Source organism: Cygnus atratus, chromosome 2 (genome assembly GCF_013377495.2).
Source record: "Cygnus atratus isolate AKBS03 ecotype Queensland, Australia chromosome 2, CAtr_DNAZoo_HiC_assembly, whole genome shotgun sequence".
NCBI lineage: Eukaryota > Metazoa > Chordata > Aves > Anseriformes > Anatidae > Cygnus > Cygnus atratus.
Genome location: NC_066363.1, coordinates 131,159,232 through 131,231,320, shown reverse-complemented (window position 1 = coordinate 131,231,320; position 72,089 = coordinate 131,159,232). Strand labels below are relative to the sequence as shown.

Here is a 72,089-nt window from a genome sequence, read left to right as displayed (position 1 = left end):
CTTGCTTTTGCTTTATGGACAGCGATTCAGCTGCTGCATAGGTTCATTTTGTGACTGCTCAGCACAGTAGGTTAGATGAAATATTAGCAGTTTAAAATAGACACGTACACTTCCAATTTCAGTGCAGCCCAATGATTTTTTCCTATCTTGTCTGTTGGCGTCATTATGCAGTCAAAACAGTGCTCTCAACATTAACCTCCTTGGAAGTTTTGTTTTGGCTCAAGGACATGTTGAGTGGCTAAACCTTGATCTTGTTCCCATTAAAATCAAAGCTTCCTTTGATTTCAATGGCATAGGCAGAGATCTTAGCAAAACAGCAGGATCTGTCTGGTAAATTACAACAATAACAAGTACGGATACATTTGTGAGACTACAAATGTCTTCTGTGCTGTGCTCTGAATGTTTTGAAAGTATATTACTCACAAAATGTAATGACCTTACATAGATGAATTGACCCAATGTTTTGTTCGAACAGTAGAATAATTCTTTCCTGAATTATTTGCTCTAAGTATAATTGTATTGCTCTTATTCAGCATTTTGTATTCACTGCTTCTATCTGTATTTGATCTACAAACAGAAGTAGTCACTTCACCTTTTGTAACCATTTCCTTCCTACTGCAAACAAGAACTGAATAATTCATAGTAATTATCTTCTTTCTGTATGTCTTGGGGAATAAGTATTTCAAAATTTTCATGTGTTTCATGAAGACCTAATAAATGAAAACTCTTGTTTTATACATTGTGAATATTCACAATTTACACAGTGATAGTTAGATTGCATTTAATTGTTTCTCTCCACTGACTTAAGAAACTATCTAACACAATATGAACTCTGTGTTGTGTAATCAGATGCCCATTTAAGAAAAAAAAAAATCTTAGAGTAATTATTCAGGCTTTTAAGTTTTAAATCTATTTTTAAGGGAGTATTCATGCCAACAAAGCATGATTGTGCTAATGTTTAGAGCCAAAATGGAAAAATCGTGAATACCAACGAGAGAGCCAGGAAAGAAGAAGAAAGAAATGACATTTGTCACACACGCACACAAAAGGTGAGACCCTTCTGAGAAAATGTCTCATTTAGTCATTATTCACTGTTCACTGAGATATTCCTTCAACTTTCTCTTAAACTTTCAGCTCGGCTGGCCACCCGTCTGTGCCATGCTGCTTTAGCTCTCTGCAAGAGTAAAACTAGCTGGAGTTCCTTTTCTCTTTGCTGGTCACCCGTTACTGCTCATCACTGTCTGCCTGAAAAAAAAAAAAAAAAAAAATGTAAAAGTAACACAGTGCTACACTGAAAGCCCAAAATTCAGGGATGAACCAAAATGAACTGTTTGTTTTAGAACACATCTGCAGTTGTGTCCTTGCAAACAGGGCCCCTGAGTGCGGTTAGTGACTGTGTTTGTAGCTGCTGGCAGTATCACCATAATTCTGTACATATAGACAAGGACCAATGGGCTGTGCTGGTGAAATATCTAGCAGATCCATGGACTTTACCTTCAGTTTGGTACACAGGCTTCTTTTTGATTTCAAACAAATATTATTATTTTCTTCAGCCAGATGTAGGTTTCAGAGGATAGCACCCTCAGTAAATGTAAGGTAATTGCAATTATAATATAATGAATGTAATAAATGCTGCTGTAATATAGTGTTAAGTGACAGAAAATTGCCAAGTACTGTAGATACATTTTTTTTCTTTAATTAGAGAGAAGCAACCATCTCATTTATTCTAGTTAAATCAGAGATGTAATTTTTGAAGTTAGCATCAAAGACCTCCTTATTTAACCTTACCAATCACACTACCAATAATAATTTTAAGTGTACTTACATTAAGCAATAATAGCAGCTTTTCATTTTATTATAAGATAATAATTTGGTCTTAGGGTAGGTAAACCAGGTGATGGAAAGCCAAACTGGTGAACTGCAGGGTACCACAATATTATTGTTAACCCTCTGCTTCTGCAACCATCATTGAAATGGACCTTATTAAGCAGAAAAAGCATGTTCCTGAAGATTTCTAAAGCAAATATTTTTTGAGGATGGAGTGACAGGTGAGGTCATAGTGAAAATTTCAATACCTAGTACTAAATTATGTTGATTTGCTGAAAGAAGCTACTGTGACTGCAATTAGTAGGCACTTGAATACATGGAATAATTTCCCAAAGTTACAGTATGTTTCTAAACAGATGAATTAAGTAATGCTTGCTTTATTTTTTCTGCTGATGCCACTAGGACTCTCATGGGAGTACGAAAAGGAGAATATGGACTTTTTCTAGTTTTTCCCATAGTGTTTTGAAAATAATGGCACTGGTTTTTACTCATTGCATACTCCTTAGAAAAGAAGACATAAAAATCCACATAATATTGTCTGTCACTTGCTAGCTTTGTGCTGTATCATAATATTGTTTCTCCTGCTAAATCTGGTTTGAAATCACTCAAGCAATGGAGATTTCATTAAATAAATCATGTCACAATGTATTAGACCTCACTTTTCTCCATTACTGAAGAGGAGTTTCTGTTTGTTTCAGATGATATTGTTCATTTTCAAATATCCTTATTCCCCCATCACCATCATCCTCAAATTATTTATTCTAATGTCTAGATCTTGCATCTATCTTTTAATTACACTTTACCCCAAAATACAACTGAAGCAGAATAAAACTTCACAACGAATTATGATTATTACTAAGGTCTTGAGGGACTTCCACACTGCAGATGATTAAGAACCTCAGAAGTACACTCAGCAGCTTTCTTGCTGAAAAGCATCAGAGAACAGAACTTAAATTCATTTTCCTTTGGGAGATTCTGATCATTGTGCAACACTGAATGGTTGCTTTGTACAATTGTGAGACACAAATGAACTTCTGTTAAAGTGAATTGCCTGTTACAGCAGGTCCAGCGGAGAGTCACAAAGATAACCAGAGGTCTGGAGCACCTCTCCTATGTAGAAAGGCTGAGAAAGTTAGGATTGTTCAGTCTAGAGAAGAGAAGGCTCCAAAGAGACCTTATAGAAGCCTTCCAGTATTTAAAAGGGACCTACAAGAACGATGGGAAGAGAATCTTTATCAGGGGCCATAGCTAGAGGACAAGGGGTAATGACTTTAAACTAAAAGACTATAGATTTAAATTAGATATATTGAAGAAATTCTTTGCTTATGAAGACAGTGAGGCACTGGAACAGGTTGCCCAGAGAAGTTGTGGACTCCCCATCCCTGGAGGTGTTCAAGGCCAGGTTGGATGGGGCTTTGAGCAATCTGGTCTAGAGGGTGGTGTCCCTGCCCATGGCAGGCTGTTGGAACTAGGTGATTTTTAAGGTCCCTTCCAACCCAAACCATTCTGTGATTCTATGATTCTGTTCACTTGAGACAGGCCAATCAGAACCTCCATGTATGTGCTTCTGTACTGTCTATCTTTCCTAGGTTGTCTGGGTCTGAAATCTAAACCTGAGAAATAGCATCCATCAGGTTTGGTTTGGTTTGGTTCGGTTCAGTTTGGTTTCATTTGGTTTCATCTGGTTTGGTTTTTAGGCTGGGAGTATAGATGGAAAAGAAACCAACTCAACAGATCTGAAGTTTTTCTTCAAATTCAATACGTCTCATCATCCAAATGCTTGTGCTCTCTGGTGTTTTTTTGGTTTTACTGTGCTGTCTTGTCACAACTCTACACTTGTCTAGGTCTCTCTGCCTTTTTGCTTGATTTCTTCTCTCCCTTGATCTGTCTTTCTGCTTAGCTAATCTATATAGCTAATAAAAAGAGTAACAAACACCAGGAAGACACAGACCTTCATGGTAAGGGTGCTACCTGGTTCCATGTTATTACTAGTATCCTGAAGTAAGTTTTGAACCACAGTATCGGAAGATTTACCTGCTGCCAAATTCTCCAGTGCACTGTGCACTGAACTTGTTCAGGGTGAGAGATCCTGTGCCTATAGTTTTCTATAGAATCTGTTCATCATGTAGCATGCATAGAATCAATACATATGCTGAACTAAATGCTTAAGAGTGCGTTCTTGCTTCTCTGTAGATGTTTATTGTCTTATATATTTTCATACCCTTTTTTAAAGGCACTTTAATAGTTTTAAATCCAGAAGGAGTCTTTCCACACCGTATATTTCTTCTGAATTGGTAATAAGAGACTACATTACTTTGCGTAGACTGGTGCCCTCTATCTTAGCATTCAGGATTTTGAAATCTTAGCCTCGGCCTCAACACAAGCAAAATACAGTTTTCATGCTATTTATATTTCTTTTAAAAGAAAATATATATTGAATTCCACTCCATTACTTTGAAGGCAGTGAGTCTATGAAGTCTGCACTGGTGAACTGGTAAATTAGAAAATCAGAACACAAATTTTTTTGTCTAATACTCCAACTGCATTTAATGAACGTGATGATTGAAAAGTCAAAATAGCAAGAATGGCTGAAATAATGAGAACCAGCCCTGCCATTCAAAATCTCAGGTGTTATTTTCAGGATTTATTTTTATTTTATTTTAAACTACAAGCATCATTAATTTTCCCTTTCTTTTGGTAGCACAATATAACTTAAAAACACATGGAGACAAAAAAAAAAAAGGCCGCTTTTCAAAAATTGGTTAAGTGATTTAGGAGCTGAAATTGTATTTAAATCAGTAGGACTGACATTTAAATCTTCAGAGAGCTCAGATATTTTTGAAACTGTTACGCAAAATTCCCACTTGGAACGGAGGAGAGGAAGAAGTGCCAAGCCAGATAAACAGTCTGAACATTAAAAGTAACCTCTGCTAAAGCTATCTACATAGAATATTTACTGAGTTCTGGTACAATACAGGGAATCCTATGTGGTCCTGTCCCTTTACAGGACTTTTGGACTTACAGTCCAAATATATTGAATTATTAACGTTATTAGTAATAATTGAATAATATATTATTAAATTAATCATCCATTTATAATATGAATTGAACAAAATAGTATAACAACAGTTGAGTAATCTAAATATTGATAGTGTCAATATCACAGTGTCAATGCTCTTTCTGGGCAATGTGAGGGGGCATGGGTTTTTCCTAGTGTTCCTAGTTCCCCTGACATGCTACTGAGGAGTCCCAGCTACAGTCTGCCAGAAACACAATTAAGTGACAATTTTGTTCTGGTAGAAATTAATTAACTATGTTCTGCTCAACTAACACTAACAGAGCAGAAGATATCTATCGAAGAATGTGAGCTCATAAAAATTGTGTTATGTTCAAGAACCTGCCTACACAATCAGGTAAAATGTATCAAATGCCATGAGCTCGCTATAGCTGTACTATGAAGTTTTATTTAGTTTGATCTACCACAATTTCTTTCTTCCTCCTGTCTTTCCCTTTTCTACCTTGTCTCATAATAGCCTGTCTCATACCTTTGTCTGAGCAGCATGTAGCACTACATCTGACGTTTTGTTTTTGTTTTTGAACACTGGAAGTCACCAAAAATGACTTCTATACAAGTAAAAGCTTTTTGAATTTAGGTTGAGTTTGTTGAATAATTTTATTGTTAGAAATATTTTGAAGGCCAAATTTAAAGACAAACCGTAGAATAAATGTGGTACCAACAACTTAAAAGGTGTTGGCAGTAAGCTGGTTTCACAGACTTGGGCTAAATCGGCCATAGTGACCATGAAATAGTTGAAAAAAAAATTTGGTGGTAGGAAGAAAACAGCCACCAAAACTTCAACCCTGGATATGGGGACAGCAGACCCCAGGCTGCTCAGGGAACTAGTTAGTAAGGTTCTCTGGGAAATTGCTTTTGAAGACATCATTGCTGGTCAGTTTTTATGTACCACCTCTTAAGAGCATGGAAACAGGCAATTTCAGGGCCTTTGTTTAATATATTAACACAAGGAGAACCAGAGAAAACACTGGTCCATTACTTGTTGAGGATGATCACCTCACAATTAGGGATGTAGACAAAGCAGAGACATTGAATTGTCATTTCTGGGCAGATTCAAGCTCACAACTTCACCTTTGTAGAGACTACATCAGTGCAAAAGAGTTACAGTTCTAGACAAGTAACAGGCTGTCAAAGAGAAAATCAACACTAGTAAAAAGAGAAAAGATAATCCAAGTCCAAAGCCTCTGCTTGACAGAGGGCCAGAATTTGAACTTATATATTTTACTTTTTGCACAAATGTCTTAATAAATAACTATTTAGGTATTCTGAGGCAGAAGTTTCAGTCCCCACTTATACATTTCCTCTTTGTAAAAAAAGGCTTGAATTGTCATTATGCCAGGCTGCACAAATGATTCCAGCCTGGTTGTTAGACCATTTGCCTCATTGATGGATTCTAGAATCTGCAGTAGCAAATATCTAACAATTTATTCAAACTGCGAAAATGTGACAGAGTCTGTAGGAGGGACTGAAAGTACTTCCCCAGAATGCTCCTACAGATTAGCAGGTTAGATTACTCTCTCAGAAGAGTAGTTTTTATCCTCTCCTTTTTTTTTTTTTTCTTAATAATATCTTCAATGAGGTATTTTCTTTTGTATCAGATAGAGCAGTTCTGAAGCAAAGAAAACATTTTGATTCTGTTTTGTAATGCAACAAATAATGAAGCATTTTTAAATGCTGGCTACAACCTTCCAGTTGTTTTATTTTCTGAGTGCAGTTCAAAGAAGGAAAGCAGGGACTAGGTGGAGAAAGAACAGAGAAGAACATCTGCTAAAAATAAAATAAATAAATAATAAAAAAAAAGTCCTGACAGAAAAGAATTTATTTCAAACAGAAAATATGAGAAGTAAATTAACATGTTGTGGAAGGAAAAAAAAAAAAAAAAAGCAACTGATGAATTACCTTGGTTGAAGATTTTAGAAATCTATAGCATTTTCCTGAATTAATAAATGTTATAACAGTTTGAAAGGCCTTGGTTTTTAAGGGCTCTGCACATTATCTGCAGCAGCAGCAGCTTTATGCATGCATGAACTTAAGGAACCAACCAACAAAAACAAAGAAGTAAGATTATTAATGAGCCATTTGCTCAAGGCAGGCTAAATGACTTGTTTCTGAGAATATCAGAGAGAGTTCTCTAATGACAGGCATAGAGGCACAGCTACTGATTTGTTTTTATACAAAGATAGTGGTCAGTAGATTTATTGCTCTGTGACGAAAGAGACACATTTGGTAGGATCTTGACTATAAATCTCTAAATATATGTTTCATCTCCTTTCTTTTTATTTTCTTTTTATGGTCTTTTCCCCCCTCTTTCCTTTCATTGCTCCGATAAGTTTTCTTAGTTTCTGATCCCTAAAATTTATTTTATTCCCTCTCTTCCTGAAATGTTAGATCTTTATTCTTAACAACAGTTAGGCCAGTGTAATCAGAACTGATCTAGGTAACCGCTTGAAAATTAGTTACCACTTTGAGTCACTGGGGCAATGACTCTCTTTGTATGAAAGATTCAGTTCTTCCCTCGTTTTTTCAGTGCTGTGCTTGTTTTTTGCTATGCTGATGGGGAGATTAGTCCTCCAGTTCCCTTCAGTGAAGTTTACTTCTTCAGATATAAACAGGAAAAGACCAAAAATTCACAGAATCACAGAACTGTAGGGCTTGGAAGGAACCTCAAGAGATCATTGGGTCCAACCCCCCTGACAAAGCAGATTCCCTAGAGCAGGTTGCCCAGGTTGGCATCCAGATGGGTCTTGAATATCTCCAGAGAAGAAGACTCCACCACCTCCCTGGGCAGCCTGTTCCAGCGCTCCATCACCCTGACTGTGAAGAAGTTATTTCGCATGTTGGTGTGGAACTTCCTGTGATCCTTTTGTGGCCATTGCCCCTTGTCCTGTCCCCACAAACCACTGAAAAGTGGTTGGCCAAATCCCTCCGTCTCCCACACTTAAGATATTTGTAAATATTGATAAGATCCCCTCTCAGTCTTCTTTTCTCAAGGCTGAACAGATCCAGGTCTCTCAGCCTTTCTTCATAGGGAAGATGCTCCAGGCCCCATATCATCTTTGTGGCCCTCCGCTGGACTCTTTCCAGGAGATCCCCGTCTTTTTTGTACCGGGGAGCCCAGAACTGGACACAGTACTCCAGGTGAGGCCTGACCAGGGCAGAGTAGAGGGGGAGGATCACCTCCCTTGACCTGCTGGCCATGCTCCTTTTAATGCATGCCAGGATCCCATTTGCCTTCTTGGCCATCAGGGCACACTGCTGGCTCATGGCAAACCTGTCGTCCACCAGGACCCCCAGGTCTTTCTCCACAGAGCTCCTCTCCAGCAGGTCATCCCCCAGCCTGTACTGATACATGCGGTTGTTCCTTCCCAGATGTAGGACTCTACACTTGCTCTTGTTAAACCTCATTTGGTTTCTTCCTGCCCAGCTCTCCAGCCTGTCCAGGTCTTGCTGAATGGCAGCACAGCCTTCTGGTGTGTTGGCCACTCCTTCCTCCCAGCTTTGTATCATCGGCTTACTGGCTGAGGGTGGACACTATTTCCTCATCAAGGTCGTCAATGGTGTTGAACAAAACATCACCTTTGTGTCAAGATGTTTAACAAAGACCTTCATCTCCAATGAGCCACACCGTTCTTTGCAAGGCCTGGGTGGCTGCAAAAGTCTTACTTTTGAAGCCTTATAAGAGAAGTCACAATTACATTCACACAGACAATATCCATGGAATCATTATCTGAATTAAACTCTAAATTTACTGTGACATTTGCATTATTTCATAATCTTACACAAATATAAGTAAAAAAGGATCTTCACAAGAGCTTAGTTGAGTATACTGGAAATATAAACCCATTTTGCTTTATGACTTGTCTGGCCTTCTCCTGATAGTGAGCAAAATATAGAACAAATATTGCCATGACATCAAAATCCATAACTGCTTCAAGACAAGAGAATAAAATATTTTTGTGTTCCTATGACAGAACTAGTTGAGCTTGAAAGGAATCGTGATGGCTACACTTGTGCGCTGTTACTCCACAGACTTTCTTTCAGAATTTTTGGTCTCCAAGTGGAGCTCAGTGCTTAAGTTTGCAGTCTCTCTCTTCAGGGGGGTTAAACAGGTGGTTTCAATGCTGCTGTTTCTGGGAGTTTCTTTAAGGCAATAAACTTTTTTCTTCCATGGTTCTTCATCTGTCTATTGTGTTTTTTCACTCTCCTGAAGCCTGGATATTCAGAACAAGATCTGACTTTCTATTTAAGTGTTTTATCAAACCAATGTTATCTCCCACTGTAATATGACCCTACCTGTGATTTACATCACCAGAACTAAAACTTAACAATCCATGAAATTTATTGCATATTGTTTGATTCATTTGTATTGAGCTATACAGATCACAAGCTAAATTGTAAATTTATCTCATATTGTTTTCAGAGTGAATGATTGGTCATAGTTCACATGCAAATCTGGAGCTGCAGTCAGAATTTTAACTGCTTCATAAAAATTAATGTCAGATGCTTTCTGATGACTGCCCCCATCTTCATTAATGGCCTTATTTAATTTATTTATTTATTTATTTTCCTGGACCAAGCTTGATGCAAGTCATTCTTTCCTATATATCTTTTGTAGCCCTGTTACAACAGTTTATTTTTAGACCTCTTTCTTTTTTTGCTGCTAAGTAGCATGAGGATTTGACAATAAAATCAAGATATTTCCTTCCACTTAACATTACATTTCATGCTTCAGTTTTCTGCACATTTCCCCATCTGTTTAAAACTTTACACAATTCAGTGGTGTGTTTCTTAACACCTACTTTTCCCCCTGTTTGTCTCCTTTGAAAATGTTGACTCTAATCAGGTCCAGATGAATATAAAGTAGTCTCAGTCCAAATGCTGTGATCTTCTTAGGAATGTGCGTGCATGTGTCTATGGGGTGAGGGCAAGAAAAGGGGAATTAAGAGGGAGAAGAGGAAAAGCTACGGAAAGAGAAGACATTTAGGGTTTATTAATGGAAACCTATCAGAACCAAGTGCATTGCTTGCTGAAGCTATATATATGATACTGAGCTATTAGAAGATGGTGCTCTTTATAATGGCATGAGTTCAGAAGACTCTAGTCTGTCCATCTTAACATAAGCGGGTCAGTCATTACTGATATGAAAGAAAAGAGAAAAAATATCTTTGAGATATTTGCATCACTGTAAACATCATCCCTCAGGCGATTACTGCTGCGTTAATGCTGGAAACGTGAAGATGAATGGGCCCAAGGAGAGGGTATTAGCCAAATTTCACTGAGCTTTTCATTACCACACATTAGTCACAGCCTTGGGAATGTCACTTAGAACAAGATGTACAAACTCTATTTTGACGCCTAAAAAAAGAATTCTGTGTAATTTTGATGTCCAAGCACAAGGAGCAGCCTACTCAGTTACCCAGAGACCTTGTCCCCTAGTAACACTACTGTCATCAAACAGTAGAGGCCCCACATCTCACTAGGTTCAATCTGATAGGAGCAACATTCTGGAGAGATTTATACCTAATCCTGACATAAAATCTGTTTCAATTCATATGCAGAAAGGAGAGAAGCCTCTACTCTGCCCAAAGCCCAAGCAGTATCCAATGGGTTTGCTGTCAGCACACTGTAGGCTTCTGTGCAGCACAAACAGATGGCACAGGCGTTTTTATTCCAAAATCAAAGGATTGACATAATCTATTTTTTTGCATAATGGTTCTTGTTAAATATCATTTAAATAAGACATAAAAGATCTGGGCTATGAAGGAGCTTGAACAAGAATGGTAACCATTTCTCCTAAAGCTGCCCAAATGTGCGGACAAAAAATTAGTAGTCATGGGTCTGAAAGAAAATCAAATAAGCTGACTCTGTAACCAGTTGTCAGGACTGGGGCCTGGAAAGGGCCAGGAAAAGTACTAAAGGCCAGGAAAAGTACTGTACTGCCTGTAGTTCAGGTAGTTCAGAATATAATGATTACAGAAGATACTTTTTTTTTACTGTATTAAGTCCAAATTGATGACAGCCATCTTTAAGGTTTGTCAGAATGGTGCAGGAATCCAGCTTCAAAACAGGCAGAGTTAGATTACTGGAAAATATTACATATTTATAACACTTTCAGAAATGTAACATCAGTTTTATTCTTGAAAAGAAAGTCACATCTGCTTAAAAAAAAAAAAGTGTTCAAAACATATGACTTTCCTTTTTTATAAATATTTTTGCACAAGAATAGTTGTTTGGTATGACTATGGAACTTTGTTTCTAAATTAAGCAGTGGATGTCACTGAATTATCTACTAACTTCCTTTCTTTATATTGATATGAAAGCACTATAAACAAGGGATTATAACATTTTATCTTTTAAAATAGTTTTTTGTTTTGTTTTGTTTTTTGAAACTAATAATATGCTTTAGCAACATCAAGAGACTCTGTGACTAATTCACAGATTCTCCTTGCTTTTATAAAGTAGTGGGGGGACTGAGTTAAAAGCTATTTCTTCTCTATGAGGTATAGTAGAATTTTAACTACCCTCACTACTTCTCTTCTTTAGCACAATCACTAAAATAAATGTGTGATATATAGTCACATTTTTAGTTAACTCAGCACTTGAAATAACACATCAGCTCTCAAGAGTACACTTCACCAACCATGATGAATATGCAGTAACTTGCTAATCTGTGCCTTCTGAATACAGCTTTTTGAAATTTTGATTCTTTGAGCTTCACATACACTTTCTGTAAAGGATGGATATGAATTGCATCTTACAGGTATCAAGACCTGAAATGCATATATAGCCTATTTAAAGCTTAATTGTCTGCAAGTAGAGGCTTAGAAAAGTCCAGGTAGATACAATTTTTCTGAAAGCACACTTTAGGACAAAGACTGGAAATAATAGTAATATCAAAAACATAGTAAATTAATGTAATGTAATAGTGAAATGCTTTAGCTATCAAGGGCTCCAATAAGTTATGCAAGCAATCCCACTAATGTTGGAACAAACAAAAAGCTGTCAGTTCAGTGCTCAGGCCCACATCTGGCCCTGTTGGCCAGTATCATAGAATCATAGAATCATTAAGGTTGGAAAAGACCTCCAAGATCATCTCATCCAAAAGTCCCCCTACCACCAATGTTACCCACTAAACCGTGTCCCTAAGTACCACATCCAACCTTTCCTTAAACACCCCCAGGGACAGTGATTCCACCACTTCCCTGGGCAACCTGTTCCAATGAGTATAGATGTAGCTTTGTGCTCTATTTTCTATGTAATGATGGATTGGCTACTAACCACTGTCAACTTATTCAACTGCTTGATGCTGTAGTTTTCTTGGGTAGAATAGGTTAAGCCACACTTACTACACCACTGTGTGAGGCAGGTTTGTCGAATTTAAATGCTTTTGGGTCAATAGGTTAAACGCTATTATACACTTTTTAAAATACCAACTTAGTTTATATGTTAAAAAATAATCCTCATTAGGATAAGTTTTACTGTAAATTTGATAATCAAAAGTTTTGAAGAGGAAATGATAACACTGAAAATTTTAGATTTAGATTCCTTCCTACTGCTCAATACCACTGTGGGCACAAGAAGTGCTTTACAGGATATTTATTTATAAGTGTTTTAGTTTTGTTCTATGATGCTATTTTTATTAGCCTTTCTTTCTCACTCCTCAGTCTAAGTGATAAGTAAATATCTTAAAAGGATGGCCTTATGTGTAAAGCTTCAAGATGCTTGGAAAAAAAAATAATGCAAAAACATTGTTCTAAGAAAAGAAACACCTTTCTGAGGGAAAAAAAAAAAAAAAGACTAAGATCAAGGCACTGTGCTTTAGACCAATACCTCTGGTGTCTTCATGCTCAGAAACCTAGATACATCTTAAATGCATCAGGCTAGCTGTGCCATTCTCAAGTTCTTTCTGCACAATAGGACTAACATCCTTAACAGTGAAAAATCTGAAATTTCTATATATACCTCCAACTGTTCTAGTCACTCTGTGGGACTTGTGGAAGTCATGGCAAGTGTCTCAAGTGCTTTCTACTCCTTTTTTTCTTCATGTGGGTAGGATTTCCAAACAGCAATCTGAGAACACCTTCCATAGGGCAAAATGTTTGGAGAAACCTGAGTATCATGGTGAAAACCTGGTCCCTGGGTTTACTTTTAAAGGGAGCATTTCAAAAAGCAGTGAGACATTTGCTATCCCACACATTGATGTTAACTAAGATGACTGTATAAAGCATATTTAAGATAGAACTTCTTCCAGGGTTATTTAGCTATTAAAAAAAAAAAAAAAAGTATGCAACTTATTTCCCGATTATTGATTGCCTGTATAATTTCTTATGTTGTTTCAAAAGCATGTGACTTAAGAATTTACTAAAACTATAAAATGTACCTATGGAGATTTATTTTTCTTTCTGCCTTTTTTGTTCTTCACAGACCAGAGAATCAGCACCAGTATATTCGGTGCTTTCATCGTCTTTTACTCAAAATTAAGATTTTTAAGCATAAAAGATCATAATTTACTTTATGAGCATAAAAGGTATTCATAATTTAGAACTTTTAGCAAGAGTATTCTAGCATTGATAAAAAAATATTTTATCTCCCCAAAATAATACCATGTCTCTTAATTTCCTCTATAAAATTGCTCACCTACTTCAATATACTGTTTCACTTAGTTCCTCGTAATGTGTGATTTATAATTTCAGTAAAAAATTATTATTGGATAGATCATTCCAGATCTACAACATTATTTTATTTTACAAATGAGACTCTTTCTGAGTAACTAAAAAAAAAAAATGGTCATCTAATGACATTTTATAAAGAAACATTAAGTAATTACAATCCCTGCAGCAATATACAAAAGTCTCTTCAGTACTTTGTTAAATGTCTTTGAATGCAAGGACTTGAATAAAGACACATTTTTAGAATAAAATTTCTACACTGATTATTTGGCACTAGACTGATCTACAGGGACATGGCTATATTTTGACATTTCATTTGGGGGTAGCAGAAACTGAAAGTCAGCAGGGTACCAATAAGGAAAACATTTAATTTTAAATTACTGATGCCTAAGGGGGCTAGTGTATGTTCATGAAACAAGTGGATTGACAGGGGAAAAAAAAAAAAAACTCAGACACTGTTTATCCCAGAGCTCATACACAACATTAATTTATTAACTAAAATCAAATTAGATCAAATTAGCAACTAACACTTGCAATATTATTTGGTGCAAATTACCATTATTATTTTATTTGAGGTAATTACATCAGATTTATATACTCAAGTAAACATAAACTCATTTGTTTTTGCTACCATGGAAGAAAAGTTTAAGACAGAGTACCTAATAAATCAAATAATTGCAACAGTGTTCTATGTCTCAAATGAAAACTACTTTTTACTCTCTAGCAGAAGGCAGAGTGTGTTTTATAGCCTCGCTTCACAGTTTCACTGTTGTGCAGCTTGAGCATTCAAAGAGGGATGAATGCTCATATCTGACAAAGTGAAAATAAAACTTTCTAAATGCATAAAATTTAAAATACCTTACTACTGCTTTTCAGATAATTGTAATAACAATAAATAGCTAAAAAAATAGTAAAAAAAAAAAAAAAAAAAAAACATAAAATTCACAAACGTTTTTCTGAGGCATGAAACATTCCACTGACATGAAACAAAGGTGCTGGAGAAGCACTGGCATTAACAGTAGACCTGCAAAGCAAGGCAGTTCAAGGCAAGAAATATCTTCTTAAAATATCTTAAAATATCTCCAAAAAGTTGTAGTGATTCCACCTGGGGTGAAGGAAACCATATTCTGCTTTGTCTACTAGACAGAGGGGAGAAGGTAGCTGAGGCCACTTTAGCCAGTCAGAGGAGAAAGAAAAATCCATTTTATATAAAGATTTGTCCTAGGAGAATATGAAAAGGTAATGTGGGCCACTGGGCCACTGTGGAAATGGCAATCTTCAAGAATATAGGAAGGTTTCTTACTTCTTAAAACTATGCAAGGGAAGATAAATTGCCAATCTTCTGATTTGGTTTGGACAAGGAGACAGCTAGGGATAACTTTTGGTGAAATACATAAAATGAGATTGAGATGAGATGAGATGAGATGAGATGAGATGAGATGAGATGAGATGAGATGAGATGAGATGATATTAGACGCACAGGTGGGCAGATAGACAGACAGACACCATCTAGAATTGACTGATTTTGCCATAGACTCTGTATTCTTACTTCTTTTCTTTATAGCCATCCCAGTACTCCTGATCTGTATTTATCATTTGTCAATCAAATAACTGACATTGGAAATAGAAATTGTAGTTATTTCTTATTGGCTACATACACAAAGCTCTGCTGTAACACAAAGAATGCAGCATTTGCAGCTAAAGTTGTCTTTTCCCTGCTTCCACAAAATTCCCAGCAATTACAGCCAGAAAGGCTTTTTTTTTTTTTTTCCAGATAGAAAAGGCATAGAAGGCCATCATAAACCAGTACCTCCATCAAAAGCATAAGTTTTGTTTTTCTCTGTGAACAGCTTTGCAATTTACTGTTGGTCCCTAGCCCATTCTACAGAATTGCTTGATTTTTGGCCAGTGCTTCAGTTTTTGACATCCTCAAGAGCTGAATTTGCCCAGGATATATTTGAAGCAGTTTTATAAGCCTATTCATTTTTAAGTCAACCCCCATGCACACAATTCCATGTCTTGTTGCAAGTCTGCCACTGTTTGTTGTATGCACGCTTTTTAAAAATTATTTGGAGGGTGATCATGCTATTTCCAGAAGTAAATTCAAATTGGCTGAAGCATAAATTATATAACAAGTCTGTGGAACTTTTGATTTCTTTTATTTAGAAGAACAATTATCTTGATTTATAAAATCAGCTTCCAAAAATACTTTGTTATTCATTCAAATTCTTCTGCATTTTAAATACCCTTCATGCAGCCATGACCTAATATGGCTCTAATGAGCAGTTGTATTTTCCAGACTGAATGCCCATTCTGCTTCTTGATGCAGTTCTGTATTTTATCCTCTTTGTTATTCAAATGAACTTCTGATAAATGATGAATATGAGCCAGCATTTAGTTCTAATTAATTGTATGGGGTAATCAGATATGACCAAATGACTGCATGGTGTCTACAAAGCTTATGTATATATATTTCCTTTTTCATGTTTTTCAGATTTAAATACGCATACAATACACATAAGAAGGCTCAATTCAAATATGCAGCCATTAATAAAGATCTCAGTAATGACCTGATACAGAAAATGAGGCATTTAATATTCCATGGATGTCCTCAGCTTTTTGTGTTTTTTATTTTTCACTTCAGACTGATGCATTCTGAAGACAGCTTAAAAACTAATATAGCAAATTGACATAGATATAACCTCATTTATTACATTTCAGTAAGTGAGAACAGAGCTATAGGAATTCTTCACATATCTAATTAGATTTGCTTTTGGCAACATGTGTGATGTTTATCTAGAACATTAGATGAACAGTTGCCATTAAGCTTCATTAACAGGACACTAGTGCTTTATCTGATGTATTTTCATGTTCATATTTCAGTTTCAGAATAGAATGAGCTCCAGTATAAGCAGATTCAGCTTAATTAGTTCAGCAGAGTTATACTCAATAACCTCGGTTTTGAATGTGGTCTGCTGTGGCATTTGAGGTTAGATACTATATTAAAGTCCAAGTACAACTTTCACAAAACAAACTTTGTAATGGATGTTTGGTGATACTAATCCTTGTTTATAATAAATCCTCAACATCTGATCTAAATATAAAGGGGTAGAATGTATTGTTTGAAGTTTCATGAGAGAAATAAAATTAGTCTCATGGCAATGAGCAATATGAAATAGTAATAATAAGATCTCAGCACCATTTGACTATATACTAATAAAAGTGCAAAGAACTGGAGAAAAGTGTCTTTAAAACTCTGAACTATATGTGGGAATACAAAGAGACTAGACTGAAAGGATAATAGGAATAGAAAATGAGGAAACTTGAAAAGAAATGAAAAACACATAGATGTGAAATACAGTAAAATCAATTAAAAAGATGTAACCCAAAGAAGAATAAGCTTTTCAGTGATAACATTCAAAGTTTTGGCTGAGATGGAAGTGTCCTGAGCTGGATACTGACAGAGTTAGTAGATACTCCTTTTATCTTAGCTGATTCCAAAAATGTGTAGAATGTTTCATTTGGCTTCAAAGTGATAAAACGTCTCAATAGAATAGCTTATAAATGTAACCTTGTAATTAATGTGAACTGATACTAAGGCAGAGGATAATAGATTTACCTATTTCTGATTTCCTGTATTCCCTTCTCTATCCCATAGAAAGAGAAAGATGTTAATGAAACTCTACAAGCAGTACCTAAAGATGTTCTCCGAAAAGGCTGTGTCCACTTAAGAGATAAGAAAATTATTATCTGTGAATCTGATGCCAGTCTAGCTCAGGAACTGGTATTTTAGGATGGGTACATCAAATATAATGAGGGGGGCACACAGAACATAGAACATCTTTGTCCTGTTTCCATAGCTAGCTGGTACTTTTATACCAGAAGCAGGTAAAAAAAACCTCTCCCATTTGTTATTAAAGCTCACTACAACTGATGGTAACTTTGGGAACAAGAAGTATCTCTTCACAGTGGAATATTAACATTCCTGTTATAATTAACAGTTATCATATGTATTTGCCTGGATGGGATGGGATGGAGACTTGAACAATGCAGAACGTAATAATGGGTCTTTTCTTGAAGTTCTTTACCAACTGCATATTCAAATTTATTTCTTGTCATGATATGCTATTTAAAGGCTCATTAGAAACAAGCTATTTACCTTTTATTTAACAAACAAATGCACACATGGATCCCAAGCATATCCAGCAGGGGTTTTTACACTGTCCTTGACAGCAGTCTAAACAAAAAGACTTAAAACCTGTGAGCTACAAAGAACAAAAAAGTTTTATATATATATATTAAGTAATGCATATTCAGAGTTCTACTGCTGAAAAAGTGGTATAGGATGTTTGGCTGGAGATTGCCTTTAATGTTAGCAAAGAATACTTTTTGTGCCTGAAATTGTAAGTCCAATACCACCATTCATAATGAAACTACCTGCCAAGGTACCTGGGATGTTAACTCCAGAAATAATTGATAATTCGTTGTGTGCTGCTATTAATGACATTATTTATTGCCTATGATTTTAGGAAATAGAGATGGGAAAAGTATTTCAAATGAAAATAGGAAGTAAGAAGTCAAAGGAAAAAAAGAATGACAAACAAAAATAGAGGAAAATGTAGATAAAAACAAAGAAGAAAGAAGGGAATAAGTAGGTAATTTAGCCTCCCAAAAAGGAGTATGTTTCCAGAGGAAGTAGTGCAGCAGTGACACAGGTGAGGACAGGACAGGTTACGTAGCAAATCTTAGTGCCCCTGAGGTGGCCAGAGAAAACAGAAGTGCTCAGGGGGAAGATGACAAGTTCTGAACTTTTTCTGAAAATAAGCTTTGCGCCTAAAGGCTTAGTTTTGTGCTTGTGGAATTAGGGAACCTATCTCATCCCAGTCATGCAAGGGTGTATTTGCCAAACGTTTTTCTTGGTTTAAGAATGGCCCTGTCAGAGGGGGGAAAAGGAACAGAAAACAGTGGGTGAACAAAGGCAACTTGGAGGATGATGAGTTGTTTTCTAGGAAACGGAGCACTCTCACTGCTTCATCATGCTCAGTTTTGAGCCCCTCAGTACAAGAAAGACATCGAGGCCCTGGAGCATGTCCAGAGAAGGGCAAAGAAGCTGGTGAAGGGCCTGGAACACAAGTCTTAATGAGGAGCAGCTGAGGGATCTGGGGTTGTTTAGTCTGGAGAAGAGGAGACTCAGGGGAGACCTTATTGCTCTCTACAACTACCTGAAAGAAAGTTGTGGGGAGCTGGGTTCAGCCTCTTCTCACAGATAACTACTGATAGGACTAGAGGGAATGGCCTCAAGTTGCACCAGGGGAGGTTTAATTTAGAAATTAGGAGACATTTCTTCTCAGAAGGAGTAGTCAGGCATTCAAACAGATTGCCTGGGGAGGTGGTGGCGTCACCGTCCCTGGGGGTGTTTAAGGAAAGGTTGGACTAAGGTTGGACTTCGGAAGATGGTTTAGTTGTGATGTTGGTGGTAGAGGGATGGTTGGACCAGATGATCTTGGAGATGATCTTTTCCAACCTTAATGATTTTATGATTCTGTGAAATTTCCAAAAATATTTAATAATAAATTATATAGTTTTTGAACAGACCCCATGAGGACAAAACATTTTGAAACTAATGCCATTCAGCTATTTCTTTGAGCAAAAATAAGCAAACGCAAACAAACAGTTGAAAAATATCATTTGACATTAAATACTTCTGCACAATTCCTAGGTAAACTGCATTTCAAAAGCATTAGGATATGTACTGAGTAATTCATCTACAAGGATCAATCATTATGGATGGCCATTTTATGCTTAGTGACTATGCTGATCCATAACAGATTTGAACAGTGGAGGTTTTATTTTTATTTAGAGTGGGTACAATGGTTTTCTCAAGTGCATTAACTGAACAATGGAATCCTTTTTAACAGAAAGCAAGTGAGAAACCACAATTATACCTAGGTTGAATTCCACAGTAGGTTGTTAAATGATTGATGTTGAGTAATTTAGTTACTGAAAAAGATGTGTTGTTGGGGCTGGCCACAGAACCTTTTTTCATTTCCCACTAAGGCAAGCCTGTTATTTAAGGAAATAGATGGACAAGAGAACAGTGAGGTTATACACCTCAATTAATAGTATTTTGCAGGTCTCTTGGCTTTTTGTGTTGTATGCTTTTAGCTTGCAGAACTTCGTGCTTTGTAAGAAAAAGAAAACATTTATAAATGTAAGGCATGCTATGAGAAAAAAATAAAATTTTTGTAAATATTGAATGTGTTTCTCTACAATTCCTTAGGAATAGTCTATATACTATTTCTGAGACATAACTGAAAATCCTGTTAGCTAAAAATACTAAAAAAAAAAAAAACAAAAGAAACTAACAAATACAAAAAAAAAAATGCTGCAGGCTACCACAATATCAATAACAATCATCAGAGTATTTTGTGATAGTTGCCCTTGAGAGCTTACTTGAACTCCGTTGTTTTGATATTTGTGTATCATCCAGATTTTTATGTGCTTATCCTCAGAATCACCCTGGAAGATCAATTCAATTATCCAAGGTCACAGAGGAATACAGAAATGCACCTTAGGCTTCTTTCCTGGACACTGTCCTTAGATTCATTCTTCTTCCTTTTAGCCATCAAAGTAACTAAACAAAATCACCTTCATGTGTATACTAATAGAAGGGGACAGTGTTTAGTGATAAAAGCTCATCTGCACAATCACAAAGGAGCACAGAGAGACAATGGCAGAGGTGTGGGGAGCCCAAATAATATCCCACCCCAGCTATTGTCAGGCCCATCACAGGAGACACCAGACAGTCAAAAGGACCTTTGATGTCCACAAGCCCAGAAGAGCATAGGGGTACAATGGCAGGCGGGAACCCAAAGGAAGGACTCCTGAGGAATGAACACCCTGTCCAGACCCCTCTCAGGCTTCCCCAGGAGATCCTCAGCCCCAGTGCCCAGGCACAAAACCCATCACCATAAATCATCAGGAACTCTCTCTACTTCTCATGCCAGACTAAGGGACATTGCTGCCCACTGGTGGGTGACATTATGGGATGCAGAAGAAGAGTATCTTGAAACTGCACAGGACTTCTACTGGAACATTTAGGGGAGGAAACAAAAGTAGAAGAGAGGAGAGATTTAGGTAATTTGGGGAGGAACATATGTAAGAAATGGAAAGAAAAGGGGATAAAAAGTGCTGGACACATGTAAATATATGGTCATTATGCTTGTCTGGTCATGCCCTGTACTTGATAGTGGTATCTAGCAATGTTGACAGTTATCCTAGACAATCTGGCCTTGATATCCAAAACAACAGTACAAATTGCTATCCCTAAAATCATTAGCTACATTCAGAAGTTTCTATCTCATTTAAACATAGTGTCTCACCATCAACCCAGTTTGCCCCCTTTTTTAATATCTATAACTTCACAAGTTTAAAATACAGATCTCTACTTGATGTCATCCAAGGATTAAAGATTTCATGCTTCAGCATGCACATTTATTACAGACCAACCAAGAAGTGCGAATAAGCATATCTGCAGCTGGATGGGATGGAGTTTCCCAGGTAACAGGAGATTATGTAAAATAGTAATCACAGATGTTGATATAAGAAATCTTAGTCCCTTATTAGACTTAGAATAAGCTTTGTATCCTTAAAGTATAAATTGACTGATTCCTCAGTCAAAGGAGACTTCATTACAGCTATACCATATCAGATTTTTAAATAAAACACAGTTTCTCAGTTTAGAAGCTAGAACTGTTCTAGCATGCAAATGATAGACTTAAAAGTATATCATGAAATGATTTCTCCAAATAAGTAAAGATTAGTTTCATTCTTGAAACTAATAAATTGAAATGAGCTGTACTATTAGCAAAGCAAAAACTAATGTCAGCTAGGATCAGAATGACATCCACAATCTCCATATAAATGCTAAACAATGAGGCAGAGAGTATTCAAATGCCCACTTGGCACTTTCATGCAGCATTGACCATTTATTCCTTTTCATGAGAAATATTAGTCATATCTTTTTTCTTTGGTTATTCCAGCACAGCTCCCCTGAAGTAAATGCATTTGTACAGACATAACTCAGATGAGAATTGTGGAATGATGTGAATCAAAGTATGCATCACCCTACTGAGATCACCCTACTGAGATCATCAGAGATATTTGACAGCAACATTAGCTAAGATTTTTCATTTTCAAATGCCCTAAAATATTGAAATAATGAACAGTGTGATCAACAATATCCTATGTTAATTGGTCATATTTTCAAATCAAGAAGCAAATCATCTGTGGCCAAATGTTATGCAATCTAAAGCATGTGTTTATATTCCTGTAGATTATACAAGCTACAATGCAACTGCCACTTAGAGTTTCATCAGCAGATGAGAGTGCAAAATGTTTGTTTCTTAAAAACAGTCAAATTCTTTGGCTGTTTCAAGCAACAACCTTTAAACAGAAAAAGCAGGAGCACTAAGCTTTAGTACTCATGCAGACAAAGCAATGCAGACGTGGGAAAATTCCTCATATAGCCTTGAGATTGGAACCTACAAAAGTTAAACAAAATTTAGAAAAAAAAAAAGCACATATATTTTAAAAATTGACAGTATTCATCTTGGATTTATATTCATTAACCATTTGAGACACAGCAAAGATGGAAAAGTAAAATGTTTATTATGTATTACAATGAACAGCTTTGAATTACAAGCAGTACTGCATAGGGTTGCAGAGACACTGCAGTAAATCAAGGCAACTTGATTCCATAAAAACTCAGAGGTGTATTTATAGTCTTGTTCAAAGTTTCCCTTTTCATGAGGCAAATTGCATGAATCCTGTGAGATAGTTCTTTTTTAATTTAAAATAATAGGTATTTGAGATAGGGGAAAAAAAAAAAAAAAGAAAGAAAAAAAAAACACTATTATATCATGCAGTCACTGCCAATGCCAGCACAAGATTGCTTTCTGCAATATATCATCCAGAGCTCCAATATTGACTCCAACGATAAGTCTTCTATTACCTCCCAGTAAAGATTATTGCTCAGAATAATAGGTCTTAGATCTTGAAAATATTATTTTGGAATTTCTTTGTTTGATTTCTTTCCATTACTTCAGGCCTGACTCTCTTTTTAAAAACTAAAACTAAAACAGAAAAACAACCTAAGTTCTACCCAGATTGTTGAAAGATGTGTCAAATGACCCTGAATAAGTCTAGAATAACTCTGGAATTGATTCTTACTGTTCAAGCCCTCCTCAGCTACAAAGAGTGTTATATTTCCTTTACACTTTTCATTTTGATGTCATAAGGTTTAATTCACTATAAAGGATTTTTTTTTAAACCTTTGTGTAGAAAATGCTGTCGGAATGCTGCTATTAATTATTGTTCTAGCATGTACATTTTGATATCCTTTTCATCAGCCTAAATAATCCTTTGCCTTTCTTCATAGTTGTACTGTTAAAGTGTTTGGAGACCGTTACCTTTTCCTGCTAAGTTATCTGGCCAAGTTATAAACATTCAGATCCTTGAACAACTCCTCATAAGTCAGTCACTCTACCCCTCTATATTATTTCTAGCTCATGACATTTATTAAGCATCTGAGAGCACAGAGTACGGATTCAGAGGTTTTCTTTTACACATGCTTGAAAACACGTTCCATCTTTATATTTAAGATTTAGTCAACCATGCATTTCAGACTTAACAACAAATCTGCCTTTAACTGTCAAGCCACATTATAATTCAGGTAGGAAGAAAGATTCACAGTAAGTCTGAGGTAATCAATGATTTCATGTTTGCATTGTGCACTTCAAGAGATATTCGGCCTTACTGTTGACCTTACCAAACTACGCAAGTGATGCTTACCAACCTGCTCTTGCCTTTAATCTGAGCTGTTAAAGCAAATACAGAAAATCAGGAGTTTAATGTTTCCTTTTCAAGGATATTATCTGCTTCAGCTACCCACTAAAACCAAAGCATCTTTCCTCTTCTGTTTCATTTAACTGAAGGGGAAAAGCAATGAGCTAATGTATTAGGTGATTTCATTGGGTCGTATGTCAAGTTACAGCAGCAAAGAATGTGTCCTTTATCACTACTGACATGGACCCTTGACAGACTTCAAAGGAAGAGCTCTCACACTATTGACAAAATACATACAGAACTGCATGAGTGGTACAAAGGCCCTGCAAGAGAAAGAAAAGGGAATTTGGGTTAGAGAGCAAACGTCAAGAGAGTAAGTGCTCCCCTTCTAGTTTTGCACTGCAAGATGGTTCAAACACCTTGTCAATTAACACTGGAAGAGATTGATAACACTTAGAATCTTTTCACTTTGGAAAAGCTAATAATGTTGATAAAAGAAGACAGATCCATCACCACCAAGTACAATGCCTTGTATATTTCTTTGTGAACAAAATTAACTCCTCACTAATCTTCGTGACTTAAATCATGGCCAGCCACTTTAGCAGAGGAAAAAGGCTCAAAGTCTGTGATCAGCAAATCTGAGGTGAAACATTTGCCTAAATATAGTTACCTGGTGTCTTTTGAGATGCCTTGCAGAATACAGCTGGCTGGCTGTTGTCAGTCCGGGAGGCAGGTCTCCCCAAGTCATATGTACCCGCCCTGTTTGGATGTCTCAGATAAGACACAACATTTTAAATGTCACTAAATGACAACATGTAGGCAACTGAATCATCAAATGGATGGAAAACAGTTCTGCAAAGGGCTTGAAGCCTGAGAAATATATATCATGTTCATTCGGGCAAAGAGGGCCATAAGCACACCTAACACAAACAATGACAATGTTGCTATTGATTAAAGTAGAGGCGAATCTTACCCTTAGCCCCACTATGAATATTTAATCAAGTAAATTGGACAACATCAATGTGCTTTTTGTGCCTTTTGATCGACTCAGGAAAGATTTTCATCTAAAGGTGGCTTCCTTTTTCTTTGAACTAGAAAAAGGAGACTGTTTTCCTACCAAATCTATTTATCTTTATTGTCTTTTTTTTTTTTTCAGATCATGACATTTCCTACTTTTGCCTTTTTAATCAGTTTTACTGGCCCTTAAGCTAAAAGCACATATTGTAGATGTTCAGTCCCATTTTCCTTAGCTGACTGCCAGTAAAATGGCAAAAAAAAAACTTTACAAACCTCCCAGATTTAGTCTTCCTTGATGGTTCTGGTTAAGAAAACTTTATCTGAGAGATGTGGTCTTTAGGATGCTCTTTTATTTTCATTACCTCTGTTATTGTGTATCTGACGGTAACTTCAAAATTCAAAAATAATAATGAGCAGTAATAGTAGAAGTAGTAATCTATGTCTCCTGGAATTCTGAAGTGTAAATTTTGACACTGTTTTTAGAGAAAGCAAGGTATGATGGAGAGGAGAAATAATTGTCTGCCTTTTTAATGGCTGCAGTAGAACAAATTAGAAACAGTTTGAAAATACAGAGATCATTTGAGTGGCTAACACTGATAAATGGGACTCTGAGTTGAAACCAATCAAAGAAAACTAGCAATGTTTACACTGGGGCTGTGCTGACCTTTATTTTGATGTGTTATGCTCTGCTGACTTTGTGGACGAAGGGCCTTTCAGAGGGTTCACTCATTCATATTTGTTCTCTGGGTTGATATATTACTGGCTATATAAATTGTTTAGTGCCACAGGTATGATTGTTAGCAGCAAGAACAAGAGTGTGACCACACACAGACTGGCAAACATTATTTATCTTGAGGCTTAGCAGAATAAAATGCTAGACAATCTATTTCAGCTTTCACTTCCTCATTTTGACTAGTTTCTCCCATTGTACTGAAGACACAAAGCCCAGTGAATATCTGCTTTTCATACGACAAAGCCATTGTTCCCATCTCAGACCAAAATGACAGTGTATAGAGTTATGAGCAATGATATTATGGAGACAGTCTGATGGAACTGGCAGTACTCACCCCATATTGAACATGCTTCAGCTGTCAATGCCTGACAGTGGACAATCAGTGGATTATTTTATTATCATTACTTAAATTTGCCTCAGTCACTTTCTAATTTCATGTTATTGTTAGAAATTTTTGTTAAACTTCCAAGCCTCTGAAATATAGCACAGAAGCCTGCATGAAGAGGGACATAGAGCAAAAAGCAGAGGAAGAATTTTGGATCAATTAATTGAAGAGATTAAAATGCCAAATTCTAAAGCTGAAATTATTGAAATCTTTCTATTGTCGTAAAATCTTGTTTATGGCACACACACTGAAATAAACCTATAACTGACTGAGCAACCCATCCTAAAAATTCCAGCATGGAAAAATGCTGTCTCCTTTAGTCCAATTTCCAAATTTTGAGACCAGTGTTAATTATGTCTCTGTCACTTTGAATTCAACTGAATAACTCAGGATATTTACAGTAAATTTTACATTGTACACTCGGTAGAATCCATAAGTGTAGTCACTCCTACAGAGGTCTGTTTGGTTGCAATGTAATCATAGATTTTAATTCATATTAAATTGCACAAGATATTTCTTTAAGATGGGTTAAGGCCCAAATCATTTCCAGATGCTTTTCCCTTTGTTTCTGTTATGAACCCCAATTGCTTAAATAATTTTACAAGCAACTTGATTTTTTTGGATGTGACAGAATTAAAATGACAAAATATAAGATTTATGTAGTCAGAGAGTTGACTAAATAAGGACTGAATAATGAGATTTTAGATAAACAGCAGAGAGAAATTCTGGGGAAAACTGTCATAAGCCTACAGAAAAGTTCACATTATACACATTAAACTACTTTTATTGCCTAGATTAGGCAGTATAAAGGCCTTTCACAGTACTTTTTTCCAGGCAGACACTAGTTAGAGCCCCAGAAGACCTGGACAAACATGAGAGTGAGATTCTCTCTGCTGAATGAAAGGCTTGCCTAGTTGGAGGCATGGAAGTAAACTTGCATTTTGGGGTGAAATCTGGCCTCCGCAGAGGAGCTAAAACAATAGCTGTAGTGATCAAGAAATGTAAGCACGAAACCACTCCACCATTTGTTGGAGTCACCCCAACAAAAATGTTCCCTTGATAATTTTATAGAGACAGTAAAATGATTCAGAAGTTATAAAGAAAAGTGAAAACTGACTTCTACTGAAGTTAAATTGTCCTCTTGTCATTCAAAATTGCAGCACTGATGCTCCTTACGTTCACAAATATCATTAGACAGAAATGCAAGAAATCACAACTGCAGTATTTTTGTTGGACTCAGTTTCTCCAAAGTTCCTAAAAAAAAAAAAACAAATGTAGAATGAAGCAGAACTTTAATTGCACATGCTTTGACATGTGCAATACACACTAGAGATCATTGTCTAAAACTCTAGAAGTGAATCAAACCCAAGTCTTTTTAGGGTTACGGTCTGGCTAATGGTATCCCAGAGGACAAAATTAAAGGGGCTCAGAAAATGAAAAGATATATAAACTGTATAAATCCTTAATCCTCTGTGTGCAGTATCATTCCTAAAATGATTTAACCTGGAGAATTAATATCATTTTGGTTTCCAGTCCTTTTTTTTTTTTTCTTTTTTTTTCCTGGATTAAAATTAGAATTAGGATATTTAAAAGCTATGATGTGAAACGCAACAAAGATCCTCTTTCAAACCTAGGAAACACATATACTGCAGCAGGAATTACTGATTTGTCATTAATCTATAAGATACCTATCTCCAAATGCAGTAATTCTAACCTTTAGTTAGAAAGTTTATTTTATTTTGTAGTTTAATTTTAGTCTGATCATGGATATTGCCTCAACATAAAATTAATGTTCAAAGAGTAAATTACATTTTATAAAGTGCTTATCCACTTTTACTCTGTAATCAGTGTCACCAGATTTTTAAAGATCTGGTTCAACTGATCTATCTATAAATTGAGAAAAATGTGTATAGGAAAATTCCCTTCTCAAAACTACCTCCACCTGTATTTCCTTTCCTATATTTTTTCTGTTTTCTGTTTGTTTCTTTTTTTCCTTCAGCACATGAATGTTTTAAAAAATAATAGGCAGATAAAGCTGTTTCTTTTGTTTCTTTATTGTTCAAGAAGGCATTTTAATTTGATCAACTGTTTATGCCAGCAGCCTACAGTTTCAAAGCTTATAAAATCAAGTTAAATGAGAGCATCTATCCCAGCTGCCTGAACTGCAAACAGCATCCCATCCCAACCAATTCACATCCTACATCACAAATGGAGCAATACAAAAGCAGCAAGTATTTTTTCTGAAGTGGAATAAGCTACCTGGAAAAATACCTGTGTGTGTTCTGATATCCTTTCATATTGTCTGCATTTTCTTATCTCATCATATTATAAATGTACTTCATTCTTTCTCTTTTAGAAGATAAATGGAATGAAAGGTAATATTTTAAAAGCGAAAATACAGATGTTTTGTCTCTCTACTAGAGAGAAATACTAAAGCTTTCTTAATGGTATAATTAAGGTATAAAGGAAGAAGACAGTAAAAAATGTTTAAAAGTGTGTCATGTGTCATTAATATTATGCATAATATTTTTATCTGTTCCTTAGAGAACTGTAGATAAGGGACAATCATACTAAAAGTAAAGACTTTACACGACACCAGTTCTGAATTTCATTTTTCTTTATTTATTACTACAAATCTATTTTTGGAATAAGCACTGAAAAATTAAACCCAGAGTAGTTCCTCCTGTTCCCCTCTATCTAAACCTGCAACACAGGACATCCTTTTCATGTGCAGTATTAAGATAGCTCTACTTAATCTGCAGGTCAGTTCTTTACTCAGGTTTTAAAAGGCACATTTCTGTATTTACATAATGCGTCATGCCAAACCATAACTAATGGGAGCAGGATGAGCTAGAGATCCCAATATTTTTGTATCTCAAACTTTTCTTCATTTTGCCTTCTCTGCAATTTCAAAAATATACTCATTTGCAACTGCATTTTTAAGAATGAAAATTGCAAAACTCTCCAAATAACTACTATTTGCTGCTTTTGCTTTTAAAGGAGATTTTTTTCCTGTATTCCTAATGCATTTTTGTAGATTCAACTGTTGAAGGAATCAATTTTCTCCAGAGATGGCAATGCTTTTCAGTAAGAAATGAAACCTGCTTCTTTTTTGCTCAGCACTTCCTTCATGTTATTTCATTTTGCACAGAGTTCACTGCAACAGTCAACATTTCCTTGGACATCACTGTTAGAGGTGCATACAATTCCTAATACAACAGAGATTAACCTCAGAGCATTACTACCACACACACACACAAATATATAAAAAATAAATAAAATTAAAAAAAAAAAACATCCTGCACATTTTGCCTCATCAGCCCTGCCTCATTTTTTGCTCCAGTGGAGCTGGGAGGCAGGAGGCTTTCTTCCTGAAACCTTCACCACAGAGGACAGTGCAGAATGGCTGGCTGATGGCTGGAAGGAAGAAAAGCACCACAGGCAAGAAGGCTTCAGTCCCTAATCTACGTCTGGCTCCTGATTTTAGAGGTGATGCACAGTACAGGGAAAATAAATAAATTAATAATAAAAATTAAACTGAAAAGAAGAAAGTCCAGAATTGTGAAATGTGATGTCAAAGATGTGTTGCAAGTAGGCAGAAACAGGTTTTAGAATACTCCCTTGCTTCACAGCAATGAGAAGGTAAAGGAGAAAGAAAAGAAGACGGTGATGGTGAGGGCTGTCTTTGCCAAAGAGGACTGTTGGGTTCTCATCCCTGCTGTTGTCTGTGTAGGATGCAGGTCTGGCCCCTTCCTGTGCTTCCATGATCTTTCACTAACATTGTCTTTCCAGTGTGATGGCTGCAGCAGAGTGGAAGGAGGAGTAAGCCCTCCCTCACCACATTTGTCTGTGTCTTGCTGGGTGGGGAGGTTTTCAGAGGAGGCAAAAGACATCCTCAGGCTGAGAGTAGGGTGAAGGTACACTGCAACCCCATTCCTTATTTCTGCTATGCAAAAAGCAGGTGGTGGCATCACCACAAGTTACTGGCTGTTTTTAAACAGGTGCTGAGCATTGAGCAGGGCTTCTTCACTTTGTGGTGGCAATTTCTCTTTGATGAACAGAGTCAGAGTTTAAGGTTCACTCCTCAGGATAAATATCTTCTCTAAACAGCAGCTGTATTTGTGTCACCATTTGGTGGAGCTCAGGCCACCACATAACGAGCAGAGGGCATGCAGGCTCCTTGCCTAGGATGCCTGGGTCAGGGCAATCTGAGGCAGGAGTACAGACTGGGAGAAGAACATACTGAGAGTAGCCCTGCAGAGAGAGGCTTGGGGGTTCTGGTGGACGAAAGGCTAGGCCTGAGCCAGCAGTGCACAACTGAAGCCCAGAAGGCCAACTGCATCCTGGGCTGCATCAAAAGAGGTGTGACCAGCAGATCAACAGAAATGATTGTCCCGCTCTACTTTGCCCTCATGGGAACCACCTGGAGCACTGCATCCAGGTTTTGGGCCCATAGCCCAAGAAAGACATGGACCTGTTAGAGCAAGTCCAGAGGAGGACCACAAAGATGATCAGAGGGCTGGAACACCTCTCCTATAAGGAAGGCTGAGAGAGCTGGGGATGTTCAGCCTGAGGAAGAGAAGGCTCCAGGGAGACCTCCTTGCAGCCTTTCAATACTTAAAGAGGTCTTATAAAAAAGATGGAGATGGACTCTTTACTCAGGTAGATAATGATAGAACAAGGGGGAATGATCTTTAACTCAAAGACAATAGATTTAGATTAGACATTAGGAAGAAATTCTTCACTGAAAGGGTAGTGAGGCACTGGAACAGGCTGTCCAGAGAAGCTGTGGATGCCCTATCCCTGGAGGTATTCAAGGCCAGGCTGGGTTTTGAGCAACCTGGTCTAGAGGGAGGTGTCCCTGCCTATGGCAGGCAGGTTGGAACTAGATGATCTTTAAGGTTCCTTCCAACCCCAGCCATTCTTTGATTCTATGATTCTTTGATTCTATGATTCTTTGATTCTATGCTGGATTGCACCATGATAGACATGTACACCAGGGATCAGTTCTGCAGCTCAGAAAGTATTTTCTGGACTATATTATTAATGTCCCTATACCTCCATTTACTCACTGCAAAATAAAAACCATAACTTCCAGTATTTGGGGGTTATTTCCAATAGCACTTAGGAAAAGAAATAAACAGGTCTTCAAGGTGAGCTGCTGTGATAGTCTTCATAAGAAAACAATTAATCTTTTATTTGTTTTGGAAGGCCTTAAAAAAAAAAAAAAAGTGAATATATTACATCTTGCATTTCAGCAGCTGGTCTTGAACATTCAGAGAGTGCTCACAAGCACAGCCCAGGGGAACTTTGTCAGCCTGCATTTCAAGTGATGTAATTATTCCCTTGATCAGAAGCAATAAGAATTCAGGTCATCCTTCTGGCCCTGAAACAGCTAATGTAGAGTTTGACTCATGATCTGGGCCACAGAGCTATAAGGATTTGTTGCCTTCATCTGACCACCAATCCTTCTCCCATTGCAGAGCTGGCTGAATAAGCTTCCTGTTCAACCTTGACTTGCCACAGCCCATAACTCACTGTATTTATACAGACTATCAACAAGTTCAGTTTATTTGCAAGCATCTCTGAGCTTAACCCAGAGGGGCAGGACTTAGGTTCACAGTTCCTGAGGTGGTTAAGCGGGTTACTTCCCCCTCACTCAGGGATATCAACCATTGAGTCTACTGCAAGTAAATTCTGTAGAGACTATGAATCCAACAAAGTCCTCCATACCAGGTGATATTTAGTCTGAAATATTTTAAAGTAGCAAAACAAGAAAAAATGATTAAATAGTTCACTAGAATCCTAGTCCCCAGAATACCAGTCACTCTCTCATCTAAGAGAAGAATTTGTTTTTAATTAAGATTTCCACTGGCTTTCCCCAGATCTGTAAATTGGCTTTGGGTCCTAGCACTGGCCCAGGTGCACTAGGAAACCTTTACGTCTTGTTGCTTGGATGTTAAGGAAAAGTTAGCCAAGTTATTTCCCAAGGGTGACTAAGCTCTTCTAGTTTTGAAGCAGACACCTGATAACAGTGGTGCTCAAAAATATATACATGAAGCAATAATATAAAACAAATTGTCCTGTATGTGAGACTACATTCCTGTGGAACTTCATAGGTCTAGGTGCAAGAAGGCTGTGAACTTCACCGTGACTGTGGTTTCTCTGTGTTTGTAGCTGTGCTTTGTTAGCTGTGATAATTGCTTCTGATTAATCAAAGCTAACACTCCAAGGTGCTTTATAGGAAAACAATTTCTATCAATTTGGTACCACTGCAAATTGCACTCCAGGACCCACATTCAGCTGAAGTGGTTTAAGAGCAGACTAATTCAAAGGATTCTCTTGAAGCTCTGTATACTTCACTAGCTTTATCTTTCAGGGCTTGTCTTCACCTTGGTTCTTATTACTTATCCTATTCAATCTCCCCTTTTCCAACTTTTTATTAAGTTCTTTTCAAGCTATCAGCAGATTCCACAGGAGCTTTTGAGTGAAACCAGCCAGAAAATTATTTACTTTAGTGTCTCCTTTCCTCATTTCCAGGAATATATAGGGAAGAAAAAATATCTCCCTCTGGTTATTGTGCAGTACAAGAATGCCATATTGCAAGATGTGTACATACTGCTTGCAATAATGCGAAGATTAATTTGCCAGATTATGCACAGACCACAAGCTATTTAGTTTGAATAATAATGATTGTGGAGCATAAAATATTATTGAAAATTTGCTGAATCCTATCTGAAAAACAATAGGGGTATTCAAAAAATATGCTACCCTCAAGCTACAATTGTAAATATTATTGTTCTTTTCATCCTTCCAGTTAGTGGATTTTACATCATCTGAGAGACCTGAAATACCTAATTTTCATCTGTGAGGCAAAACAAATGTACGGAAGCCAAAAACATCAAGTTAGGCAATTCTGCATCTCCTATGATGGAGTTGGCTTCACTTGGTAGAGCACCTGAGCACAGATCAAGAGATTACATTTGTACAGCATCTACAGCTGATTCTTATTTTTAGCAGACCATATTCTTGTCCTTAATAGACTTTAAATATTATATATTGTTTCCCTACAGTGGGAAAATTCATCATAATAGAAAACATGTCAGTGCGTCTAGTGTTAACCATGAATAGCTGATACATTTTCTAACATGATGCATTTTGGTCATATATAAGAGATTCCTGACATGTGTGACCATACTGCTCCAGAAAAAAAAAAAAATCATATCAGGGCAATGGTTTAGACCATAAAACATTTGCAGACCCATCAATTATCACTGCCATAATAATTCTTTTGAATCACAGACTGTCATCCACCATGTTATGGAAAATGTGCTCAGCTACAGCAGTGACAAGTGGTCATATAAAATCCTAAAAGAGCTAAAGGCAGTGCAATAGCAGCAGTACAAATATGCTGTCAGAAGAACTTCTGAGGGTGAAAACAGTCTGTGGCTGAGGACTGAGAGATAATTATTGTATGCATATAATGCAAAGAAACTTGTGAGGTTGAAAGAAGGGGATGGGTTTAAAAAAAATAATTATTTCACGGATACACTTACAGCAGTAGATTCTTTGGAAAAATGTGGATTAGATATTTCAGGAAACCTCAGTCTCTGTTGAGATTCCTATTCTACTTGACATTGAAGAACTGGTCAAAAAAATTTAAGCAAATCATTGCTTGCTTTTCATATTTTTGCAGAGTTTTATGGTTCAAGCAAAAGTTTTCATCTTCATGACAATAAATCAAAAATTTATTTTCCTAAAATGTTAACGTTTCACTTTTTAAACATTTTTCAATCTTCTAAACACATTGTCATAAAGGGGCCACTGAAATTTTTGTGACTTTAAATGAAGGGAAGTAGGATCTTGCACAGTAGCAATGCTCAAAAAAGGCAAGAAGAGAAATGTAACAAAACAAAATAAAAAAAATCTAGAGCAGTTCTCATAGTAAATTTTGCTGAAAATAATAAAAAAAATACTTGAAAATGGAAAATTTGGGAAAGCATCGTAACATATAATTTTTTATTATTAAGTTAAAATTGAACATGTTACTGGAAATGTTGCTGCCTTTGAAGAAGGTGCAGATAAAGAGCACCCAAAAGCTGAAGGGAGCTAGAATACCACCTACTAAGTGTAATTTCTGGTAAGCAATCTTTTGGACAGGAAATTGATGAGAGTTTCTAAGATGTGTTTAAGATTCTTTCTCTTGATTTTGTATCCAATATCAAACCGGAAGGAAACACTGCCACATGGCTTGCTCAGCTGTGACAATAAGGGATTTTACTTGAGGCAATAGACCCTGCAGGTAATTGTGGGCATCCTTTTGGCCTGACTGCTCTGCAAAATAATGGAGTATACCCAAGGGTAACAATGCACCTCAACTTGTGTGAGGCTTCATCTAATCTGAGTTTCTAAGTAAGTGCTCTGCAAGTTTGCTGATGACACCAAGCTGTGCAGTGTGGTCAACGCATCTGGAGGGAAAGGATGTTCATGAAGTTCAACAAGACCAAGTGCAAGGTCTTGCATCTGGGCCAGGGCAATCCCAAGCACAAATACAGGCTGGGTGGAGAATGAATTGAGAGCAGCCCTGAGGAGAAGGACCTGGGGGTGTTGGTTGATGAGAAGCTTCACATGAACCAGCAATGTGCACTTGCAGCCCAGAAAGCCAACCGTATCCTGGGCTGCATCAAAAACAGCAGGATGAGGGAGGTGATTGTCCCCCTCTGCTCAGTTCTCATGAGGCCTCATCTGGAGTGCTGTGTTCAGTTCTGAGGCCCCCAGCACAAGAAGGACATGAACCTACTAGAACAAGTGCACAGGAGGGCCACGAGGATGATCAAGGGGCTGGAGCACCTCTCCTATGAAGACAGGCTGAGGGAGTTGAGGTTGTTCAGCCTGGAGAAGAGAAGGCTCTGAGGAGCTCTTACAGCAGCCTTCCAGGACCTAAAGGGGGCCTAGAGGAAAGCTGGATAGGTGTAGTCAGTGTAGTGATAGGAAAAGGAGTCATGGTTTTAAACTAAAAAAAAAAAAAAAAAAAAAAAAAGTAGATTTAGATTAGATTTTGAGAAGAAATTCTTTGCTGTGAGGGTGGTGATGCACTGGAATGGGTTGCCCAGAGAACCTATGGATGCCCCATCCCTGTAGGTGTTCAAGGCCAGGTCGGATAGGGCTTTGAGCAACCTGGTCTAGTGGGAGGTATGCCTGCCCATGCCAAGAGGGTTGGAATTAGATTTTCTTTATGGTTCCTTCCAACCCAAACCATTCTATGATTCTATGATCATATTTGCAGTCAAGTAGAGATGAAGGCACATACCTGTCTGTGTTAATCGAATACAGATCTGAAATGCATGATGCCAAAGGAGCTGATGTCTCATCTGTGTCTCCTTAACTGGAAGGAGTGAATACGATGTGACATCTCTCAAACTTGTAGGTCCAGAATGTGATTTATCTGGTACCTCAACTATAAGAAATTCTCTAAAAATTAAAGTCAGCATGATGAGTTCTTTGCTGTTTTTCCTTTTGCTACAGTGGAAATAAAAAAGGGCATTAGGCTAGATATCTGGGAAGAAATGAAGGGAACACCTGAAGCTCAACTTTAGCTTTGTTGGGACTACACAGAAGTAACAGTAGCCCTTGGACTGATACCTTGAAATGTTCCTGTCCTTCTGATTTCTTATTCCCCCCTTGAGTAAAACAGAAACCTTGTCAACAGACCTGGCAGATTTATTAAGAAAATTTATTAAATAACCATTTTGTAAGCTTAAAACTTATTCCAGAAAAGTTCCAAGTTCCAAGGTTTTGTCATTGTCATATAAATTCTATAAACAAATGGTATCACAAAGTTGTAGTTGATTTTTTCAACTCTCTGGAAAAAAATTAAAATCTATTGTGGCTTCATTTTGATTATTTGTCAAATTTTCAGTAAAATTTAATTTCTCTTGCCAAAGCAAGCAATACAATTCAAATCTGAGCAGATGACAACAGTTTTAGTCCATTTGTTGTTGTTTTAAAAGGAAAATAAATGGTTATATATATTACAGATTTAAAAGGAGATAGCAATGTGAAATTCATGCAGATCTGAATACAATTATCCTGCTGCACTGAGATAACCAAAATTTAATCATATGGAAATAGCTGAAGAACTATTTTATGAAGTACTAATACCTAGGAAGTTTAGGAATAGGAAAGCAGGAACAATCACCCTAATCTTTCTCTCGGTTTTCTGGGGCATGTAGGTGCTTTATGGTTGCTTTCTTTTTGCATCAGTAACCTGTCCTTGTAGAGTCCATTTTGATGATTATTATTCACTGTCTGCAAAAGGATGTCTTCTTGCTTTTATTATTTATGTGTATACTGTATGCCCTCTACACTGTTAACCATGCTGAGCTGATTTACCTGCTTAGATTAACACTGTACATAGCATGCAAGATGCTGCATGTTTAATTGCATTCTGCTTCTCTTTATGGAGCAGCAGATGCTATGAAGCATCTATTTTTCCAGTGTGGATTCTGACAGCAATAAAACCTTGTTTATGATATGCTGTGATTGCCATTCCAAAAGAGTCAGAAATTATCCCTGAGCTGGGTTAGCACTTTAATCATAGAATCATAGAATTGTAGAATCCTAGAATCGTAGAATCAAAGAATGGCTGGGGTTGGAAGAGACCTTAAAGATCATCTAACTCCAACTCCCCTGCCATAAGCAGGGATGTCACCCACTAGACCAGGTTGGCCAAGGTCCCATCCAGCCTGGCCTTGAACACCTCCGGGTTGGTGCATCCACAGCTTCTCTGGGCAACCTTTGCCAGTGCTTCACTACCCTTTCAGTGAAGAATTTCCTTCTAATGTCTACTCTAAATTTATCCTCTTTTAGTTTAAGACCATTCCCCCTTGTCCTATCATTGTCTACCTAGGTAAATAGTCCTTATCCATCTTTTTTATAAGACCCCTTTAAGTATGAAAAGGCCACAAGGAGGTCTCCCTGGAGCCTTCTCTCATCCCCATGACGTTAATGTCAAGCCCATGATGGGTTCTATTCTAGAAACCAGACATAATCCAAATCACATCTCAAGAAGCAGAGCTGAGATGGTGACTTTCATGGTCAGTGCAAGATTTCCCTTGTTTTATTCCACTAATTCCTAAATAGGCAGTATCTGGTTTTATCAGGCATATTTTTTGTTGTTGTTCAATTGGTTTGTTGTTGGTGTTTTCTTTTTAGCTTTAAAAAAAAAAAAAAAAGTGTAATTCAAATAGGTTATCTTATAAAATAAGCAAGTAGTGTCTTCTTGTTCTCATATTTCTCTGCATACAGATTTTAAGGCTTTCAACTTCTGAATCACTTGGAAGAGCCTTGTGATACCCACGCTGTCTTTTGTTTTCCTAGCTCATTTGGCTCTTGTTCTCGTTCTTGTATCTACCTTATCCACTGAGCTCTCAACCACATTTCTTCTTTGTGATTCAAGAGCAGCTTTCACCTTCATTTACCACACACATTAATTTGTTTCAGGGAAGTACATGTATTATTCTCTTACTCTAGGTTTTACTTCAGCAAAATTGGTAGTCTGTGAGAAAATAAAACTTAAGTGCCTAATCAGTACATAAATATATTTTATGTCAAAGCTATGCTGATTCACAATTTCTAAGAATATTTTTGAAATTACAGTTGTTGAGAATTTTTTTAATTGATCTAATCAATTTATTTTTCCATATCTGACATTTGGAATCCAGACCTTGAAATAATAATTTAAAAAAAAAAAAAGTTTGGAAAAATATATATATTTTTAACATCAGAAAAGTGGCAAGTTTCCTTCTGCTTTATTGAGAATTTTGACTCCTGTTCTGATTGACAGAGAACATGCATGAAGTCAGCAGTATGGCAGGGGGAAATTAAATACCTTCCACTTGAATTTATTTTTAGTGACAGTTTTGACAATATATTTTCTGATGCTGACAAAAAATAGCAGGAATTAATAAGAATGAGGTGCCCACAGGTAAAAGGTTTCTTCTACCATTTCAGTTTTATTTGTCAGGAAGGAAATACAGCCAGAAGTAACTGCTCCTGAAGTGAAAGAGAAATTCCATTTTCCTATCATATACGTATCAGGAGGGTATAGAAATGACAATGTCATGTTGCTTCCCTAAGTCCAAAATGGTTGCAATAAATTCTGCATTTTTTAATTCAATTTAGAAAGCTGTCCTGCAAGGCTGCATATATTAGTACTAGCATTCATGGAATCAATTTTTATTTCCATATTATAAACTCCATATTGTCTAGCACACAGCATGCCTATAACCTCTTTGTGCATTGCCAGCAATATATCTGTATCACATTTCTCCAAATAGACTTAATATGCTTGAAAGTCTGCATAACAATATGCCCTTTAGAGCTCTTTTAAATGTCTGCATCTTTGAAATAAACAACCTTTGAACAGACTATGCATGCTTCTCTGTATTTTGTGATATGCAGCAGCCAGCTAGGGCTGTGACATGTCACTAAAAAATTCAGTGGCAATACGTATTTTTCCTACATTCTCATCAGTTACAAAATCCTTCTGAAGCATATCACTTTAATAAGAAAATGTTTTATTCAACCAACACACACACGTAGGAGCTAACCTTTGCCATGGGAAAGTATTAAACAGCACCATTTTCACAAAGTTTTCAGATCCTTCTGGTAGCAAAAGAATATCACCTGCTTCATGTGGTGTGCAAAAAGATTACCCCTTTTTACCTCCCAGGCAGAGCAGCAGGGTATGTAAAAGCCTTCTTTTCCAACTCGCTCCTGGCATCTGAAACGAAAATTATAGTTTTTTTTATAACCCATTTATCAAAGAAGGAGTAATGTTAGGGGAAAAAAAAAAATACATTGATGCACACCTCACATCAGGAAAAATATGTTATTGCCATGACAGCAGCATAAATAAATAAATAAATAAGAACAATTAGCTTTAAAAGATCCCAGTAAAGCAGTATGAATCTGAAAAAAAAAAAAAAACACACAACCAAGCAGCGCTTGTGGTAGAAATGATAATAAAGGAAAAGAGTGAGGAAAAAATATACAAATTTAAACAAACCAAAAAGCTAACAGCCATAAGCAAATGTTTTTACAGGTCTAAACACATATACGAATTAACATTCTACAATTTTCCTTAGCTATATCTGCAGTTGTAACCACACAGGAGATTACATGAAAATAAGGTAAGAAATGTCCTGGAGAAATACTAGTGACAGATTTGCAGTTTAATCAGATTTTGCTAACCTGGGTCACTCAGATCATAAACTATTTGGAAAAAAAAAAAAAAAAAACACCCTTCTCACAAACTCTTTCATAATTGTTTCTGTTTGATGAAGGGCTGCCCTTAATCTGCTACAGCCCTTCCCCCTGGTTTTGCTATGATGTTATTTTCCTACTGCCTTTGGAGCCTAGGGAAGTTGGGCTGTTGCTTGACTGCACTAAATTTAGGACTCCCAATCTTATTCCTAACTTCTTCAAGAACTCGCTCACTCACTCTTCCCATTCCCAGCAATCAGACCCCATGAAAAGAGCATGTATATTCAGCAGCTGTCACTGGAAGGGGATCAACAGTTAGCTTAGCTGTCTTCCCACCACCTCTAATGTCCACGTTCCCAGACCTTTAAGATTTCCTGACTCCACTGAAATCTGTTTTACTAATCTCCAGACCCCGAGTACTCTCTATTTTAGTTCTCCTTTAATTCATCCTTTAAGAACAACACTCCTCTGCTTTTCAATATGATATGTACACTATGTACTCTGCAGAATAAAAGCCTAAGTGGAGTCATCTCTGCTCTCAGTTGAGGCCAGGTAAGGTGCTTCACACCTCATCAGCTGCAATATGTCTTGCTCTGTCTAAGCTACAAGGTCATATCATCTCAATTTACCTATCTCTTACTCTTACAGACTCGAAAAACTGGCAATTTTTAGCATGAACAATCATCTAATTTTGGTTCAGAATTATTTATCTAAATCCCAGTCCTGTCTTTGCAGGTTGGTAATTCCACTGCAACGGGAAGGGGCCCCATAGGATGTGTCCACATCCCATCCAATATGTAGTAAGCATGACCTGCCTTAGTAAAACTGAGCTACAGACTTCTCTGTTATATATATCAACATGCTTTCAGTTTCAGTCAATTTTCAGTTCCAGCTCTACCACAGCAATTATGAAACAGTTGTGGATTTTGGTGTTGTTGTTACTGTTGTTTGATTGTGTTTTTTTTCAGGAACTTATCACCTTTTCATTGTATCTCATCTGGAGACAACCTCCATAGCTTTAGAAATTTCAGATGAAGAAGCTACTGAGCAAGGGTCATTTCCTCTTCTTGTTTAACACTCATCTTTCTTTCAAGATGTGACCTAAATTTCAGTGATGTACTTGAAATCTTTAAGATTAGCTACCACGAATTTCCATCTAAGATAAATGTACTTACCTGAAAGGTAAGCAGCTAATGTAATCATTGCTAAGGCTTAGTTTATAGTTAACAGAAAAAAAGAAAAAAAAACTAACGTGAATAGATAACAGTTCACTAATGTTGTCATTAAACTCAGGTTTGGCTCAATATTTAAAGCTTTCTATCTCTACCCTAAGCCAGAGAAAAGGATTCATTGTTCTTAATTTTGAATAATTCCAGACTGCAGCATTTAAGCTATGTTAACCCATGTCACACTTCTTAGCAAAACGCACCACAGAGGAAATGAACAGGAAAAATTCTGAGCCATCTTTCAAACAACAATGGGAATTTGGAGATAGATTTCTGCAAGTATTTATTCTTTGAGGATCTTATTCACAGAACAAAATATAAGAGACTCAAGTAACAGAATTTGTGAGGCATTTGCTTTCTCTCAGTGAAAACTGAGAGGATCCTTCAGAAAACAAGGAAATTACAGCCATTCAATCCCAAACACCTTTGTGAGATCAGTGTGTGCACCAACAGGGTCTTTTTTGACCTCAGTGGAGCATTTCACCTCCAGCAGTTGTGTAATTAGCTGGAATGAGTGTTAGACCACTTGTACTTTCTTCATTGCTATTAGTGTTAAGTACAGACTCCGGCTGCTGTATCACAAAGGATGATAGGCAATTGCCATAACCAGCCTATCTGCTATCTTTTCAAGTTCAAGGAGTCTTCTCAGCATAGTGATTTCCGGGGATATAGACACTCTTGGCAATTCGAGGGGGAAGGTGAATTACTTTTGCACTTTTTGTTTTAAATTAACAGGATCAGTTCAGGAAATGGTTGACTCAGTTGCTAGCCCATGAGAGACGCCCATTTAATAGAAAATCATATTTCAGAAAGGTGAGTTCTCAGATGAATAGAATAGAACAGAAAACATTGCAGGCAAAGTCACAGTATCAGTAAACGTTTCAGAGTTGCAGACTCATCAGAAGAACTTTACTCATTACTATCCAAAAAGATTGAGCATAGTAGAATAAAAGTGGATTTGAAGAATAATAGTAATGGTTAAGGACACACAAATACAAAAGCAACTTCTCTGAAGAAAGACTGAAAAGACTGGGATTGTTTTCTTTGGAAAGGAAAAGTATAAGGGATAACTTGAATTAAAATATATAAAATAGCAAAAGCATATTGGAAGGTACCGCTCTGATTCTCTTCCTCATCTCTAAAATGGGGTAAATATCCTGTATACCTTTTATCTGGAGTTTCAGAATGAGAATAAAAGCCTCAAAGCCTTAACAAATATGACTTCAAAATAAATAAAATTAAAGATTAAAAATATATATATATTATGGATCCAGCAGAACACTTAGATTCATGGTAAAGATTTGATAACTTTAGAAATATCTCATTGATACTGTAAGTTAGTATATCTCTGACTGATGTAATGATCAGGAGCAGGGAAGATATATATCCATTTTTATCCACTGCAATTGCTTATGTCCCTGTTAACATGGCCATTTGCCCTGATCATCTTGTTGCAGATTACCTTCAGACTGTGAGGTGCATGTTCTTCAAAATGATATTTGTATTCCAGATTAGTTCCAAAGGACTCTACTGTTATTAATGTTATTATCACAGGAATGAGGAATAAGCTGCTGTCCACAGGGTATGGTATACATGCAGTGGTTGCACCAGTACTATTTCTACTAGGAATGTCATTTCCTACTGAAACATTTATGCTACTGCCTTCCTTAGTGTGGGCACAGCTGCACTACATCTGTGTGTGTGTGTACTGGGGAACAGTGTGTTCTCCTTCCCTGCGGGGGAATAGATACGCTAAGATAGCACCTTTATCCTGGTGTATCTACATCCTCACAAGAATGTCATTAAGCAGTGCAATCTTCCTGTGATTAATTTCAAATCAACATCCAAACTTATTATTTTATTAACTACTGCAGAACTGGAAAGGTGTTGCTACTATCCAGCACAGGTTCATAGGCACTAATACATTTCTACTAGAAAATAAGCTATCTCACTCTGACATATAAGAGCTTAGAATCAGAAGTTGTGATAACATAGTACCTAATGGTATTTATTATACCATTTAGAAAGGGCTCTAAGGACTTAAATAACTAGTATTTGCATATTACATTCACTTTCAATATCCAATATAGCATCATCGTTAAGTTAATTTGTTTCCCCAAGCTAGCAAAGTGGTTGTTTTGCTAATAGGTATTTCCAGGCTCTCACTTGCTCCTCTTAGCAATAAATCAGTAAGTTGCTCAGCACCATAGTTTAAACCACTTGTTTTGCTCAAGGTGTTTTGGCATGGCTGCTCCTCATTTCCTTTTAAAACACATACTTATTCCAAAAATAATATCTACTTCTGGCATATAAGTGCCCTTGACTAAGAATCATCTCAGTTTGGTAAAGAAAGGGAAAAAAAAAGAAGAAAAAAAAAAAAAGAAAGAATTATCATCTTTTCCTTTTATCAGAAAAGTCTCAGAAATGGAAAAACAATGTCTTATGCTGGCCACCTTGAGACTCAAGACAGTGGAGATCATTTCCTGGGTTTTCTACATTTGTTTTGCACGATCTTGACAAAATTGTCTGATCAGGTTTGTATATTAGTGGTTGCAAGCTTCAAGGTAAACCTTAGTACTGTTTCTCTATCAGTTACATGGTTCAAACATCTACTGCACACATCTGCAAAACATCATAGAATGGTTTTGGTTGGAAGGGAACTTTAAAGACAACCTAGTCCACTCCCCCTGCCATGGAGTTGGCATCTTTCACTAGATGACCAGGTTGCCAAAGCCCCATCCAATCTGACCTTAAACACTTCCAGGGATGGAGCACCCACAGCTTCTCTGGGCAACCTGTACCAGTGCCTCACCACTTTCATAGTAAAGAATTTCTTCTTAATGTCTAATCTAAATCTAACCTTTTTTACTTTAAAATTATTACCCTTTGTCCAATCACCACATTTCCTGAGAAAGGCTTTTACCATTCTTTCAGGAGGATGTGATGGTCGTTTTCCACTGTTTTAGTTCTCCACCTATAAAGTCAGACAAAAATACTTTTTCCTGCTAACATTTGTTTGCCTTCATTAAGCCCTCTTTACCATCCCAAAGGTTAACCATGTGGTATAAGAGTTAATCCTAGCTAGTGTTAGTTAAAATTGTCTGAATGCTTTTTCCATGTCCCATTGCTTCATATTTTTACTTTCACATAGTTTGCAGCATTAGGCAATCATAAACTAGTTATGCTAGTTAATCCCTTTAGTAAAAGATTATATACTTAAAGTACCCACTTGCAAAGCAATTTTGAGCAAAGGCAATAGAGCTACTCAGCATTCACCCCTTGCAGAATTCATTTGCCTCTTTTCTGCCTCCAGAAATGAAGGGGGAAAAAAAAAAGAAAAGAAAAAAAATATTTGAAATGTTCACCCCATTGCTGGCTGGTCAAGTTAGGATGTTTCTATTTTCTTATAGAAATAAGAAAGTACCATTCCTACTCTTTCATCTGACTGTGCTAGATGACCACTCATTTGTCCTCCTCCTGCTTAAATTTACAGGTAGAAGTAGAGTTGGATTTATGAAGATTTTCAGAGAAGTTATAATGCAAAAATATTGTATAGTGAGCCACCTCTTTCCAAGATGCATAATTATAAGACGATAACTGAGAACAGGTGACATCTCACTAGAATTTGAATTATGTCAAGCATAACTGTTGGGAAAACAGATTTCCATTTTACAGTAAATCTTCCTTTTCCCAATAAGATTCATTTCAAAGAGCACATCAACAACTACAAAAAGAAAAAAGAAAAAAAAAAAAGAAAAAAGAAAAAAAATAGCATGGGAGTACTCCTTTTAGCACCACTGAACAGCAGTGATATATGTGTAGTAGTGTTGCGTTCCATGTCATTCCAAGATTTGCAGGCTCCAGTCCCATGGCACAAGCTGCCATGCTCAGGGAGGCCCTGCCCTTTGCCTGAGCTTTCTCTGCTTACCTCTCCACCCTGTATCAGTGAGTAGTGTTTTGTGATGTATCCTCAACATTTCATTAGTGCTGCCTTTTGCATTTAAAACCAGTCAGGAATTCTTTAGATATAAACAAAAATACAGTTATCTGAACAGTACTTTGAAAACCTATAGTGGTCTAAAAGAATTATAATTGCATGAAGAAAAATGAATTGGTTTAATGTTACAGTAAAAGGACTACCATAGCAATAAGGATCAAGGCCTAAAACACTGGGCAATTAGCAGTCTGTCTACATTAACAAAATTTTTCAGCTGGTCATAAAACCATAAATCCTAAATTATGATTATTGCTTTTCCACAGGAAATGTCTTTGGCTAGTTTTCAATATAAACAGGAAAACAGAAAACTGTCTGAAGACTTTGTCCACATATCACATTGCTTTGTGGCTTTAACTTCTCATGATTTAAAACATAAGGCAAGCATTAAAATGCCTCACTTCACATGCAAATTCGAGATGACAATGTAACTAAGGATGAAAATCTGTTTTGTATGTTTCCCAGCGGATTATACAGCTGTATATACCCTCCCTCCAATAAGTATTTTTGAACCTTTTAAACGCTATTTAGAGTCCTTGAAATATCTTTCATCTCATTAATTGCAATGCAAGTAAAGACCTAAGTCCTGAGATGATTTATATATGAATTTCCAGACTGTCTGATAATGAATGTAGGATTGCTCATTTTGTGGTTATCAGTAATTCTGGAAGTAAGGTCCAGTTGTAGTGTACAGAATTTTGTAAGAAAGAGCAAAAAGTACAGTCTGCTTGTTGACTGGCAAAGATTTTCCTGTCACTGCAGACTAGTTAATAAAGCCATTGATTACTTGAAAGTCTAGCAGAGCACTAAAAATTCCCTGGTGTTAAAGTAGAAAAGATTGAAAACACAACAGAGAACAATATTAAATAAAAAGTGCTTATGCCTCACTTGGAATATGCTTTGGGACATTTTATTCATAATTAAAAAAAAAAAAAAAAAGTCTGTCCAGAGTAACAATAAACATCCTAAAAAATACATATGAAAAGCTTTCGAAGGTAGAAGAGAGAAGAGAAAAGAGAAGTCAAAACAGAAGTGGGAATTGGTCAATACTGAAAAAAAATAATTAGACATTTTTTCTTATCACAATTACCGAGAAAGCAGTTAAACTGTCTGTAAAAGAAAAACGAAAAAAAGATGAATATCTGAAAAAAGGTTCTGACCCTGCAAATATGCACACGGCTTAACTTTAAGCATGACTACAGTCAGCTGGTTTAAAGCTCAACAAGTGTCTAAAAATTGGCCAAACTGGGCCAAAATGGAAAATAAAAATTAAATGGGACAACTAAAATATATTCAGAGAACTAATAAAAGGGATGAAAGAGATTGACTTGAAGAAAGAGAAGCATTTCTTGAATTTGGAGATGAGAACTTGGCTATCAAAATCATCCCTTTTTTTCCTTCGTAACCTACTTTCCTCTCTCCTCTATGTGGTCTATCCAGACTGCACCCCCTTCGGGCATGTGATCACTTTTCACCTGTTTGCAAGCATTATTTCAGTTTCTATGTAAGTAACAACAGCTTTACAACAACAGCTTTACAACAACATCTTACCTAGCAGAGAAAAAGTTAAAGATTTTGATAGCGACTGCATTGGATTCACAGGGAACTTAGGCTATTTCAAGTAGCAACAGTTTCAGTAATGTCTATGGAAGAGAGCTATTATTAAAATTAGTACCATAAACATTGCTCGTTCACTTTTTTTTGTTGTTCTTGTTCTACCATATCTCCATAAGTCTTTTTATTCTCTCTTTTTAGAGGAAGAAAAGTCTCGTCTGCTATACTGAATAGAGCATACAACACTCACAGATGGCACACACAGAGTCTGCATGATAATACATTTACAGAAAATACCACAGTCACTGCACTTAAATGCCATTTGAAAGAGGGACAAAGTTCACATCACAGTGAGTATCTTTTTTTCCCTTGCTTTCTTTTTAAGCCACTGACTTAGCTTCTCAGGTATCTGTTGGGTTTTTATCACTCCTTATGCTATCACAGGAGATTCTGTATAGAGATAAGACTAAACTATTTTTAGGTAGTAAGCAGATCTGTACAAAACTCAGTTATTTCATGTTGCGGGGATTCATGAAGTCTTTTGGCTTTTGATTTATTTGATCTCACATACTCAGAGCTATGCTTTGAATTTTATATTCAGATAAGTCTAAAAATTCAAGGCAAAATTCATTTAAAAGTGCCAATAAAGCCTTGCCACTGCAGACAGGCTGCATGAAAGTAATTATAACTGATTTCATTTGTATTTGAAAGAAAAAGCACAGCCCAGACCTGGTTCACTATAAAATTTCACCAAGTGTTACCTTAATCTAACACAAAATTTGAGGGTTTGGCTCTCCATTGGGCTGAAGACATAATGTGTAATTTTTTGCTAATTTAAAATCTAATGAGTTTTGTATAACTTTAGATTTTATAATGAAAATCCTACATGGCTTAAAGTTTAAAATCAGATAAAACAGTTATAATAGTTTGCCCTCTTTATGGGTAACCAGAGACTTAACAGCGCAATCCATGTTGTTTACAAAATGAATGATGAAAATTTCATCTTTGTAGAATCCTCAATATTTCCTTCATGCTCTTCATAGAAATCTTCCCTTTTTCCTTCTCTCTCCTTCCCCCCTCCCTCATTGTGCTCTCTTCTTTTTGTGAGGTCTCCTGTCATATTCTGTCTCAGGTCTGTAGGTTCTTTGTAGAAAGGATCAGTGTTTTGCTACTGTATCACTGCACTGTTTAGCATTAAGAATTCCGTGTGAAAGCAGCCCTTGGCTTTTGTACCATTGTACAAACAACAGACCCACCTCTGGAAATACATGATGAGTCTGGACTCACAGGATTCACCACATTTAAAAGAAAAGTATTCAAACTTGAAAAGAATTCCCCATTTCTCTATAGACTTATGTCCTTGACCAAGATGTGGCAGAAAACCTGTCTTCCACAGCTGGCATAGCTACTTGTTTCTCTTGGTACTGCATTAAATTCAAACTCTGACCCTCAGCATTCAGCTCTAAGAAAAACCCTGAAGAAGCACAATACTCTGCCTGGTTTCTTTAAACAGGGCTTTTAAATAAGTGTTACATTTGCCTTTCAGACACCACTGCTACTCTTTGATATTAGCCTCCAGTGAAGTACTCACTGATTTTTTCTCCATGCTTGCTTGCAAGTGAGTCAGCCCCAGCTACACTAATGCCTTTCCATGTCTCCTCCAATGCTGCAGCCCTTCCCCACGCAACACTCTGCCTCCTCAGAGCTGTAAAGACTGTGTGCCACAATGGCAGCTGTTTTGAATGCTGACAAGAACCTTCATTTGTTGGGAGACAACACATACTCTCCATCTCTATGCACAAGCTCAGCAGCAGAATGACACCAAGGGTCCCAAGTGCTGCTGGAATTTACCCTTGGCTTGAGGGAGATGTTTTTAACAGCAGATGCTGGAGCTGAGCAGCCCAAGTAGACTGCCATAGTAGGGCACTCATCCAGTATAGGGTTTGGTGAATAACAGCAGCAGTTATTAAGTATAATTTTCAGAGCAACCTCCATTTACCAGGTCAGTGCCCCAGCAAATGAATAAAAATAACAGGTACGAAGTAAGTGTTTTAATTTGAGAGGTTGAGCTAACGCTCAACCCACCCTTCTTCCTTACAGTAGATATTGTCATTTAAGAGGATAATCCAATTTTGCTTTGGAAGGATGCTCTGAACAAAGAATCTTCTGCAGCAGAGCTGCCTGGGAGGCTTTGAGGGTTCAACCAAGTTTGACTCTGTGCTGTTCCTGACAAACAATATCCTCTAGCTGCTGCATAGCACACGTATACTCTCTGCAGCACAGTACCTAGTGACTTCAAATGAAAAAAAAAAAAAAAAAAAAAAAAAAACCAGCCCAGTCAAGCCTGTATAAACTTTCTGCGATTTACAGAGACAATTTTTCTAGGACCAACAATATTACACTTTTTCACAGAAAAACAAGTTTGCAGAAAACTGTTTGCTCTTGAACAGTCAAAACTTTACGACTGTGCATATAACTACTCAGTATTCATAAAAAAAAGAGTCACAATCACTCCTCAGAAAGTCTGTAATCAATTTTTTTTCAACATGTAAAGATGCACTGGTCATCTGCTTCATTTATTCTGCTGTAAACTCTTTCTGTTCAACAAACACTGCCATATGGAACCTCATAAAATATGTAGAGAAATCTAGGCTAATATCAAAACTGAGAACCTCTATTACTTTCCAAAAATTTAGAAATAGTGTGCTAGATATTTTGGAGATAAAATTAAAAATAAAATAGCCAATCCTTTGAACGTGTGATAATGTGTCCTTTAACCTTGTGCTAATAGAAATATCAGCCTTTCAGCTTCTACTCTTTGTACAAGGAAAACATTCAAGGAAAGAGGTCCATTTCTCTTATGCATGACTTAGTAGTCCTCTTGTTTTTAAAGAAATTTCAGGAAAAGCACCTGCAATAAAGTCTAAATATCGCATGTCATATAATAGATAACACTGTTGCCTTCACCACATTCTATCTATGCATTTATATTTGGAATGCTGATCTCTTTATGTGTTTTGATTGCTGTAGGTCTAAGTAAAAAAAAAAAAAAAATCTGCTGAAGCCTCTGTATTCTGCATCTAACTGAAGATAACCATGGTTACAATGCCAAGTGCTAAGCATGAAATTGCAGGCTTTAGATGCAGCAAAAATGATATATTGGCTCTCTGCATACACAGACACATCTGCACCAGATCTCGTATTGTGTACTAAGAACAGACTGTTTACAAGATAAGGTGACTGACATTCTTAATTATAGATGCATACCTCCAGATAAAAGAAGATTATTATTTGCATAACCTGATTGCTTACTAGAATAATATACAGTGTTAGAGCTAATAAAAAAGGTTTTGATAACTTTGAGACCAAGAGGTAATCCTTCTTTTGTTTTGTTTTTGTGGAAAACACATGTAGTCTCCTGGTCTTTATATACATTCATAATTGTATATATACTGGATACACATGTTCACACATACATACCCACACTGAGAAAGAAGAAAGTGTAAGACAGATTCAGAATTAGAGCTCAAAACACAAAGGATTCTCAGAATTTTTCTCATCACTAACAAGAAAGCAACTGTCACTGTCACCTAATTTAACACAGATTTGTTATCCTATCACTTTAGGATAATCAAAATAACCTATCATTCAAATTAACCCTTTGTATGTAACAAATAAAACAAAATTTTAAAAGGAGTACAGAGATAGGACCAGAATAGTTTTAGATTCTTTTCCCTAATTCTTTCCTGTAGCATTTTGCTAATGAGATACACAGTGAAATTACATCACTCATGCATTATTTAACAACATGTCCTCTGGAATTTCTACAGCTTGAGCTTAGATGACTCATAAGCTTGAAGTCAGGGCAGCTGCAGGCAATTTAGGTTTCAGAACATTGAGCAACAGTGTACATATTTTTCTACATCTATTACTTTTCAATAAATAGAAATTATTATATTATTTTTTTAAATGATCTAACTGGGGAAATGAACATGTCCTTGGAATGACAGTTGCAGAAAAGTGATCTGGATGTGATGACTGATTTTCTACACCTAGATGTGGTGGTCAGGTAAATTCCTGAAAGCCAGATGTAGAAATCTTCACATTGGTAAAAATTACTATGATTCAATGAGAGAAAAATTTTGCCCAACCAGGCAAGAAAATAGCAATGTCAAATGTGTACTTGTTTACAAAGTGTCAGAAGTTCACTTATTAGTAGGTCCTATCATCCAAAGCATAGATGTGTCAATGTAATGCTAGCAGCAGCTATTGGACAAACAGCAGCGAGTTTCCTACCATTACAAGGCTTTATGCAGCTGTTTTACTGCTAGGTATGTTCTCCAGGGCAAGCCTGAATGTTTTTCCAACTAAGCTAACTATGAAGGACACATCTGAAGTAAATGGTAAAATTAGATTTCCCCAGCTGGCAGTCTTTAATTTTGGAATCTAACAAAATGATGGTAAAATGCAGCATAACATTCAGAGCAAGGCCTGTCTCATAATCATATCTCAAATGATTCACCCACAAGCAGGAGGGCAGTTTGATAAAGCTTAGTGACACATGGAGAACGTAAAAAAAATATATATATATATATATATACAGGTTGCCCTTGTTTTATTCAGCGTTTATAGCACATTTTAGGGCCACACTTACTTTCCTTCCACAAAATAGCCTGAAAAAAAGGTGGTCGGTCCACTGCAAGGGAATTTCTTTCTCACAATTCTGGTCTTTGGTAAATAGTCCTCAAAAAAATGTCCAAATATAGGCTGGCAGTAACCGCAAAAGGCAGAGACCCTCACACAAGCAGGGCCAAGCTCTGTGGGCCACACCATCTCTCTGCTGTTCAGAGCGGATGGGGTAACTGTGCTTCCCTCCATTAGCTATGATCCATGTTCACTGGGAGCTGTAGGGGGCAACAACAAAAACGTCACAAAAGAGTTTGACTGTTTGTTCACCCTGCTCAGCTGAGACAGAGTTTGTCCTTCAGTTGTGCCTTGATATCAACTGTAGTAGGGCAAAACATTATAATAGATATATACATGCATTTCTAATATTGGCATACGCGTGCATAACCACACACACTCAGCAACACCATATGTAGCATCAGATACTAAGTAAAGCCCTTTGCTTTCAAGCACACTGATGTGACGTGGAATCTGTTTGATCAGCAGAGGAAGCCAGTTGTGTATGTGAAGATCAGACGCTAGCTTTGAGAAGCTTCAGTCCAGAGACTGCTCCCTTGGCAAGCTAATCTCAGTGGCTGCAGTATTACACAGGGCAGAAAAGGTGACTTCTCAGATAACTAAGACCGGACAGACTCTCTCTTTACAGACAAACCTGAAGAGGAAAGGAAGGCAGAGAAGCCACAGAGAAATAGTAAAACACATACCTTGTGCTCCAAAACCTCCATGACTTGCTGCTGTGAGTAGCTCTGGATTCTGGAGTGATCTTCAAAGTCATGGCACAGTGATTCAACCCAGAAGACCAAAACCACATGCATAAAAGTTTCATGGGGATATTTTCTTCCTTCAGAGAAAAAAAAAATCTCCAGTGATTTTATGTCTACTTACTAAAAGAGAACTCTTATTGTTTATGACCTTTGCTTAACAACATAACCAAAGAGGTTAAGTCTTGACTGGGGCAGACGGGAGACCTAGCCAGGGACAAGACACTGTGATACAGCCATTCTCTTGTAATTCAGTGCTTCTTTAATGAGGCAGTGTTAAAATTCAGCTTGTTTTCCCTTATAAAGTTAATTAAAATCATTATCTTCTTAAACTCTCATCACTTCACTATGTCAGCATTGACTTTGTCTTTATTATAATAAAACCAATGGGACTCTATCCTGTCATTTGTTTGTGTTAGGATAGCTCATCCTATTTACCTGTTCTGACAGTTTTTCTGGCAGACTGTTCTTTCAGAGTTTATCCATCCAGTTGGACATTTGTACAGGGTCCAGCTCTCTCACTGAATTGTCATTGCCCTGAGGCATTACCGCAGCATAAACAATACATAACCATTCATCCTAGTCAAGGCCAATGGGTGACTGCAAATACAAAATCAATATGACAAAAAAAGAAGTAGCAGTGGAGAGTAAAGCCACAAAGATGTATGTAAATGCTTGCCAGATGCTTAAACATCAATGAGGTACTTTCTTGTGAGCCACTGAAGTTGTGTGTACTTACGATGACAGAAAACTAGACACCAGAGCACTAGAAACCCAAGAGTACTAGCAGATCCACAAGAAATAATTAGAATAAAATGTGTAAGTTAAATGAAATAAATTGCCATGTTACTTTGAGCTGTGCTTGTGGAGAGAAATACATATGCTTTCAGAATTTTAAATACGCCCTTAAAAAGATCTCCTTTTCCTATAGTTTTACCCCACCCCCCCCAAAAAAAAAAAAAAACTGTTTCGATCTTCTCATTCTTCCTAGCCTAGCCTCACGCCAACACCAAGTATCAGCCAGGATTTACACTGTACCACAACCCTTCCCAGAGGCTGTAATAGCACAGTGAGATCATAAAGCAGAATATATGAGCTCTTCATGTAATTGTCACTAAGGAAGACACATTTCTGACAGAGGTAGAGGAAGTGCAGCCAGTTCTTTAAGCCCTTTCTGGAAGTACCGCCTTAGGCCTGTCAGATGCAAGCTGCAGGCAGGCAGGATTTGTTGCATGCAGTGTGTAGGTTAGGACTACATTCAAGAAAGAACATATTATAATTTGTCTTCTTTCAGTCCATCTCCTGTAGCCATAGTTTCTGTTCTGGTGACTCTCAGATATCTTTCTTGAATTCTCAAAGCCATTTTATGATGAGATAACTAGTCAGACTCCCAGTAACCCAGGAGTAAGGTTTTAAACAAGGAAATTCATACATTTTCTCTTAATACAGAAGAAAACACCTCTATTATTTAACAGGATGCAGTGTCTGCAGATATAGACAAGTAGAAGTTTACCCAACATTCTTTTTTTGAACACGAGTAGGAAATCTGTGCCATTCAGAGCCATCTTTGAAGGGAACACATTTGTGAGGATCATCTATAGCTTGCTTTCAGGAATGGTACTTTAAAGGAGCATATGTAATAAAAATGTCTCAGGGAAACTCAAAACCTAGCAACTCTGTAGTGCCACGTGGTGGTGTGCTCCGCCTGCCCCGCCTTCAGTCTGTTGCCTTGCTCAAACACTGGCCATTGCACCTGAGGCCTTGCTCAGGCAGATAGTGGAATCATGGAATATCCTGAGTTGGAAGGGACCCACAAGGATCATCAAGTCCAACTCCTGGCTCCACACAGGACCACCCAAAAATCAAACCACATGTCTGACCAGCACACTGGCTAAACTGAGACGTTGCTCAGGCAGATAGTGACCGCAATATCAGCTCAAACTAGGTTCTGGAGAAACAGACATCTTGCTCAGCAGCTGAGGGCCAATGGAGCATGCACCAAAAAGTAATATGACTATTAGTCCATCCTCTTATCCTATAAATAACTAGCAGTCCAAGAGCCCTCGGAGCTCTTCTGCATGGCATCTGGTGGCACACCAACATCTCCCCTTGAGTAGGGACACCTCTCAAGGTCATGCCTGCTGCAGAAATCCCTTATTGTTCACAACAGATTCCTTGCCAGAACAGAACCTCGGTACGTGGCTAATAGCTTGCTAAACTTTGTAAGCTTCACTAAGATTATATCTTAGATCAATTGCGACTACCTGAAAGGAAGGTGTGGGGAGCTGGGGGTTGGCCTCTTCTCACAGATAACTAGTGATAGGAGTAGAGGGTATGGCCTCAAGGTGTGCCAGGGGAGGTTTAGGTTGGAAATTAGGAGACATTTCTTCTCAGAAAGAGTAGTCAGGCATTGGAACGGGTTGCCCAGGGAGGTGGTAGAGTCACCGTCCCTGGGGGTGTTTAAGGAAAGGCTGGATGTGGTGCTTAGGGACATGGTTTAGTGACATTGGTAGTAGGGTGATGGTTGAACCAGATGATCTTGGAGGTCTTTTCCAACCTTAATGATTCTATGATATAAACCTTTAGACATAAACCACTGACCAAGTCTGGGACTAGGAGTGATTCAGCTGCACGTAAGCTCCTTTCCTCTTTGGTTTAGCAGTTTAAAAAGCAAGGGGGTCTACTCTGAACCCCATGACTCAATGGAGGTTCTCCCCGACACATTTTACTTACCCTGTCCTCTATGCAGTAAATAAGCAAGTGTACCTTGCCATCTCAAATCTTGTTAAGTCACTATCTTGTTTATGATTAAGCTTTGTTAGATCACTACATAATATCAATGAATACATTGATGCTTCTGTCTTACAAGTGAAGTGTATAATTTCATATGCAACTTGCCAAATTATACTTTTCCGGGCATTTTTTAAGTGAGATAAACACAGAGTCATTAGTATCACATCCTCTTCTTCCTTTTTTCTCTTCCCATGACTATCTTCCTTTACTACCTTCACATCCTTTGACTCCTTGGGGTAACTTGACCCCAAGTAGGCCTAAAATTTATCTCTGTTTTATCTTAAAAGTCCTATCTACCTCTTGTAAGCAGTGAATTCCTTTCTTATATGTAGCCACCTTACTCCTTGTGCAAATTCTTGATCATCACATTTCCTCTTTCCAGACTCTGCATCTCAAGACTCCGGCAAAGGCCTAAGCAAAAGAGGATGTCCCTTTTCCTCCAATCTGTGTCATGTTCTTCACTTGTAAGCTCCAGACCACTCCTTAGCTCTGCATGGCTCTGCTCCTACCTCTTTCTCCTTACACTGGAGTTTGATACAGCACTGTATGAGTTGCAGAATCTGCCCCTTCTACACATGCAGTTATGCTGAGACTTAACTCTTTCATATGCAACTATGAATTACAGGCCTCAGATTAAAAATAAATAAATAAAATAAAATAATTTTTTTTAGAAAAAAATGAGATTTTATAGTATGATATAATGGATACAAAGAGGCTAGAATCAGAGGTTATCCTGAGTTGGAAGGGACTCACAAGGGTCATCCATCAATTCCAACTCCTGGTTCCACAGAGGACCATACAAAAATCAAGCCATATGTCTGACAGCATTGTCCAAACACTTCTTGAACTCCTGCAGGCTTGGTGCCATGCTCACTTCACTGGGGACCCTGTTCCAGTGCCCAAACACACCCTTGGTGAAAAACCTTTTCCTCACAACCAGTCAGAACCTCCTCTGTCACAGCTTTGTGCCTTTCCCTCAGGTCCTGTTACTGGTCACCAGAGAGCAGAGCTCAGCACCTGCCCCTCTGCTCCCCCTCATTGAGGGAGCTGCAGGCCGCCATGAAACCTCCCCTCAGCCTGCTCTGCTCTGAACAATCCAAGTGACTTCAGCCACCCTTCACACACCTTCCCCTCTCAAGCCTTCACCATCTTTGTAGCCCTCCTTTGGAGGCTCTCTATTAGTTTTATGTCCTTCTTACATTGTTGTGCCCAAAACTACACACAGCACTTGAGGTGAGGCTGCACCAGCGCAAAGCAGAGCAGGACGATCATTTCCCTCAACCAGACAGCACCTGTGCCTGATGAACACCAGGGTACAGTTAGCCCCTTCAGCTGCCAGGGCACACTGTAGACTCATATTCAACTTGCTATCAACCAGAACCCCCAGATCTGTTTCTACAAGGCTGCTCTCCAGCCACTCATCCTTCAATCTGTACATAGATGCAGTGTTGCCCTCATCCCAGGCGCAGAATCCACCACTTGCTCTTGTTAAATTTCATACAGCTGGTGATTGCCCAGACCTCTCATTTGTCAAGATCTCTCTGCAAGGCCTCTCCACCCTCAGGGGGATTCCACAGCTCTTCCTAATTTAGTATCATTTGTAAATTTACTTATGCATTCAAGTCGTGTGTCCAAGTCATTCATGAAGACGTGAAAGAGAGCTGGCTCTAAAAATCTGTGTCTGGCTTCTTTCTGTGGCAGCTTAAAGATAAAGAAGATAAAGCTTCTTTCTGTGGCAGCTAAAAGCATACCTTGCTTTTCAGGTCAGCACCTACACTAGATACGTATGCTCAACCTAAATGGGCAGAGAGAAAGCAGACAGGGAGGACAGCCTCAGAAGATTGTAAGGAGATTGCCTGCAATGCATGAGTGATATTTTGGAATAAAACTGTATTCCTTCTAATAATTAGAATTCTACTGGATCACTCCTTTGTGGTTTTGTCCTTTTTTTTTTTTTTTTTTTTTCCTTTCTCTTTTTCTATATGTTTCATCCTTAAAACTCACTGGCAGTTATAATAAGATCTATTTATTTTTCAAATTTTCTTTGCACCAAATTCCAGGCATGCATGGAACAAAGCATTTCTGGACAAGTACATAACAAAATTATAGTGCCTGTCTTCAGAATTCAATCATGAGATTGAAAGAAAAAAAACAATAGATACCAAAAAAGACATCTGTTGTCAACATTGTAAGCAAAAGTCTTATCATAGAAATAGAAACATTTTTAACTGTTTTTCAGGGCAGGTAACATTTAAAGAGACATTTAAAGGAGAACTTCTTTACTTATATTTATAAGGAGCTTTTTCAAATGACAAGTAAAATAGGAGAGAGCAGAAAAATGCTTGTCTGAAAACATAACTAGTCAATGACGGTAGCTGATTTCCTAGGCCATTGAAATGTAGAAGCTGACCTCTCAGTACCACCTAGGAAAAGATAGATTGAATGTGGATAGCCCATGAATGCATTCAGACTTGAGGATTCATGTCACATCCAACAGCTACCATCAAAGCTCCCCTCTTCGGCTTTGCCTGTATACTTGATTATTTATAGTGTTGTATCTGTTTAAATTAGACTGTTAGCTTCTGCATATCCTTCCACATGTTTCTAAAGCTTTATGGACACCTTTGATACCATATAAATTATAAATAATAATAAAATAGCAGGGTGTTTAATTTTTTATCACTGTAAATGCTTCCTTCAGGTTGTATTATGAGTATCTCTATTCCACAATGCTTAATCCTGGTTGTATATGAAATCAATAAATAAAAATATCACCTGGAATCACTTTCAGTCGAGAAAGTTATCAACATGATTAAAAGCAGTAAACTGAAATCTTTTGGCTTTCAGAGCCCTAAGTTCTGTTTCTTAAAAACTGAACTATCTTTCTACAAAAAAACAGACCAAACCAAAACAACAACAATAAAATCTCCTTTCTTGATTCCAGTTACATGTATATATCTTTGTGACAAAAAGCAGCAAGCTCGAAAAGTAATTATTCCTTCACTGAAGGAAGAAATCGTTTGGTTTTCTTTGTCTTCAATGATTATTCTCCATTTGTGTAACGTTCTGTTGTGAATTTGCCCAGAGAAATTTTAGATGCCCCATCCCTGGAGGTGTTCAAGACCAGGCTGGATGAGGCCCTGTGCAACCTGACCTAGTGGGTGACATCCCTGCCCATGGCAGGAGTTTTGAAGCTAGAAAATCTTCAAGGTGCCTTCAAACCCAAGCCATTCTATGATTCTATGAAGTTGCCCTTCTTAACAATCTGGATTGACATCTTAACACTTAAATGACATAATTACCATGATTACCATTTTTGATTTATGTGAATAAAGTTTTACCATTTTCTATATTTCTGTTGCTTAAGGGCCATTTATTGCTATTGACTTTTCAACACAGTTCAGGATTCATTGTAACAGAGCTTTTGGCTTCGATTGGTGGTAGACTATGGCCAAGTGCCAGATATAGATCTTGGTAGGAAGGAGATGAGCAAATTTATTGCTTCTTCATTGTCAGCCCCATGCTCTGGACCTTCACAACCTCTACTGTTAAACCAGTGTATCCTGAAAAAAAGGATTACTTCATTAAATGAATCAGGACCATTATGAGTAAGAGGCTATGACAAAGGCAAGACATTTTTCCTGCCCTCTCCTCAAATGTGAGATTTCAGTTGCGTGATCCCATTTTGCACCTTTCCCTGTGTATACTCAATCCACTTTTCAATTTCCTCCAGGAAAGCTCAAAAGAGTGTGGAGTCCTCTTTTACATTTCAATGAATTAGAGAAATACTGGAAACATTATGTTTAGTCAGCATGCACCACAAAAGGTTTTTAAATATTTACCCTAAGCAGAGTGTAAATCTATGGTGATATATGAATTTTGCACTCTTAGAAAACAAAGGAAACCCCTACAACAGGCTTTTCTATACTGATTAAGCGGACAAAATTCAGGAAATCCAGTTTATCGAATTTCCACTGAATGAACAAAACATGGGGGACAGACAAAGGAGAGGAGAGGACAGGACAGGACAGGAAATAGAAAAGAAGAAAACTTCTTGTAAAAATTATTTTTGTTTCCCAGAGGGGACTGATATTTTTTCTTTTTTTCTTTTTAGTATGCCCTAGTGGCCTTATACATAACACACATATACATTGATTATAAACAAATCAAAATACATGTGTTTTTTATGGGGAAAGATTTGCTAACCAATCAATACAGACTTTCGGATTCATTATTCTGTTTTATGCCGTAATAGAATCTTTAATGTTTGGGTTAGGTGAATTCCTATATTGGTACCATGCATTGTACATTAAAGTTGACTAAGGGATAGTTATCTTTAAGTACAGAGCCCAAATGGTTCATGACAAATTTGAAAAAAAGACAGCAAAGATTTGCTGTCTTTGATTGGCTCTATTTTGGATATTATTGTGAATAATATTCAATTAATAAACTGACTAAAATATGTTAACATAATATTCTAGAGGCATGTGTTAATCCAATTGATATATAGTTAAACCCAAATTATTATATCAAATAGAAAATAATGTACTCTTAGCAACTCCTTTTAAAGCAACATTATCTACTGGTAATGTTTTTTTTTAATTTCAGTCACCAATTACCAGCGATTATTGCACATATACAACTATGGGGGAATTTTTTGCTTTTTGAAAAAATATGTTCTATACAGCATGCCTTAATATTTTGAATGTCATGCATATACTTCAATCCTCAGTAGCATGACATTTAATTTTTGTCTCACAACAGTGTAAGTCAGAGAAAACCAAGTGTAGCTAGAATGAAATTACATGTTATTTATACATGTTATGCATATATTATGCATCAAGGTCTTTTAAATGCCTGGAAAAAAAAAAAGAAAAAAGAAAGAAAGAAAGGATTGTCCAGATGATTCTCCGAGAAGAAAATTTGATAGAAATATTTCAGAGATGTATTCCTCTGGATTTTTACACTCTCCTATATTTAGACAAGTTTAGATTGATACTAAAGAAGCTTGGAACCTCTCCTTCACTTACGTAAATAAATAAATAAGAGAATTTTGTCTCTGTTCTTGTTTAGGTCAATAAATGCCAAAAGTGACCAAAGCTGGCTGTCAGGCAGCCTATATTGTTTCACCTAATATGTATACTGCAAACAGGAAATGCTGCATGCAGATCTGTGAGAAGTGCATATGAAGTAAAATAAACTGCAGACCAACAGGGACATCAGCAGCATTTTTGCTGATCTTCAAAATTTTAAGAATAGCACTGCAATCACAAAAAGCTTGAGGACAGAGTATAGGGATTGACTTGCCACATAGCTTTTGTTTGGCTATTCCACTGTGAATGATTAGCTGCTCCTTACTTCACTTGAACAAATAATGCACACATAGAATGATTTTTTTTTTTACAGGTACAAGCATAAAAGTTTCTGAGGAGTGTGCCATGGTGCTCTGTCCTGGTGGTACATCAATGTGTTATGGCATATGCTCTGAGCACACTGCTTGCATTCATAACAGAGCCTTGAAACCGTTAGAATGAAGTGATTTATTTCCAAGATTCACCTCTGAGTATGCAGACAACAGTGGTCCAATCTGTATGGCTGACAGTCACTGATACGTGCAGGATACATAGCTGATGTTTCAGCTCTGATCACTCTCTACTGTGGTGGCACATTCTGTCAGGTACGAAGCAAACCGAAAGGAAAAGAACATCACAATTAATATTTTCGTTGTGCTAAAGGAAAAGCTAGTCCACGGCACGATGCAGGAGAGCTTGCAGTGGACATGTTAGCAATTGTCTTTATATCTTTGCAGGAAAATTAGTTCTGGAGTTGGAGAACACCAAGCTGAGACAGAACTCTGGGAAGCAAGGGAAATTAGTTATTAAGAAAAGCTAAAGACCAATCAGAAATTATCTGAAGATGAGATTTGCAGTAAGTTGAAAGAACTGATAAACTGTAATATGTGTGTATTCATCATTCTGCTTTTGGAAACCAACCCCAACCAAACATTCTGAGCATGGCTTTTATTTATGCCCCCTTGTTACAAATATACCTGGCCAGAACTACAGCTGGCATAAATCAGCTTGACTTCAATGAAGAAATACCAAATTACAGCAAGTAAGGATCCGGCCCCATAGAAATATTGTATGTCCCTTTTGTGGCATGCTGTTGGTTCTGAAATCAATACTTCATTTATCTTCTGTCCCTGGTACAATAGCACTCCTGCTGTAATTGTGTTGCTTTGAGCCTGCTGGACGTATCAGTATTATGCAACTGAGACATACCTTCATTTGCCAGAGAGCGCTCATTTTTCAAAGCAGTTCTCCAAAAGCTTTTATTTGTTCCATATTCCACTTAATATTCTTCCAGTTTCCTCTCACAAGAAGTTGGTCCCATTAAAGGCAGCAGAGGTCTGAGACCTGACCCGGCTCTATTCCCTAGCTGACACATCTTCATTTTCACGTGCATATTGTCTAATTTCAAACAGCTGTTTATTCATTCCCATGTCCTACCCTGTGTCACTGCTTGAATAGGCAAAGTCAAATGTTGTCACTTACCCTTCCCATTTATTCTGTACTAATCAGTAAGAGAATATGCACGGGATTCAGTTTGCCAATAGAAAGCAAAGACAATCACACACAAAAATAATTAATGATAAAGCCAAGAGCACACTTACTCCTTGGGCTACACTGATATCACTGACGATGATTTTGAGAAACTGGTCAGAAGTGGGGAGACAAAAGACATAAGTAAATATTAGTACAGTTAAAAGCATAGGAACAAATCCTAACAAAGGGACTGACGATGTATAATAATGAAGGAACTGATAATGTATCATTCATCTCTGGAAAGGTGTCTCCACTACCTCCTCTCAAAAGACACTTTAACACTGATATAAGAATAACCTATTTTCTCACATAAGAACTCTGAAACACCTTCCATAACACATCCATCCATTGTTTATTAAAGAATTTTAGGTTTCTTTTTCTTCACAACTGTACATATATTTTTGTGCCACATGACTATCCCATCGCAGACTTTTACGCACTGAGCAGTTTGTACATTCCTGTTCCTGTTGTGAGTTTTTAAATTTTTCTTCATTCCGTGAGTGTGAAGGATAGCAGACATAAATAAGCCCCAAAGTGTGGCTAGGGGATTGGTGTCAGTAAAGTCAAAAAGGGCAATTATTTAGGCAGATCAGATACAAAACCCTATCACCCTATCACAAATGCAACTCATTTAACCAGAAAGGTATCTGAATGCCCAATTAACAGCTATAATTATGCTGATGATTTATTTTGTGCAAATGTCTGTCACTGTGGTGATACAGAATTACAGATTAATATTTATGTATCTGACACACTTTTCATGAGTTACAATATTGTTAATGCAAATTGCGGGAAGTGTTTCCTGTTCCATGAAATACCTAGAGAGAGTTCTTTAGTGCACTGCAAACACTATAATTAACCCTAAAATGTCCCGATGCTCTGAAGGATCACCCACTGGAGCTATCAGTACGTTTGCTTACATGCCAGCCTGGGGCACTCACTAATATACTTTGCCTTCAAAATAGAAACCACATAATTTCTGCTAGCTGAGTAGTGTTTGAGAATGGGAATTTTGCTGTTTGTCCACTTTGTCTCATTCCACTCTGAGAAGCTTCCTTTTCTCAGCCTTCAGAGACTCATGTTCTGTCTGGAACAAGATGCAAAGAGGTTGTGCTCTCTCCATCCAACACTTGGCTGGTCAAGGCCATGAGCAGCCTCATCTCCCTTTGAAGTTGGCCCTGCTTTGAACATGGGCTGGACTAGAGGATCCCTCTGCACCAAAGGGCCCTTCCAACCTTAATTTCCCTGATTCTATGCATTTTTTACATCAGCACTACCAGTCTGTGAGAGTCATCCAAATGAATAAACCTACTTTGCACAAAAACAGCCTTTCAGAGGACTTTTTTGATTTTTTGCAAGCATATCCTTCCTCTCCATCTCTCAAACAACTTTAATTTTATACTGAATTATCTTGGCCTCAGGTACTGTATATTTTTGCCACAATGGCTTCCACCACTGATTAAGTTTTCTGTTAACAGTTTCAAACATGTACTTCTTGCTGACAACAGACTATATGCTCTATGTCTTGAGTAGCTATACTAGTTTGCCTTTTCTCTCTGCTGGCATTTCTGTCCAAGGAATTATTACCTTAGTAGGCTTTTGTTTAATAATTTCTTGACAGATGTGACAGGTGGTGTTTATTTTTTATGAAAGTAAGGCAGAGATATGCTAAAATTCTGCTGGTGCTGCAAATTTACAGTTATAATAGCCAATATAAATTACATATTTTATCTTTACTAAATATGTTGGGTATTCCACGCAAGGCAAACTAATTTTGCAACAATCATTTATGGAATCTACTTCTTATGTGTGAGATCTATTTCCCTACAGTCCATATACCAACAATGGATATGATATTTTATTTCCCTGTAATTACTAGTTAGTCCATGCCTGCGTCTTTCCAAGGCCAAGAACCATAAATTCATTAGAAATTTTCTGTTGAATCTGTCCTAGCTTATGAACTTTGACAGCTGTTAGAGAATGTGTTAAATCTAGACCATGCTTCAGCATAAATATGGTTTGAATGTATATGGTTTGAATGTATATGGTTTGAATGTACATGGTGTAGATTTCAAGGTCCATAGGTTTTCATATTCTTTTTATTTTCTTATAAAAGCACCATACTATTTCTTCTTGCACACAATATTCATAAGCAAAGCTGTTCAAAGTGTACTGTGCAGAAAAATAGCTGAAAACATAGTTTTGGAGCAATAAAACCAATGCTGATACTATTTAATTAATAGTCTAAGGTGGGAAATGCAGGGATTAGAAGTGGAAAAGAAAAAAAAAATCAGTTTTGACAAACAGAACTATATAAGTGCATTTTAAAATGAAAATAAGGATTGAATATGTTCAGTAGACCCCAAGAAATTCCATGTATATAGATTTCTGAAAGGCCACTGAACCAAAAGATCTATTATTTGCACAACTCTATTCATGAATACTAAGTGCCAAATCTTCCTTTCTGTTTTACCCTTTCTTTTCTTCTAATGCTTGAAGTAAGATATCTCCTTGGGTGTGTCTGTTTGTCAGTCTCTATATCAAAATAATCCTGCCTGATATATTCAAGTGCCTGGTGTTTTCTTGCTGTTGTGTACTGAGGATTTCATAAACAGGACTGGCAGCATACACTATTACACTAGACAAAGATACTGCCATGAACCAGATAGCCTCATTTGTATTATATAGGCAAGTGATGTTTTGGAATTTTCAACAGGATGGCCCATTTGAAACTTATAACAAATACATTTTGAAACTAGATTTGATAGATTTATTGTCCATGTGAGCTATAAGTCAAACCTGGTATTCAAAAAGGAAGGTTGCATGAACACAGTTTTGATCTACTGTAATGACCTGCCTAAAGGCAAATGCTTAAGGCCTGCTATTTAGTAAAACATTTCTCCCAATTTCTATTCAAAAGACTTGCAGTTTCTTCATCTCAGATGTGTTCAGTATTTCAGAATGTGGTAGCAAGTCACTAATTTAGATTTCATGGAATTATATGTGTTTGAGGACAGATCTAGGCATTCACTGAGGGACTCCACTGCCCAGTACAAGTGCAACAATGACCTATGTGTCATTAAAGGCTGATCAGAAATAATAAACACTCTGTTTATTCTGTTAAAAAGAAATGTCTAAAATCACCTGACTTCTCTTAATGTCTTACCAAAGTACTCATCTGTTAGAAGCTAACTCAGATAAAGCATCTTGGAGAGACAATGTCTTCCTTTGCTTTTTGACATTTGGTAGTCCATTGAGAGAGTTTACTGAGCATCAAAACTATTTTGTGTCCCATCACAGAGACAATTAAGGTTTTTTCTTCATTTTTTACCTGTCAGATACATCTTGTTCCTTATATTTTTTTGCTTTCATGTAACTAGTGAAAATCTATCAATTCATAAAATATGGTGCAGGAAGTTTTTGGTTTGGTTTGTTGTTTTTTGTTGTTGTTGTTGTTATTGTTTGTTTTTTTGTTTGTTTGGTTTTAGTTAAGCAAAAAGCATGGAGTTCAAACATGAAGTACGAAGTTCTTCTAGTGTTCACATTCCATGCTCAAAATAACACATACATATGAAATATCTAACAACATGGAGTAAAACTGAGAAAATGCAAAGAACTTATGATTAACTTCCTGACAGCAGAAAGGCAAGCTGAATAAACATTCAGCGTCATATATTCCCTCATATTTGCCCGGCTTGTATGTGAGCCTCAGTTCAATGAGTTAGAGGGAAATGAGAGGCCTATTACCTAAGAAGGATGAAATTCAAATGATATCTGTAGTGTCCATTGTTTTTAGTTTGCCTAAACTTTGAGTGATTTCTATCTCTCCAGTGATTATGAATTTTCTCAACGCTTCTTCAGGTCAGTACTGACTATTCAGAGGAGCTTTCTTGTATCCTATAGAAAGTCTTCACAATTCTGTGTCAGAACTTCAGGGGAAAGCCTGTAAAAGGCTGTTAGGCTAAGCAGATCATCCAGATTACTTGCTCAGGAAGAAAATCTCAGGTGAAGCAAAGGTTCAATCAAAAATCAGTATGAACAGAGTTAAAATGGAAATGGAAAACAGAGCCACTTTAAATTGCCAGTTAATTAGTAGAGCCAAAAGACTTTTCCTAGTATTCTTTACAGAACATCTGTTGTCCCTGGTTAATTTAGATATGCCAGAAATAACAATGTGTTTTTCTCTGCACTGGGCCACAGTCCAGGTGGCCTTTGTGGACTGTTTACAGCAGTGAAAAGGTAACTATCTTGGCAAGGATTGGGCACGTGGAGGTTTAGAAACTTAAAGCACAGGAACAGGATGGTCTTTTGACCTTGAGATATCAAATACAAAGCAGGGGAGGTAACCAGAATATTACAAGAAGTTGGTGCTACAGTCTTTATGCCAGCTGGGGCATTCAGGAATTACATTTAGCTGGAAGAGGCTGGAAATCGGCATTCCTTATGGTTAATTGTGATTCTGGGCAGTCCTATACTCCTGCTTGTGCATTTTGGGTTAGGGCTGAGGCAAAGGTGCACTGTTTACAACACAGAAACAAGAGCATACATGGCATATGTGAACCAGTTTACTCTCCACACCATTAGGAATGAGAACTGAGCAGTGAATGACCAATATCGTCTGCACCCTGTTCAGGCCTGGGAATTACTGTAAGGGTGTGTGCGGAAGCGTGACTAAGGTAATAGATACAAGTAAGAAATTCTGGTGAATGATTCCAGCAGAGGCAGGGGTACTTTTTATGTCATTGCAACAGTCTGGCACCTAGCAACAGTCCAATGTGCTGCTTACTGTGCTCCTTATGAGACAGAGACCTTGTGAGGGGTTAGCATAACACTGAGGAGACCACCACATTTCAGAGTACATTCAATTCCTTTTCCCAGGGCAGATGAAAGAGGCTGAACTGAATTGTGAAGGTTGCAGTAGACAATGTGGTGAGGGATATTAACAAAACTAAAATATGTGGACTAAGAGGCAACTAAACTTGCCGGCAATTGCAATGAGCCAGTACCAGTGGATGATAATGGGGATGAGGCTGAAGAAAACCTCCTTTATATGGGTTGTAAAGAATGAAAAGGACATGATAACCTATACTGCACAAGTTACTGCCAGATAGCTCCCAGATGAACTAAGTTAATAAAGTTTTAGGCTAATTAAACCATATCCCCCATGCTTTGTCATTTTTTCTGCATGTCCAGCACAATGAATAATTTAAAATGAAACTTCAAAATAGAGCTGTTAAACTAGCCTTTTAATCCTTTCTTAAATTAGTAGCACTGATATCTTTTTCATTTCTCTTTATTTCCCATCTAACATTATTTAAAGCACATTTGTGGCTTACAGGTAGGTTTGCAGTCGGAGGCCAGATGGGACTGCCATTTCAGCTAATGCAGTATTAGTATCTCTTCCTAGCAGTCCATCTTTTGATGTGTGTAGTCAGCAGGATGGTCATCAGGGACCATATTTGAATGAATGCTGCTCCACTATATAAATCAAGCTATATTTATGAGCGTTGATTTTGTATCCCGTGTAGAATTCCCACCACTCATTTTACATGCTTCTCCTTCTAATGGGACAACCAGATGCACTAAATGAACATAAAAGTCATCCATCTTACTGAAAATGCTGTTGAAAGATGGGGATATTTAAGCAGATTTAATGTCCAGAAGGAAGGGCAGTACACAGAAATCTCCTTTTTATCACCAGAACCTGCACAATGCAGATTACAGCAGTGAAAACTTCATGTCTGCAGAGAGCTGAGACAGAAAGTTTAGTGTCAATGAAGTCATTTTTAACCTGTGGTCCAGAGACTTCTAGCAGACTCTGAACAATTTTTAATGAGTCCATGAAGGGTAAGCAAAGAAGAAAAAGTTCCTTTTGTGAAAAGGCTTGGATTCTGTCCACAAATCTATGTTTCCACTAGAAAATGCTTAGGGATCTGCAAATCCAGAAAATAAAAAAGACCTGCTCTAGGACAATTTAGTGTGTGAACTGGCTCATGGGATGGTCAAGAACGGTGATGCTGGTGATTGTTATTGAAATATGGACACATCCTCTGAGAAAAAGACTGAGCCCACTGATCCATCTCATGTTCAGCAAAAATAATTACTGTTTGGTCAGAAAAAAACATTATCATTATTATCAGTCATTATGGAGAGAAATATGAGATTAGAGGAAATGTTAGATCTGAGATTCTGAATCTGAGATAGAGGAAATAATATTAATTTCATTCCTATCAATGAGAAAATGTAACACAGAAGAACAGAATCCAAACTGTGAATTAGGACATAATTTTCAAAGCAATTTAATATTATATAAGATGTTTAAATATTCAAACTGAAGTTCACTTGATTTTCAATTGCCCTGGAAACACTTGTGCAGATCAGCCCTTGGGATACTGAGTCAAATTTCCAGAAAAAAAATGCAATTCAGTAAATTAAAAGTTTGGATTTATTCACATGATTAATTGCAAGTGTCAATTGACAAATCAAGAAACTAAAAAAAACAACTGCCATTCCTTCTCTTCCTGCAGTGTGTTTTCTAATTTTGAAGGACTAAATGGGCCTAAAAATGAACAATGTAAAATGATTGCATGACTATATAGCATTACTCAATAGAGTAATGCTCAAGTAATTAATACAGAGGCTTTAGCCTTTTAGCCTACTTGTTTAGCAATGTAAACATCATTGTATAAACCTGGTATTGAATTTATTTGACATCTAAAATATTTTTAAGGGTTTCCTTTTCAATAGCATCTCTTATTCCCTTATAAAGGGAACAAAAATATATAAAAATATTAAAAAAAAATAGACTGTAAAGAGTTTTTATTAAGAAAAGTCTCTTTTGATCTATTTACAGAAAGATTATTCTTTTTTTTTTTTTTTTGGGGGGGGGGGGATGACAACTAAATAACTAAATTCTGTTATTCCTAGAAGGAAAGGAAAAAGGGAAAAAATGTTTTCAGTGGGAGCTGCAGACTCCTACTTGCAAGCACACTGCTAGAGAAAGCCAAATACATCACACAGCCTTATCAGCCTCCTCAAGACCTGGCAGATGCCAGAGTCAGGTTCTTTAAGTCAGTGCTGTTAGCTGCCCTTCTGGTCACGGGTCACTGTACTGTTATAAAAGATGAAATCTTAGCTGGTTACAAAAGCCTCTGTATTTAAACAGTAGGGAAAAAATAAAAAAATAAAATAAAATAAAATAAAATAAAATAAAATAAAATAAAATAAAATAAAATAAAATAAAATGAAATAGGCAAAGAGAAAAATAACCCCGAGAAGGCAAAGGAGGCCTGGGAGAATCTTGGGGAAAAAAAATCTTCTTTGAGGTGTTGTTGTCATTCGTAATTAAGTCTAATTGCAGTCTTACAATTGCAATAGATTGATTTCTAGCCCCACCTTCAATCTGAACACCAGTTGTAATGTTACCTCAGGCTGGATGACATTAGGAGGAATAGTTTGTTTTCATTGTTTGTTACATCAACTTGTTTGTACAGCAGAAAATTTGGATTGTAAGATTCTATACAATTTGTCATTTTCGTGACTATTTCCACCTTATGCAAAATAAATACATAAATAAATCGGGGAGATTAGCATCCTGCAAATAAGTCTCTCTTTTACTAAACAGAACTGATGACTTTCAAAGAGATATCCCTTCTGCACATTGAATAACACTAGGTGATATGAAAAAGTATTGTGTGATCACACAGAGAAACCTCATGAGACATTGCTGCTGTGGTCCCAGCCCCATTTCTACGGCTAATGAGTCTCCCTGGACTCCTCACACTGTTCCTGTCTCAGGATCCTTGCCTAAACACACTGATTCTCCCAGCTGCCTGTCTTAGAGTACTCACTCAGGCAATCCCAAACCTATTTATTCCAGGCCTGACCCTGATCTGTCACATTTTCTCCCTTCTCACCCTTTCCATGGTCCAGTTTCATTCACACATTCCTTAGGCATTTTCATGCCAGCCCAATGCACCTTCCCAGGACTCCACATTCCAAAATCTGAGTCTCTGTCCTCAACCCTTGGTCCAATAGGGTCAAACAGGCTTCTTTCTCAACTTCTCCAGCTCCCCCAAATAAAAGTTATTTTAGTGTTTCAAAGAAAACCTAATGAATCATATGGACAAAACAACCTATTTTTTCCCCTAGCATCATTCTCAGAATTGTTTGAAACATTATGATGCAAAGATTCAGCTGGAGGCAGAAATTGCCATGGAAAAAATCATCACAAACAGCTAGAGTCTGCCTGAGTTATAAGTAACTGGAAAAAAGCATGTATCAAGGAGAATGTCTGGCAGCCTCAGCAACAGAGAATGCTACTTAGTTTTGCCTAAAATAAGAAAGGGAAAGAAAGGGAAAAAATGGTAAAAGATAAGTAAAAAATTCTAAAAAAGTTGGCTTACAAATGTGGAAGTGAGAGATTCAAAGAGATTGAAAACAGCAATTGCTGTACATTAACATGGAAAGTCACTTTTACACTGTTAGATGTACAAAAGAGAAAAAAAAAATGTCTCCCCAGATGTATGATGTGGTTACCTGCGAGCTTGCACATTGGCTCAATGCGTGTGTTTGGACAGAGGCTGGCAGAGCATGACAGCTATCGTGCGAGTGTCAAGCATGGCCACAAATATCCAGCCCCACACGTGCCCTCCCTCTGGGTAAGGACAAGATCCTCCATGCAGCAATCTTCTCTTGCCAAGTCCCAGCTTCCAAGGGAAAGGAGGCTGGAAGGGCTTTATGATGTATCATACAATCAGAGAATATCCCGAGTTGAAAGGGACCCATAAGGATCATCGAGTCCAACTCCTGGCACCACAAAGGTCTACCCAAAAATTCAGACCATATGACTAAGAGCATAGTCCAAAAGCTTCTTAAACTCTGACAGGCTTGGTGTCATCACTATGTCCCTGGGGAGCCTGTTCCAGTACACAACTACCCTCTCAGTGAAGAACCTCTTCCTGATGTCCAGCCTGAACCTCCCCTGTCACAGTTTCAAGCCATTTCCTCGGGTCCTATCACTGGTCACTAGAGAGAATAGATCGGCGCCTGCCCCTCCACTCCCCCCTCATGAGGAAGCTGTAGACCATGATGAGGTCTCCCCTCAGCCTTCTCTTCTCCAGGCTGAACAGGCCTAGTGACCTCAGCCGCTCCTCATACGTCTTACCCTCTAGGCCCTTCACCATCTTAGTAGCCCTTTTCTGGACACTCTCCAACAGTTTCACATGCTTTTTGTACTGTGGTGCCCAGAACTGCATACAGCACTCGAGGTGAGGCCACACCAGCGCAGAATAGAGTGGGACAATTACTTCCCTCGACCAGCTGGCAATGCTGCGCTTGATGCACCCCAGGATACGGTTGGCCCTCCTGGCTGCCAGGGCACACTGCTGGCTCACATTCAGCTTGCTATCAACCAAAACTCCCAGATCCCTCTTTGCAAGGCTGCCCTCCTGCATCTCGTCCCCCAGTCTATACATATAGCCAGGGTTGCCCCTTCCCAGGTGCAGGACCCAGCATGTACTAGGACGTTTCCTCCAGTCTGGGCCAGAGCAGCACCACCAAGGGCTGTCACTGCCTTCAGGGACAATGGGGAGGCTCCAGCACTGGGTCAAGAGGCACCTACCATGGCCATCCCCTCTGCTGAGGGGAACTACATTCAGCAGAGGCTGTAGTGCTTGGCTCTGGACATAACTTCATCTGCTGCTGGGACACAGGAAGGCCTGTGGGTCCTACTGATCCTGACCCCAACCAGAGAGGTGCCTGATGCCCTGTTCTGCCACCCTGCATGGGCCGTGCCACTCCAGGCCTCGTGACAAGCCGAATGGCTCAAGATATAAAACAGTGAAATGAAAATCCATAAAATCCTAAAGAATAAAACAGAGAACTGCAGATGGCAGCTCAACAAAGCTAATTCAGCAAGCAGTAGACATCAACTCTTCCTCGCATGACTGATGATCTGGCCAGCAGACACACACCATGCCCCTAACACAGGGTAGTGATACTTAGCATAGCAGTGCACTAATTCCATCTCTCTGTTATGTGCTTTATCTGAAAGTATCTGCTTTATTCTTATAAACTGTGCAGAATTTTTCTGTGCATGACAAACAGTGCCACAAAAATGTGATCCAAGGAGAAAGGGTTATAGCGCAGGTATGAAAGCAATCATGTAAACAAGAAGTTAAAAATAAAAATGCAGGAAAGGCTTCCTTTTAAAATATTTTGCTGGCTCGGGGAAAACTTAAAATATTCACATAAACAATGGTTAGAAGACCAGATTTCAGGACACAATTTTATGGTTACTTAAACATTCTTCACCTCCTTTTCCTAGCACCACTTATTATCTTGGTCCTCTAGAAATGGCATCCCAAAGAAACCTTGACAAACCTTGTATTATTTGAACTGACAGAAAGAGAGAGAACACATTTCGATGTAGAGGTCCAGAAAAATGCAGAGCTAATCAATTCAGACACAGAATGATGTTTCCAGGTTAAGTTAAATCAACAGTCAATTCATAGCACAGAAAACAGTAGCAAGTTTCAAGAGTGTATAATCATTTTGTGTCTGATTGTGCAGTCTTTGCACACCCACTTGTATGGAAGTCATTAGGTGTTTTGGTGCATAAAGAAATTGGGATTAGGTCTTCTACAAACTCCACAGGTACATGAGTAACTGAAATTTATGACTTCGCAGTCTGGCCATCCAGGCATCTGATCCAAAGACTCACATTTCTAATGGAAGCTTTCTGTTCAATCTCTGAACCAATTAACTTTGCCAATTCCTCCGTATTTCTGCAAGAGAAATGCTAAATTTAGGGAATCAAAAACACTGACATTGCTTCAAAAAAAAAAAATTTGCTGGTTAACATCTTCATTTATTTAATTCCCTGTCAAATTAAGTTCACATACATATATCCTAAGAAATTCCTCACCTATCTGTTAACACTTGTCCATGAGATCTATAGTCACACGATTTATTACACAAAGGCATTAATACACCCACTAAGTGACAAGTCTCTTTCTCCCAGACCAAGAATCTAAGGACTTATATCTTGCTCAACCTCTCTTCATCTTGATTTTCATTGAGCTCCATCTAAATTAATACTATGATATTATGTGAGCCAAATTAATTACCAGGTAACCAAGAATATTTTTTTCACTTACAGAGCAATTGTTGCATGTTCTAGTCTGTGGCAAAACATTGGGAAACTATCTTGTCCTGTCATCAGCCAAAGGGAGAAGCTCCTGAATGCCTCACATACAATTATTCAATACTGTTCCCTTAGTAGGCATGGCAATATGTCTGGATAAAAACTCACATTACATCCTGGAAAAAAAAAAAAAGAAAAAAAAAAACTGCCATGAAATTTATAGTTGTCATGGTGACTCTTTCCCCCTTAAAGCCCCATTCACCTGTGGTGCACTCTTGTTACACATCGCATATGAGATGCACTCCCTGAATGCTTATAATTCCAGAATTGGTCCACATTGCACATATGCAATGGCAAAATGAAGTCTAAGAATGAAGCTAAAACCTATCTGTGATAGTTTCTCAACATTTTACAAAGGACACTCTTTCAAACAGCATCAGTAAAGACAAGACATTTCACAGTATCTGAAGGTTTTACTCTTTTTTTCTTTTTTGTATGCATCAAA

At 37.4% G+C, this 72,089-nt stretch overlaps 1 long non-coding RNA gene across 3 annotated transcripts; it reads right to left on the bottom strand.

Annotated features, from left to right (window-relative positions):
* Window positions 1-26,669: 26,669 nt before the first annotated feature.
* On the bottom strand, window positions 26,670-59,456 carry LOC118247913 (uncharacterized). 3 transcript variants are annotated; one of them, XR_007707867.1, is made up of 4 exons: window positions 51,479-51,561; window positions 50,984-51,120; window positions 38,280-38,337; window positions 26,670-26,807 (listed from the first exon to the last, which is right to left on the bottom strand). It is a non-coding gene; the product is annotated as an uncharacterized LOC118247913 (long non-coding RNA). The 3 variants fall into 3 exon arrangements; XR_007707868.1 differs by lacking the exons at window positions 26,670-26,807; window positions 51,479-51,561 and adding an exon at window positions 59,391-59,456 and having other exon boundaries at window positions 37,786-38,337; XR_004778616.2 differs by lacking the exon at window positions 26,670-26,807 and having other exon boundaries at window positions 37,786-38,337.
* Between the last annotated feature and the right edge of the window lie 12,633 nt (window positions 59,457-72,089).